General features: G+C 50.0%; 1 protein-coding gene across 1 annotated transcript; it reads right to left on the reverse strand.

Moving 5' to 3' along the window:
* Positions 1-7,826: 7,826 nt before the first annotated feature.
* ZBTB40 (zinc finger and BTB domain containing 40) lies at positions 7,827-54,242 on the reverse strand. The gene is given in 22 exon segments (XM_068415074.1): positions 7,827-7,902; positions 10,715-11,208; positions 11,210-11,251; positions 11,253-11,303; positions 12,044-12,116; positions 12,118-12,262; positions 13,235-13,321; positions 13,638-13,800; positions 15,113-15,327; positions 15,787-15,951; positions 17,755-17,961; positions 18,458-18,862; positions 24,307-24,475; positions 25,439-25,572; positions 27,912-28,101; positions 28,550-28,686; positions 31,600-31,792; positions 37,818-37,960; positions 38,493-38,688; positions 45,635-45,768; positions 46,396-47,186; positions 54,122-54,242. Coding segments are annotated over 21 exon segments (4,149 nt in total). The 5' UTR covers positions 47,126-47,186; positions 54,122-54,242.
* Between the last annotated feature and the right edge of the window lie 17,447 nt (positions 54,243-71,689).

The raw sequence follows: 71,689 nt of genomic DNA on the forward strand, positions 1-71,689 counted from the left end.
CCAGATTTCAGCAGAATCCATGGCACGAGCCTCTTTTAAAGTTTGCTAAGGTGGTGAATCAAAATGCAATACTATAAATCATTAATGCACCCCTGTGTCGCAATGAAGCTGGAATATTTTAATCATTGAATAATGAAGTCAATACTCACAAATCTCAGCTGTCATTAAAGGGTCTGCATGGCCCTGTGTGCTCAGTGGGAAAGGAAATCTTGCAAGTGGGCTGGATTTGCCCACTGGAGGTGCAGCCAGGAGCACCGCAGCGGCGGTGGGACACAAGAGGCTGGTTTGTGCAGCCCTGTTTTGTGACGAGCAGTGAGTCAGCATCCTTTGTGGTACCTGCTCTTTGAGCAGCATGATTACTAGAATAAATAAAGTCAAGCTAACGCATTGCATAGTTCCTGGGTAGGAATAACGGTGACCTGAGTGCATTACAGCTTGGACGAGCGAGGGGTTTTCAAAGTGATCACTACTGGGCTGCTTGCCTTGGTACCACGAGAGTTTTCTCCAGCCCCACTGAGGACAGACTGGAGCTAGCCCGGAGCATGAATGTCCTGTCTACGAGGCCAGACACCATCCTGGAGCTGGAGCGGCCCTGGAGATAGCAGCGTGGAGAAAATCAGCAAGGGCAGATCTGGAAGATGGTGAACAGAAGGCAGAAGGGCAAAGTTAAAACAACTCTGCAAATGCTGGGACTTGCCTGCAGGCAGCGCGAGACACCATGTCCCCGGCACAGATGGAGCATGTGGCTTGGAGCTGCAGCAACAGCACAGCGGGGAGGATGGTCGGCCCTGCCAGGGGAAGGGGGGACAGGCGTCAAGCGTTACTGGGTAAGACCAGCTTCCTCGAAGAACGGAAACCCCTGGAAGGACAGCATCAGGCTGGCAAACAGCCACAGCCGGCACGGAGGCTGGACGCAAAGTGACGTGACGATATCTCTGCCTGCCCCCAGTTAGGCTGTTCACCGTGATGCACTGCTCAGATGTGTGGTCCCACTGTTGGTAGGACCTACCTTGTGGTGTCTTGCACTGTGACAACAAGCTCAAGTCCCCAAAACTGCAATACTGGCAGGATGGGGTTGCCATCCAGACAGATGTCTGGGTACTCATGGAAACTGCAAGGTCAGATTAACATCACTGGGACAAGAGAGCAGTGTGGTCCAGGACAGAGGGACCTGTCATTTTGGTACCTCCAGAGATGGATCCAAATCATATTCACAACAAGATACAGACAGTGGGACCTGTGGGAATTGGGAGAGGTGAGAAACTGCCTCTTCATTTCTTCACAAAGGTAGGAGCAGTTGTAACAGTGCTGTCATAAGGCTATTGCAGTGGGCACAGAGCTGCCAAATGGTCACCTGAGCGACTGGAAACAGCTCTGGCTCTGAAAAGAGCAGATCAAAGTACCATGCACAAATCTTTCTGCATCCACGGCATAACTGGGAGTCAGATATTCTTCCCCCAGGAGCCAGGTGAGAAAAATTGTCCACCTCATGTTGTCGTGCTCCATCCTGTCTTGGCACTAGGATTGCACTGAAGACCACACCAAAGGTGTCTTGGGTTTGGTCCATTTTTTTCTGTAGCAGGAATATGCATGCAGTGCTTTTGAGTTTAGGGTTTGCTTGATATTGCTCTGTGCTGCACTAGGGAAGACCAACCAAAGCCATGGACTCAATCCTTGAGGGAAAAATCGGAGAGATCTGCAAAAAAATTGCAATCACAGAATCACAGAGTAGTTGAGTTGGACAGGACCTCTGGAGATCATCTAGTTCAACCACCCCTCCATTCAAATCCTTGCTGTGCCTGTTTCCTCCCAACATCACAAAGCTCTCAGAGATGCCATGCTGGTGTAGATGGTTCACGCTGCAGAGTTTAAGAGCACACACAGGCACAGCAGGACATTCAGCCAGCGTGTGTGTATGGGCGACCATCAACAGTGCCCATCAGATATGACTTCTGCTTCACCACGTTTGAGGCTATGACTTCACAGGTCACAGTCACGGACTTCACAGGTCATATTCACATCCTGGAGAATATATGTCCAGAGCTGTTCCCCTGGACATGAGGGGTCTGGAGCAAGTCCTGCCAACTGACCCCTAAACTCATTTCAACCTGGACAACACTCATAGGCTTTACAGCAGTGTAACGGGGTTTGGCACTCCCAACAGGGATGAACAAAACATTTACTTAAAAGCTGAGGGGGCTGCAGTGCTCCAAAGGGATTTGTTTCCCCATCAGGCTGCTGCAGAAGTGTTTGTGTGGGTGGCAGAGGATTTTTCACCTTTGGAGCATGAGACCGGTCGTTTCTGAAGAGAGGACCCTGAGCAAGCTGGACCAGCGTGGCAAATCCCGTTTCCTCATCGATTTTCTTGAAGGATGCTCTGGAGGAAGCTCAGTGTATGTATTCGTGTGAGCAAGGGATATTAGAGACTCGTGCAGCGAGATTATAAATGACACCGAAGGTCGTTCTCTCCTAAACCCCTCTTTTCAGGCATTAACAACCTAAAAAAAAAAAAAAAAAGAAATCTTTGTGCTGGAGATGTCTCAGGCTTCATCACAGATGAAAGGTTTTTTTGGGGAAAAAACTGAGACGAAATCTCCGTGGATGTGTTCTGCATTATCTGAGCTTGGGGAAAAAAAAGCGGGGGGAAAGCGCTCCCTGGTAATACTGTTTGTCATAATCCTCTTCTTCCATCACCCTGCCCAGCAACAGCCGCTCCACTCTGCCACTGCTCCTCCTATGAGACTGGGCACCGATGCAGCCTCATGTGAGCACCCCCCTGCACTCCCCCTTTCCCACTGGAGCCATCCAGAGCAGAGCAGGCAGGTGGACCAGGGCACAGGCGCATGCCTGTGAGATGCCCTTCTAGACCACCCCTTGGGCAGGCAGCTGGACGGCTCTGCCCCCCCCCACCTCCCTGTTGCCTCCAGGTGAGTTTCCAGGCTGGTTCCCCTGTGGTCAGCACCAACGGGGCTGGCCAGTGATGCCAGGACAAGACAGGAGGCACTCGGTCTCAGTAGATAATTCTTCTGGCCACACTTCTACGGGGTTGGGAGGGGAAGGCCCAGCTCACAAAGTCCCGCACACATGGAGGAAGACCCACAAAGAGAGGTCACTGAAGGCAGGGAGGGATGCAGCACGTCAGGCAGGGAGGGAGAAAATGAAGTAACCCACCGATGAGCAGAGACCTGCCCCAAACAAACGAGACCAGAGGATGGGGATGGCTCCCTGCAGTGCAGGGAGGGGACACCCCCCCAGCCCTCATCACAGGGACCCCAAGCCAAAGAGCTTCTGCAGGTTAAACTGCCAGGCTCCAGCCCCTGAAGGGCTTGATGCAGTCTCCAGAGCACCAGCAGTGTGTTTTTCCCCCAAAACACCACCCGCCAGCCCCACAGCACAGTGCAGTGGGTCAGGGAGGGCAAAGGGCCAAGCCAGCAGAGGTGCTCCAGGGCATCAGGGAGCACTAGAGATGACAATGTCCAAGCCCTGAGGACTCAGCCAGTGTCCCCAAGGGTCAGGCAGATCCTACAGCCCTGTTGGAGCCCACCCCAGCTAGGGGCTGCACTCATCCCCCTGACCTGCAGCCACTGATCCCAGCTGCTTTCAGGTTACTTCTGCTTCCCATCGTGGGAGACAGCCTGGCTGCTTTCACGTTTAAACCAACACTAATTAGTTTCCCCTCAAATTACAGGTCTGAGTAATCCCCCAGCCCAGGGGAAGGGATTGCTCCCAACAGGAGACCTCTCATGACCCCCGGCTGTGTGGGGATGTGGCTGACACACGGAGGGGCACAGGGACCCTGATCACCCCGTTGCTTCCCAGAGCCACTCCAAGATGCTCATCATAATCTCTCAGGCGTTTGCAATTCTCCGCCAAGTGCTGAATTGTCCTTCTGCAACGTTTGCATTAGGCATGCAGGAGCGGTAGAGCCTTTTGCAGTGAGAAACGGGAAGGAGGGGACAGGTACCGACACGCAAGTGATGAGGAGTATCAGCAGTAAGGCACTCTCTGTACTACCTGCTCTGCTGGTCCTCGCAAGGCCAAGTGGAGGAGGGGACAGAGCCTTGGCAGTCACCTGTGCATATCCCAGAGGGACACAGGTAAAGACAGTCTGGACACACAGCAGGGCGGATGGTTTGGTTTCTTCAGCATGAAAGTAAGTCACTGTGAACCCCCAAAGCAAGTCCTACCTGTCCTCATCCTCCTCTAGAGCTGCAGGCAGACCCAACCCCAACTGTGCAAAGCTCCTGGGATCCCACATCCCATCACCTACCACAGGGTCCCATCAGCTGCATCAACTCCTGGTCAGCTGTATCAACGATAATCTGAACGAGCACATCACATGAACAGCAACACCTCACCTCTAAAAAAGCAAAGCCCTCTCCTACCACTGAGGAATGGATGAGTAAAAGTGGTTTATTTATTTAGACTTTCAATAAAACTTTGACAGTATCTTGCACTGGGGGATTTAAAATCTTGCAACCTACCCTGGTTACGCACAAGGACACCAGAACTTTTGTGTGTTTAATAGATCTACTGAGATGTGGCAGATGATAGCAGAGGATTATCTGGGTTAGTCGATGAGAGAGGCTGTAGGGAGCTGCAGAGGGAATTCACTGCTAACAGAGACCAGTTTCGCTGCAAGGGAAACGGAGTGTTGATAAATGGAAGTTCATGCATGCCATAGGGATCATCTGACCTACTCCTTCATATCACCAAATTCACTATCATCATCTGTAACCACGCTGAAAAAAGCCCTGTGTGTCACTGGACAGCTCAATAACAACAGCTATTAAATGCTCAGAGACGAATGAAACAACTTAAGGTTTGATGTGCAATGGGCTGAACAAATGTAATATTATTACGGCATTAAGTATCAACTGACAGGGTGGCCCTGCTCTAAATACTGTCCCAACTGTAGCCTCTGAGCTGGAAGAAATTGAAACAACACAAGTTGGCTAAAGGGAACGACTCACGTGTTTGTAATTGCAAGGGTCATTCCAGCCATCCCACCCATCTTCCACCCAGCGCAGAGCCCTCCTTGCGACTCCTGCAGAAGGCAAGAATGGGAATTATCTACCAGCAACTGGAGGCTTTCCAGATGTACATCCACGTTTAGTCTCTACAGACAGCAAAGCCCTGCATGGGGCTCAGCTCATGGCCAGCGCACATCGAGATGCACCATCTCAGTAGGATGAGCATTGGGGAAGGTGCTCTGGGTGGTGACAGACCAGGTGGAGGTGGGTGGAGGGCTGGGGTGGACCTGCAGAGACCTCATCCCTGCGAAGCACAGTGGAGCAGAGGGCTGAGGGTGGCCGGCAAAGACTGGAGCTCAACCTTTCCCTATCAAAGTGCTGGCCAAGGCCAACGCCATGGAGTAGGTGGCATATGGCCTTGGCCTCCTTGGACAGCGAAAGACAGATTTGCATGTCAGGGAAACCCATCATCATGCGCATTAGCAGGTTCAGCACAGCTGGAGGGGCACGGATTATCTCCACAGGCAGTTTGAAACCTGAGGCAGGGCTCTGCTCACCTTATTACAGCCAAGAGGAGGACAGCAAACTTCATTTCTGGCAGGAAGCTTCCAGTGGCTGGAAGACCTGTGGGCTGAGATGATTTTACATGGCACCAAGCTAGATCTAATCTATTTGGACAGACCCATTTGTTGCCAGCTCCTTTGTGCTCCAAGCAAGTATGTGCACAGCAGACCCAACCTGGCCAGCCCTCCCCATCTGCAAGAGGCTCTGGGGCCAGTGGGAGAAGGTCTGGGAAGCACAGAGAAGAATGCAAGCAGACAGCCTGACCAGACTGGGCTTCCCATATGCTGCAGGGCTCTAAGTATCCCTGATCCAGGGGATGAAGGAAATATCGGCCAGCAAACTTGACCCTGAGCTCCCTCGCAACAAGACAGGGACCAACTGCCTCAGTCAGAAGTGAAAAGGTCGCTGTCCGGACTACCCTCAATGCTGGGCATCTCAAGGGTGTCCAAGAGGGAAAGGGAAATAAGGCAAATCCAAGCCTTTGTGCTCTGTACAGATGGACTCTTACTAGCGCTGATGCCCTCCAGTACTTTGCCTTTGCTAGAGTACAGACACGGGAGTGAACACAGTCCCCCAGCACAGGGGGGTGAAGGCTGCCGCCAGGTCACTCCTTAGCCACACCGAGCAATTACAGCTCCTTCGCTCTCATGCAATAAGGCAGATTTTCCAGCTCTTGACTTGTGCTGGTAGTTGTTTCCTGCACAGCCTTCAGTTTGTCACTTACTCGTCATACACTGCTGTGGGTGAGCAGCGGTATGGCAGTGACATCCAGCCGCAACCACGCTCAGAGCAGGGGGCAGCAGTAAACACCTCCCGACAGCTGCCAAAAGCAGCTACTAAAGCCCCCAAACGTCGCTCGTGGCTCCGCACACCTCTGGTTACAACCATCAGACCTTAGGATGCTTTCAGACATCCTGACCACAGTCCCCTCCTCTCTCCGCGCGGGCAGCATCGCCTCCTCCCAGATACGCAGCCTGACATTTAGCGACGCTGAGATGCGTGCAGCTCGACTGCGCCCGCGTGCCAGGCAATTTGGATCCCCACTGCTCCTTATGGCTCCTCCAGCCTCTGCCTCGCCTGCATGCTTTGTCGGCAAGGACTTTGTTTCCTTGCAGGTCACAGAAACAGGTGCCATGGTGGGACCCATGGGTGCTTCCCAGCCCACAGCCTGTCTGCAGATGAGAGCTATATATAGCAACTTAACAGCAGGCACTACACAGCATCCACGTGTCTCATATTAAATGGACTAAGAGCTACACTTTACCAGGTTTGCTTAAATATGATTAGAAATCTGGGCAGATTTCCTGCTTTGAGCAATCATAAATGGTGCAGGGGAGGCAAAGTGAGAGGCTGGCTGGAGATCTGATAAAGGGAATTACTGTTTTAACTCAGGAAATTAGGAATCGTGGCGACTTACTCCAACGAGGCACCGTACAGATGACTGTGCTGGGGGATTAGATGCATTAACCGATGCTGAAGAGGCAGCCGAGCCCCCTCCATCAGCCAGGCTACTCCTCCCCATCACAAAAGGTTACTGAGCCCGTCTCCTGGGGAAGCGCTTCAGCTCTCATCGTCTGCGGCAAACCACTGACATTCGGGAGAGGGAATTCCCTTTGGCTGCTGAAGCGTCTCGCCTCTGTCTCCGAAACGCCGCTCGGCATTTGCTGAGCTGGAGGCCGTTGAAAACATCACTTCCCTTTTCCAGTGCTTGAATTCGCTGGGGATGTGCTGGCAGCCTGCCAGACCGATAATGAAATCTGCCAAGACATCAGCATCAGCCGGGGTGCAGGGGCTGCCAGGGCTTGCCCAACTCACACAGAGGGTTTTCAGACTACTGGTACTTGCTTTTATCCTCCTCATCCCCAGGAGAGGCTTCAAGCAATGTCCAAGCTCCCTCTGTGCTCCCGTCACCTCCACCATCCCTCACTCCTGGGCAAAGCAGCAGCATCTTTGCACCTAATCACAGATGGGCTGGATTTAAAAAAAAAAAAAAACAAACACACAAACAGATCCCAGAACACAGAATTTGCTTATACTGTGCTAAAATAACACCTTGGGGCTGCAAAATTACGCTTTGCATTGGGAAATGCCAAGTGAGGGCTGCTCGCAGCCGTTGCCGTACCCAGTGGCACCCTGCCTTTTTCCAAAGGATCCTTCAGTGAACAGCACAGACACCGGGTCAGAATGAAAGTTGTGCAGAAAACAGACGCTTCCTAACAGTTACAAGCTTAGTGCTGCACCATAAATGGCACCAATTAATGCACAGAGATACATAAATCATTAACTGATCTAACGTCCTCCATAGGATGTTACTCTCCAGGCTTCTGTTACAGGCAGTCTGCCCTTTTCCAAAAGCATGTGGCACCTGCAACAGGAGGATACAGCAAAGGGCAGGCCGGTCCCATGCTCCAGCATGACCTGACAATAGCTTCCCTGCTTCCATACAGAGGATGGCACCAAGGTCAAGGGGGGCACAGGACCCCACATAACCCAGTGGGTCACCCAGCACCTAGGAGAAGACCTGCAAAAATCGTGTTTTCAGAAACAACGATTTTTCCTTCCAGTCAATTGCTTCACATGACACTGTGCAGCTACATCTTTCATTCTCCATGTTTGATTTTTACAGAGAAAAAAAGAATATGCAGCATAACAAGAAATCACTACTGATTAGCATCTTCAGCGTTGTGCATGCCAGACCAGGATGTGCCCTGGGAAAGGCATCTTCCTCCCAGGTAGGACATAGGTGTTACTAACACTGCAGTTTTCTCAGATGTGCGTATTTCATCCATCAAGAAGGATCTGGAACAGGGGTACCTGTGTTATCTCATCTCAATGACATGGGAGATGCTTGATGGTCTCTGTACAGCTGCAGAGGTCTCACTGTGTGGATACTGCTGGCAGGACTCTGCTGAGGATACGTCCGTGCAGGCTCTTGCTGGGCACAAAGGCAGCAGAAATGGCCCTAAACAGGGGATGTGAGCCTGAACTGCACCTGATGTGTGATTTACACTGTCCCACTTCAACTGTAACAACACTCGGTCAACAGGGACCAAACGGATCAAAGTCAAAATGCATCACTTACATTCTCTTCCCTAGCCGAGCTCCCTCTGCCTTACGAGAGGGCTACAAATAAGGCAACTTCTCCCTAAACCTTTACTCTTTCTCCAGAGTTTTTCAGGAACAAAGGGAGATCAGCTTCACCTAACACTCCCTGCAGTTATTGGCTCCCAGATGAAGAATAGGACAACTGCAAAGCATCACCTAGACAATTCATCCCCTGCTCCAGAGCACTCAGGCAGCCTGTGCACGATTTCCACAGCTCCCAGTCCTCACAGAACCGGAAAAGGGGGAACAGCTTGCACCTCCACCAGCCCGTGGGACAAAACCCACTGCTTACCTCCCAACACTTCTGCTTTAAGACCATCAAGTCGTACTTGCTTGTTCTGTCATTATCCCCACGCTCAGCCTGAGCTCCACACACAGCTCTTCTGTGTCCAGGCAGGTGTGAGATAGTCTCCAGCAGCTCCTCCTCTGCTCTCCTCCTGGCCAAGGTGGGTCCCAAGCTTTTTCACCAGTCCACCTCAGCAACAGATGTATCTTACCCTCTCCACAGGTGGACATTAGCCCAGTTTCAGGCTCTTCTTTTAGCAGTAATGTCCAGGGCTAGGAGTTGTCCTGTCTAGGGCTTAGAGTTGTCCTTCAGCTGGCAGTGGCTCAAGGGCTCTCCACGCCTGCCAGTCCAGTGAGCTGCATAAGGCCTGGAAGTCTAAGAGGAGCTTCAGCAAAGGTACAGAGGGCACCTGGCCATTTGCACTAATCTCAAGACCTTGAGCACCATCTCCTGGTCATTCCTGGATTCAGTGGCAACTTAACCTTCATGTTTCCTCTGTTTCAGCGTCACCACAAAGCCTGGGGGACAAGCCACGCATGAAACCAAGGAAGAGAAAGGTGGGAGCCCTTCAAACATGTGCACACTTCAACAGGGTCATATGCTTACTGCTACACATGCAAAAAAACCGCCACGCACAACACTTGGCTCCACAAGCCCCTCTCCTTGGGGCACCCCTTGCTGTTCACTTCTCTCCAAGTTGTAACAGGAACAACAAACTATCTCACTGGAACAACCACCTTGGCAGGCTCCTGTACGAGCATCTCTGCCTGGTGGCTCTGAGCAGCCAGCACAAGATGCTGCTGGAAAACTCCAGTCTGTTCATCTCCTGCACTCCCGTGGCTCTGGGCAGCATGATAAAACGGGCGCTGCTCGCCGCAGGGTCTCAGGCTGTGAGATGTGGCCGGGGATCACCGCTCAGTATGTAAATATCGCAGTGGCAGAGTTCAGCCTTTTGGCATGAGGGAAAGGAAGATAAATGCTGCCGTCCCCTCAGAGCCTCAGAGCCACAGGAACCTGCATCTATCTAATTGCACTCATAATGGATTCAGCAAACCATTAATTATCAGATATATTTTAGGAAACTGAAGATAAAAAAGCTTATGAAACTTAGCCTTAAAGGGGCCAGCGTGCTGCAACAAAGCTGTTGCATCGTGCTGGCACCGGAGATGCCAACTTTACATTAGGCATCTGAATGCGTTATACAAACAATGCCCTGTGTGTTCACAGGGAACAGCTACGTGTAGTCACAGCAGCTATTGCACCCTCAGACAGAAATACCTTTCATTAGTGCTAATCCACTGATGCCAGTAACAAGAGGGCCCTGGCATGCAGGCATAGCTCCTTCTTTCCCAGATGTTGGCAGCTTCCGCATCTCCTCAGCGACTTAGAGGAGGGGTGGAGATCTCCGGGCTGTTTGCTTGCAAAGAGGATGTGGATGCCCCAGACCTGCCCGTGACCCTTCTTAACGGACAGCCATAGTAAAAACATGGGTGGGATCAGACCTGAGCTACACAAGGTATTACCTGAACAGCTCCAGAGCCATTTAGCACGACTGCCAAGAAGTCTCTGCTTGAGCAGAAAGGCCTAAATGGCAGCTCTGCGCTGGAGGACTTTTCTAGCTGGCACAACGGGCAGCACAACAGTTCAGGGGAGAGCAACAGAAGAAACAAAGCAGCCCTTACTCACCCTGCAGAGTAGCAGATACCTGCAAGCACAACACTGATTCGGCCATAAAGATCTCCACCCCAAATTCTCAGGAACAGCTTTTTCTTTGGTTTTCACATACCCATACCACCCCAACTTTGTCCCACGCACTAGTCTCCTCCTTTCCCCTCTGTTCACAGCAGTGGAGGAATACACATGAACACACCCAATTCCCATCTTTTCCTCTGCTTCTTTATTTTTCTTGATCCAGGAGGGATGAGTGGTCCAGCTCAGCTGAGCTGGCAGCTGCTGACTGCAGGGAGACTTCCCAAGCCCTTGTGAATGTCTACAAACCTCTCCTGTCCTTGGCCGTGCTGTGCTTGCTGCATGCCATTTCTTTTGCAGCGTCACATACCCGGGGCTGCTTTCCCAAAGAAACCCTGAATCCTCCCTGCTGGGGCAGCACGTTGAGGTACAGCTCCTGAACAAGTCTAGTGGATACCAGGCACCATGCATGGGCACCCACCGCTCACCTCTCACTTGGTTTTCTTCACAACTCAGAGTGACTTTGTCATCAAACAAGTCCTCCATGGTCACAGCCACCAGCTCGGAGACAGCTTGGTTCATTTGGGATTCGCGGCAACGTCACAAAAACTTGGGAGCCAGCGAGTTGGGCCTCATTCAAAAGAGATGATGTGCTCTGCTGCTCCTTGCTCCGACGTCTGAATCACCTGCACGGAAGATGACCCGAGAGTCAGACACTTACATCACCACTTTCCCCACAATCACTTTGCTACCCACATCTTTCCCAGCCCAGCTCTGGTTAATAACATTTAGCTTCACGCCAGAGGTCTGCAATTAAAATAGGCATGAGACTAATGAGAAACACCAAACACACACACACTGATGATGCAAAAAGAGAAGACAGGAGAGTCATTTAAATATTCCTCTCCACAAAATTGCTATAATTTAGCTCCACAAGCAGTTGTAGACAAGAAACGCTCTGTGATTATCCACTGGAGGAATGCCAGCCCAGGGAATCTTGCACACTTGGCTCCCTCATCCAAGGAGGTGTTCTCCACTGATGGCTGAGATACTGAAGATAAAGAGTCTGGGTTCAAGCCTAGAATTTGGCCTCTAACCAAACAGCTATAATCTCATGGGGTATGTCACCTGGGTTTTTAATAGGCTCTGAGTAACCAGGCACCTCTGCACGCACTGTCAGTCCTCCTCCTCAGCTCCTGAAACCAGGACTGAGCTGTTTCCCCTCAAGCCATCCCACCTCACACTAGTCAAGAAATCCAGAGCGCTGTGAGCTGGGGGGGCTTGTACCCTGGATCCCTCTAAGCAGGGGGAATGAGGGAGCAGAAGGGGTGACAGGAGCCGCAGAGTGGATTTGTGAAGAATAAGAGGGTGGGAGGGGGAGGATGGATGAACAACAGCAGGGGCCTCAGCACAGAGCAGTCTTTACCTGCACAATCTGGGCTGTGGTGGCTTGGGAGAAGACCACCTTGGGATGCTCAGCACTGTAGTGACCCTCCAGTCACCCGGGAGGGGAAGAGCTCCCCACAGAGCTTGCAGGTAAAGGTGCTCTCTGTCTGCTTGAAGTGCTCAGTGGTGACGTGGTTCTGCAAGGCCTCTGGGAAGCAGAAGGATGCTGAGCAGTACAAGCAGTGAAACGGCTGGGAGCCTGTGGGGAGAAGCACTGCCTTGAGCCGGGGCTGCGATGGTCAGGGGCCAGCCCAAGCACACAGGGAGCTGGCAAACGGCCAGGACACGCAAGGCTGAAACCCACCAGGGACTCAGGGCACCGTGTGTGCCCATTTCCCTTCTCCTGGCTACACCACTTGTCTGTCAGTTTGTGGCTGTTCAGGTCTGGTTTAGCTCTAGCTCCCTGCAGCACTGGCATTCAGAAACCAGCTGGTGTACCTGATTGTAGCTGCAGCTGTCCCTTCTCACAAACATCTCTTCCCCTGTTCCCTTGCACCATCCAGCACAGGTCCTTGTTGGTCTGGCTTGTACCTCCTGATTCAACTATTGCAATGCATTAATCCACCCCAGGGGCTCTCTCCTCTCAGACAGAGCTATGTCTAGGTCTTCTCCTTCCTCACTCTCCAGGCTGCTGTTGGCTGCCCCTTCCAATGTCTCCTGATCCATCTCCTCTCCTGCCACCCCATGCACAGCCCTGGGAACTCACCTTTCATAGTAGTCTGGCCTGCCAGTTCTCTGCCCTCACAGCCTTGCTTTAGCTGCACCCTTGCCAAACGGTCTCCCCAAGCCCAGGTCCCTCTCTGATCTTTCTGGTGCCAAATCTCCCTTTTCTCCAGTCTCCCACTAGCTCTGTCCTCCACAAACCACCATGCTCGGGGTTCTGTTCCTCATTTCTCTGTGCTGATCTTCTCACCTGCACTTATCTCTCTTCTCTGCTGTAACAAGCAAATCCAGACCCCTCCTTGACTCCAGTGTCTACAGAACCTTAAAAAACACATCCCAGCCTCACCAAAACCAGTGCTTTTCCAGTTCATCCATATTTTCTGTTTCCTCACATTCTGTTTCCTTACCATGTCCATCTGCACTCTCCCACTTACAGCTTAGACATCCTTCACTGACAGGGGCAGTCATTGCTCACAAGGTAACACGAACAACAGCAACTGTAACAGACCTGAGTGCCTGCACTTCACGTGGACTTGCAGGAGAGCCAGCGTGGGGAAGAGCTCCTTGCACGTCTCGCACTCGTGGAACTTCACATCTGCAAACAAGCCCAAGAACAGAAAAGTGGGCACGAGACCTTCTGGACCAGCATTCTGTTAATGCTTCAGCAACACCACACGTGTGTGCAGACATGAGAAGCATCTTTGGAGACAAGGCAGGAAAAGGAGAGGCCAAGAGCAAGTGAGCTGCAAGACACTGAGATGAGACTTGACAGAAGAGACTGCTACAGGATACAAAGAATCTCCTGTGATTTGCAGGTAGACAGGATGCACAATCTTGTCCTATTAGAGTTATTATTACATCTCTCCCAGCAGTTGCCATGTGTTTTTGTTCACTAATGAACGGGCCGTTACCTGTGTGCTCTGCCTTGACGTGCTTTCGGTGAGCAGCAGTGCTGGAGAAGGTTTTGTCACAGGAGCTGCACTGCAGGGAGGAGAACTTGGAAGAGCGGTGATTCTGAGCTGCAAAGACATCAGGGTGGTGGGTCCGGTTGTGATACCATAACCCTGACAACTGCTGCAATGATAAGGATCAAATCACGGTTACAATTACAAAGCTGTTCCAGGAACATCATGACAGTAAGAAACCGCGTGGAAAGCAACAGCAACAGCGGGGTTGTGCTCAGCAGGTACGAGACCCACAGGACAACAGCTAACACCCCACTTCAGTTCCTCGATGCCTCTGAAGAGGCAAACACTGCGGAATCCCTCATCCTCATCTGCTGCAGGTCTCCTTTTGGTGTGAATTTTTGTTCCTTTGTAGGAATGTGCTCCCACACACCCTGCCACTGAGGCATGCCATTTGCAACACGAGCATTTTTATTCCTACACTTCCTGCCACCTAGAAATTTGGGTGAAAGAGATTCCTGAGGGTCCAGACAGGCACGTATGTAGCCCTTTGCAGTCACAGTTCATCTCTCTCCATGGACCTGCCTTTTCCCTATGGACTCTGACTCATCTGCAATTTTTTCTTCTGTTGACCATAAACTGCTGCACTCAGTGTGTATGGCCAGCAGACACATCCTGGTGCAGGAGCAGGCAACGGCAACCTCCGGCACGAGATCAAATGATAGAACCATAGAATCGTTTTGGTTGGAAAGGACCTTTAAGATCATCGAGTCCAACCATTAACCCAGCACTGCCAAGGCCACCACTAACCCATGTCCCTCAGCACCACATCTACACGGCTTTTAAATCCCTCCAGGGATGGGGACTCCACCACTGCCCTGGGCAGCCTGCTCCACTGCTTGACAACCCTTTCAGTGAAGAAACTTTTCCTGATGTCCAATCTAAACCTCCCCTGGCACAACTTGAGGCCGTTTCCTCTCATCCTATCACTTGTTACCTGGGAGAAGAGACCAACACCCGCCTTGCTACAACCTCCTTTCAGGTAGTTGTAGAGAGCAATAAGGTCTCCCCTCAGCCTCCTCTTCTCCAGGCTAAACAATCCCAGTTCCCTCAGCCATTCCTCATAGGACATACCCTCCAGACCCTTCACCAGCTTTGTTGCCCTCCTCTGGACTCGCTCCAGCACTTCAAGGTCTTTCTTGTAGTGAGGGGCCCAAAACTGAACACAGGATTCGAGGTGCAGCCTCACCAGTGCCGAGTACAGGGGGACGATCCCTGCCCTTATCCTGCTGGCCACGCTAGTGCTGATACAAGCCAGGATGCTGTTGGCTGCCTTGGCCACCTGGGCACACTGCTGGCTCATGTTCAGCTGGCTACTGACCAACACCCCCAGGTCTTTTCCACCTGTCAGCTTTCCAGCCACTCTTCCCCCAGCCTGTAGCGGTGCGTGGGGTTTTTAAATCCTTGCTGCACCAGCTCACCTGGTAAGCTTTGTCACAGATCTCACAGCTAAAGGGCTTTCCTCCGATGTGGGTCACCATGTGGCGCTCCAGGAGTGACGGGGCGCTGAAGACTTTAGAGCAGGTAGGGCAGGGGTGGTACTCCCGGGAGTGGGCTTCGTGGACGTGCTTGTGGTGCTCTTGCAGGGTGGCAAAGCTCATCCGGCATTTCTTGCAGTCATAGGGATCTTCGATGTCTGCCACCCAGAAATGCAACAAAAACCACAGAGGGGAAAAAAAAAACAAGGAAAAAAAGAAAATAATTAAGAGGGGAATTCACAGAGGGAGGAAAGAAAAGGGAAAGAAATGCTTGTTACTTCTCAGACGAAAACTAGCACTGGAATTTTGGCTTTGCATAGAGATGTAGCTGCTCCTCACCTACAGCTCCCCGTGGTGGGTTCCCGACAGCTTGCGGTTTGCTGGAACCCACCCCTGCCATTTTCTTCGGGACAACCCTACTCATAGCATCAAACCACTGAAGAGTCTTGCTTCTCTTGGGAGGGAAAAATCCCACCACGAGACACCCAGCCAGCCTGCAGGCACCAGTAACACCTGCACAAGCCTCCGCTGGCACAGATGGGTCTTCCATGACCCCACAAAAGCCATGCCTTGCACGCTGGGCTGCCCAAGCCGGGGAGGCAGCTGGCCACACTCACTGTGGAAGGTCCGGAGGTGGATGGAGAGCCCGTTGGCCTGGCGAAAGCCTTTCCCACACTCCCGGCAGACATACGGCTTGTCCCCCGTGTGAGTCCGGACGTGGCGTGACAGCTCGATGGACTGGGCGAACACAGCGTCGCAGTACTGGCAGGCGTACATCTTCCCTGCAGGGACACCCAGGGTGAGAGCCTGCACCTAACGGCACAGGAGCTCTGCCCGGACTATGCTTAATTTCAGAGGGAGAGGGGAAAGAACGTAAACTGGACAGGCTTTCCTGGGGTAGTCAGGGCATTTCCGCACAAAGTCAAAAAGGTCCTAGAGGTGCTGGAGAAAACATCACCTGCACAGGGAATATTAAATTACTACAGGCCTGAAGTATCTGGAGGTACTACACTCTTCTGTGTGGACAGAGACAAGGTCAAGAAGTGGGCCCATGTGAACTTCACGAGGTTCAACAAGGCCAAGTGCAAGGTCCTGCATGTGGGTCGGGGCAACCCCCAGTATCAATACAGGCTGGGGGATGAAGGTATTGAGAGCAGCCCTGCCGAGAAGGACTTGGGGGTACTGGTGGATGAAAAGCTGGACAAGAGCTGGCAATCACAGGATCAATCAGGTTGGAAGAGACCTCTGGGATCAATGAGTCCAACCATTGCCCTGACACCACCATGTCAACTAAGGTCACCTCTGAGCCTCCTCTTCTCCAGGCTAAACAACCCCAGCTTCCTCAGACATTCCTTGTAGGTCAGACCCCTCCAGACCCTTCACCAGCTTGGTCGCCCTCCTCTGGACTCGCTCCAACACCTCAACATCTTTCTTGAAGTGCGCTCACAGCCCAGAAGGCCAACCGTATCCTGGGCTGCATCCCCAGCAGCGTGGCCAGCAGGGCAAGGGAGGGGATTCTGCCCCTCTGCTCTGCTCTCATGAGACCCCCCCTGCAGTGCTGTGTCCAGCTCTGGGGCCCCAACAGAAGAAGGACATGGAGCTGTTGGAGCGAGTCCAGAGGAGGCCACAAAGATGCTCAGAGGCCTGAAGCACCTCTGCTATGGAGACAGGCTGAGAGAGCCGGGGTTGTTCAGCCTGGAGAAGAGAAGACTCCGGGGAGACCTTCTAGCAGCCTTTCAATACATAAAGGGAGCCTCTAAGAAAGATGGGGACAAACTTTTTAGCAGGGCCTGTTGTGATAGGACAAGGGGTTTTACACTAAAAAAGGGTAGATTTAGACTAGATATAAGGCATAAATTTTTTACAATGAGGGTGGTGAACTACTAGAACAGGTTGCCCAGAGAGGTGGTACATGTCCCATCCCAGGAAACATTCAGTGTCAGGTTGGATGGGGCTCTGAGCAACCTGATCTAGTCGAAGATGTTCCTGCTCACTGCAGAGGGGTTGGACTAGATGATCTTTAAAGGTCCCTTCCAACCCCAACTATTCTATGATTCTGGAGGTACTACACACTTCTGGAGGTACTACATGCTGGCATGTCTCATGTTCAAAATTAACTGCCCAGCTGCAACATGCTCATGCCCTGGTAGTGGAAGGGGCTGGGTGCAGGAGCAGGAGAAGCACTGGCATGAAAAACTATGTGAAATTCAGCCAGAGGGATGGATGGGAGAAAGCAGGTTAACCAGAGCAAGGAGGACGTGTCGCAGGAATCTAGATGTGAAGGGACAGAGAGGAGCTACTCGGGAGCAAAACAATGAAAGTGGATAAAGAGGAAGATCCCCTTAATGGAGAACAAACTCCTAAATGGGTGGCTAATCAGAGGACCTGGAGAAAGGGATGGGGGAAAGGCAGAGTGGGGAATTGCAGGCAAAACCATGTGGGTGAAGGAGATCTGGGAGCAGTCTGATGCCCAGGGCTCTCCCAAAGGATGGGGAAGCAGCCAGGAGGCAGATGGAGGAACAGAGTACAAAGTGGTGGATGAAGCAAGCTAAACCCATGGCCGGGCTCCTGCGAGGAAGGCTCACCCTCAGCGTGCTTCTTCTTGGTGTGGTAGGCAAGGGCCGAGGCCTGCATGAAGGTCATCAGGCAATGCTTGCACATGAAGGGCCGGTCCCCTGTGTGCAGTCGCAGGTGGTTCTTCAGTGTGGAGTTGGCCGCGAATTTGGCCCCACACTCCTCGCAGGAGAAGGGCTTCTCGTCAAAGTGCTCCGTCAGCTTGTGGTACTGCATCCCTGGGGAGACAGGCAGGACACCGAGGTGGCATTAGTGGGACACAGTGCCAGCCCTGCCTGATCCTGCTGCAGAGGCACCACTCCACCCATCCTGGAGGTCCACCAGCCCACCTGCGACACTGGGGATCCATCAGTGTCCTCTGGCCTGGAGGTGCACCAGGATATCGTGAGCTACCACAGGGAGGGCAAAGAGATTCAAGTCCTCTTACTCATCCAGCTAAGCCAGTCACAGAACTGGAACAGCTTGATTATTTTTAGAGGCTTTTAAATTTGCCAGTAGCCTCACTTTTCCTTGATGAGCCATGTGGAAAACCAATTAGGGAAGAACTAATCAGAAAGTGGTTGTGCTCAGTGGGGCAGGAGAAATGAGCTGAGCTGCGTTTCTCACACCCAGGGCTCACAGAGCTGCAGGGAGGAGGAGGAGAAAACTTCAGACTATCACTTTATTATATCATTCAGACTTCTGTTCAAACACCCCTACTCCCAACAACCCTACCTGAGGCATGAGCAAACTCTCGGCCGCAGATGTCGCACGCCACGGGGAGCCGCTTCTTCTTCTTCTTGGCCGTCACCACCACCCTGTGGACCTCTAGCTGATGCTTCTCCAGCTCCTTCTTCGTCAATTTGACCTCACTGCACTGCTTACACTGGATTTGCCTTCCTCTGGCCACCCGACAACGTTTCATGTGCACTTTCAGGCGGCAGTAGAAGTGGAAGGTCTTATCGCAGGCTTTGCAGACAAAACTCTTCTTGGAAGCTTTTTCTTCGGGTTCCTTCAGTTCCTTGGCACCGGCACCTCCCACCTTGTCCTCATCTTTGTCCAGAGCTTCAACTTGGGATTCACTGTTCACCTTCCACTTCCTGATCCCAGGTTTCTCCCCGCTTCCCTCCGTCAAGAGACCTATGGAAAGAGCAATTCCTGTTTCGGTGGTGACCAGTAGGACTGGGCACCAGCCCCTCGGTCTCCCATCTCCTGAATGCTCCTACACAGACATTTGTCCCTGCACAGCAAGAACAGACACACATCAGACATGCTGTTCCATCACAACGGTGGCACATGGCTCTGCTCAAAAGTGGCTGTGGCCATGCATGGTATGATGCATGAAAGAGTGGTCCTTGAGTTTCTCCACCCACACATACCAGGGGCTGGTTTAGATGGCAAGATCCAGGGCCAGATTTTCCAAAGAGCTTGCTCCTCAAATAGTCACAACTGTTGCTTCAAAACATCCGCCTCCTGCTCAGACACATGAAGTTATGGCCATGCTTAAATATTTGAAGATCTGAGCCTCAGGTATGATACTGAGTCTGCCATTGAGAGTGGATATCCAGCCATCAATTACAAGAAATCTCAGGAACTCTTCCCAAACGCAAAGTCTTTGAAAGGGAACAGATAATCTTGCAACGACCCTTTTGAGTCTTCTGGTTAGGGCCCCGAGGTATTTCAAATCGCTCATTATATTCACTTCTTACAAAGTCTAATGCTTTCCTGAGTCCCTGTAACACCATCATCTCAAAAAGCACAAGCTAGGAAATTCACCTAGGATCTCAATCTACAGAAAAGACCCACAGGGAATGTGCGTATGGAAGAAATCAAAATACAAACAGATATATTTGGCTTCTTTGCTATAATGAGAACCATGCAACTGTGTGGCCATGGAAACCAGTGCAGACTTCTCCTTTTGCCAATGCACAGGAAATTCAGCCTGTGCTCGCAAAACTTCGTTTCTGCCTTCCTTGCTATGGGAAGAGCTCAGCAAAGTGTCCTCCCTGCACACTGATACCACCCCAGATTTCCAACCGACTAGAAACGAGGTGACACATTCCAACAGACTTGGAAATCTCAAGATGTCAATTGGTGACCCACTGACCTCTGAACACATCAAGGGAGACAAACATACTGGAAGACTGGTTTCCAGTTTGTCCTGCTCTGTCGAGATAGCAATACACACCTTTCACCTCTAAGGTCTCTTTCCACATCCCTAAAACCAACACTATCAGTTTTTCTGACCCAAGTGAAGAAGTATCTTTAAACCTCCCAGAAATGTTGAAGGTCAAAAAGAGTCATCTTGCTGGGCAGGATGAATGTGGACAAAGATATGAGCACTAATGAAACCGGGACTAGAAATGTCTAGAAGTGCCATGGCAGCAGGGGGGTAACCTGAGTCAGATGAAGTGGAATTTTGCCACAGACTCCAGTGCACCAAGAGCTGGCTCATGGTCCTCCTGCTCTTATGCCTGTGAAAATGTTGTTCAGGATTACAAACCTTTAGCCTATACAACAGCACAAGACTGTAATGTTATAAAGGCAGGAGGAGCTCTCAGCTTCAGTTCACCTTCGTGGGGAAATGCATAAAGGGGCTCCAGGAACAGCTCTCCATCTTCAGGGGTACACTACTACTCCTGTAGATTAGTTTTGAAAGGAAGCTGAAGCAGATCACATGCAATCAATGGCTAGGCACCTGCACCCTGTAGTCCCATGCCAGTGCAATATATACTTCCTGGATGGCAGGAGGAACCTTGCCTGATGGTGGAATACACCCTCAAAAGGCTTTCAAAGTCTGGCTACCATGAGATGGGAGACTGGGAGACATGTTGCAAAACTGATGTGACAGTAAGGTCAGGTGTCAGGTTGCTGCACTTGCAAGTTGCGTTAACAGCATCAAGCACCATGTGCTGGCTGCTGCCTGAACAGAAAAGAGGACACGCAGCATGGCTACATCGGGGCAGCAATTCCTTTCCACCTGGCAGCCAGGATGTCTCCCAGAACCACTCCTATGGGCAAACACAACATTTTGCATGTCGTTAGATCAGCATCGAGCAACAGACTTTACCCAGTCAGCTGCCATCCTTGGAGATGCAGGAGGCTTGAAGGTGAACCTGAGCACTCTTGTGAAAAATAAGACCAGACTGAAGAAGTGATTTCACATCAAGTTTGAGAGGCAGGAACCAGAACTGCCTTGGCCATGCCCCTGACTCAGTCTCCTGGAAGCAGACAGAGCCCAAGGGTAAACATATACCAGAAAGGTCCCAGACACGAATTCCTGAGTGCAGGGTCCTCTGGGACTCTGGAATTTGCATCACTTTCCATTCTGTGGTGGCAAAGACATTCAGCACTGGAAGAAAAACCCTGCTGTTAATTATGGTGTATTTCATACCGAGTTGTCTTTCTCTTTTGTAAGTGGTCTGCCAAGTCTGTAATCCTAGTGGCTGCTCTACCCTTCCTGCAATTCATGATAGATATTAGAGTCCAGAAGCAGAAGATCTCTTGGTGTGTGACCATCCAATCTCCCGCTTCTTCAGCTTAAGCTAGAAGAAAATTCCACCTACCCCTTTGCATCCTGAAGGTCATTCCAATGGTGGCTGTCATGCATGGTGGCTTCTAATGCAGAATATAGGGGATTTTGCTTGTTGACCCTACAGTTTAACAATTCTAGGGGCTGACTCGGGCCTAAGTTAGATGCTAACTGTCTTTTTTAAACACTTTTTGAAACACAAAACTATGCAGAGGAAAAGCCTTTTTGCTGGAGTTCTTGACACATTTCTGAGATCTGAAAGTGAGGGGTATCTTGACAAACATGATCTTCGAAGAAGTGATGGTACAGAGACCTCAAAAGCAGCTACCTAGAGAGGAGGTTATGGAGTTGGCTGGAAGAGCCAAACCTCATCCTTGCAAGCACCAGCCGCCAACAGGGGAAGTGCTCCGACTACAGAAGGGACCCAAGGAGAAGCCAACAGATTTCATATTGTACCTCCACCAAAGAAATCAACCCCTTACTTTGATAGTGCTGAGTGTGGCAGGGGATGAATGCAGACAGTTCCCTCCACAGGGATGCCTGGCACATTCCAAGAGGTTCAGCTCACCTAAATGAATTATCAGATTTTTTTTTTTTGCAGTAGAGATGTAAAAACTGTTGCTTTCAAGCAGAAATGCAAACTCTATGCATCTCCTTGCAGCACATATGTTCCTCAGAAATGTAAGATCTCCTCTATTTCAAGGTTTCAAGTGGAAGCTCACATCCCTCAAACATGAGGCCTGCAGTTATCATTCATATCTCATGCCAAGAGCCACATACCTATTGATCCATAAAGCCACCTGCAACATTTACGGCTGGTAAGCAGTGATATCAGAGCTGAGGAGACTGGCCTAGAAATTAAGATATGGAAGTTCAGTGTAAAGATCTGTAGGATGCCAAAAAGGGGCTGGTAACTGGCAATCCTCCTCTGGACACTTCATACAGAATATATGTTTTTGCCAAGTAAATACCGTTTTCCCAGGGCTTTTGGTTTTGATGTTGCTTCTTGCTTGATTTCGTCTCAACCTTGGCTTGAAGCCCTGTAAAGACTTAGTGACAGCAGTCTGCTCTCTTTGATATTGGTGCCAGAGAAGCAGGCATCTGCCAGAGCAATCTAGCTGACTCCCTAAGTCCCACACTGGTAAGCACTGCAAGGTGTCCAGGAGCTCAGGTGGGCTGCATGTTCATAGACACATGCAATTTTTGTCGGCTTACCTCCTCTAGAGTCACCAGGACATCAGCCCTGCCACATCCCATGGTCAGATAGGGTCAAGGGAAGAGGGGTAAGTGCCTGCAGCATGAGATGGAGACAGAGAAGGAATAGCAGATAAAAAGGAATCGCTTCTTCTCTGGAAATCCTCATCAGAGCCATGACGAGGTGAAAAAGCCAACTGGATTGGTGGCAGCTCTTGGTGGAGTTAGAAGAGAAGACCTAGATCTGAACTGGGCATGAATACTAGATCTACAGCGTAGGACATCTCTCAAGGAGACCACTAAGTCAAGAAAGGGGAGCAGAGCATGTGCTACCAACCCTCCAAGCCCTACAGCTAGAGCAGCAGGTCCTCTGTTTCTTCTACATGGGCAGTGCTCTGAGGCACCCAGTCCCACTTACCACCCAATAACATTTCCTCATTGCTCAAGAACACAGGCAAGCTAACAAACCTAGGGTGCAGAGAGTGACCTAGGGCAGGTCACTCTCTGCCCCTTCCCAGCAGGAAGGGAACATTGGCTTCGCCTGTCACTGTCAAACACGAAACAATGGTGAGTGTCAAAGCCAGGAAGCTTGTGTTCATTCATAAAGACTGATCATGGCCCTGACCCAAACTGTCAGACAAAGCAATTAAACTTTCTACCCCTAAAAAAAGACGAGACGTTAATAACAAGCTGCTTACTCTAACTACCTAGCAATCTGCTAGTATTTCCAGACTGCGCCTTAAGCGACGCAGCTCTGGCACCATGAGTAAACAGGGATGGATTGAGCTGAACCAGTGCCTGTGCTTGGATAGAAACCACACTGTGTACATCCCAGTGGACTCCGCAGCCCAAAAAATCTGTACTTGGATGCGCTGGGAAGCACAATGTCATAAAAATGTATGCAAGCAAACAGAATAAGCAAGTCACATTTGCATCCTTTTCAAGAGAATGCAAACCTGCAGTTAGCTTCTGGCCCTCTGTTATCTTTTTCATTAAAGCACCAAATTCTGTTAAGCATTCTTCCTTCGGATGCACAGATACAATTCGGCTCAGCTGGAAAGCATCCCACAGCTCAGGGCAGGGTCTCGCACATCGTTATTGCTATGCATTTGTTTCTGGAGTTCACCAAATTGCTATCTGCATATGTTTTGTTCATACCTTTGCCAAACTAGTACAGTATGTAACATCCCCCTACTGCTGTGGGACCCTCCCAGGGGATCATTTGCTCTGTAAAGTGTATACACAGCAAGACCAAATTAAAGCTCAAAAAGAAAACAAACTCAGAAACCAGTCTGGGACTACAAACTGCACCATCACAGTCATCTTCGCACAAGACAAGTGTGCTCTGATGTGACCTTTACGCAACCAGCCTATGAAGTATTCACGCACACACAGATAAAGTCAAGGGATTGTAACACAAGTCCAAATTCATACAGATCCAACAGCAATGGAAGAGCCAAAGAAACCCCACAGGTTAAGGATAAAAATTCTGAAAAACAACCTAATAATGATACAAATTACATAACTAAGTTGCTTAAATGCCTCTGGTGCAAGGGCTGGGGTGAAGAAATGCGAACGCTGTTAAGGAATAGTATGGGATCAGTTATGGCCTCGACAACCCTCGCAACGTACAAAACTTAAAGCTGGTGCATTTTACTAGCAGGAGAAATGCACACTCTAGCACTTGGATCCAAAGGTCACCCCTGTGAATACCCTTTCAAGTAAAACCCCAGCATTTGGCCAGGGATGTGAAATGTGAAATGACCTCAGGTCACTGAGGTCCACCACCAAACAGTTCAAGACTCCCATAACCGTGTGTAAAAGATCACAGAAGGATGAAAGCCTGTGCTTTTCTTACCCACATGCCCCAGCTCCTGCATCACTGGCTGCAGGTCCGGGAAGGACTCGTGGACATTGCACAGCAGCTGACAGATCTTGATGGCTGGGACAGACTTCTCCTGTGCTGTACTCAGAGCTGCTTTCAAGGAGGCCTCTGAGCTTTCCTTCTGAGCAGAAATACTCAGTAGCTGGAGAAGTAGAAGAAAACATCACATGACAGAGATTTTGGGCTGTGAAAGGTCGAGATGGTCTGGGAGTGAGAGCACATCTGCTTTCTTTCATCTCCATGGCTGGGAAGCTGCTTTGAGAAACTAGAAAAGAAATCCCTTTCCATACAGGTCTTTGCCCCTCCACTGATGTATGTTCATGAGCCGAGAGAATTTCAGGATTAAAAAAAAGTTACAAAAATTAAACTCTCAGACTTTCTGTTTTGGTATTAGCTCACTTAAAATCACCTTTCCATAGAAAGAGTGGTTCCTCAATGCCTTACAGCATCACAAGCTTACTTAACTCATAAACCTGTGTATCATACACAACTGTCTCAGGGCTTTTCTCTCACTTCCAAATCCAAACCTGTTTCAGCCAGCCACTGCAAGGAGAAGCAAGGGGAGGATCTGTGCATGCCCATACATACCTCACCCTTCCAGATCTCCAACAGCAGCTAACTAGTGTTTGCAGGAACAAGTAACCACAGACTGGTGGAAAAGGCCAGCTCGTTACTAACACAGCCCATTATCCTTGTCAAAGGGAAAACAGGCAAGCCACTTTGGGATGCTACACAATCATGGCATTCTCAGTGCATTTTCTAGGAGCTTTTCATGCTCATATGTCCTGGAACAGCCAATCAAATGGAAACCCACTCCCTGGCAGCTCTGCTCTCGCTAGGACTTCAGCACCCTTGCAGAGCTGAAACAGTTTTGGTGTGTTTGAATACCCACATTTTCACCAACTGAGAATCTCACTGGTAATTTCTTTTACATAAAAACTCCTGCAGAGTTTATATAAAACATCTAACACACTCTCACTTCAGCACAGGGGCACCTCCAACTTTGGATGGCTTCCCCAGCCTAAGTAAAGTCCCTTAATTTCAGTGCACACTAGGGCCTGTCCACCCTTTGAAGCATGCTGGCTCCGAGAGCATCCCTTCATACCTCTTTTACCACTTCTGTGAGCCCTGCCTCCCCCGGAGCCAAGCCCTCCAGGTCTGCTCTCTGCTGGATGGCCTCCGAGATCAGTTTGCGGTGTCGCAGGATGATCTCAAGGGCTGTGCTCTCGCTGGTGGCCACTGAAGAGGAAAATAAAAAGTAAAGGTATTTAAAAACACAAAACCCAAGAAGAACCCGAAGGCCTTAGCTTTGCTTAGCTTTGTCCAGCCCACTCCTGAAGCTTCGCTGTTAACAGCAGGAGTGACTTCTTTAGGGCATAGGAAACAGCAAACAATTACAGGCAAGCTTTGGTTAGAATCAGAGAATCATAGGATCATTTTGGTTGGAAAGGACCTTTAAGAGCATCAAGTCCAACCCTTAACCCAGCACTGCCCAGTCCACCACTAACCCATGTCCCTCAGCACCACATCTACATGGCTTTTAAATCCCTCCAGGGATGGCGACTCCACCACTGCCCTGGGCAGCCTGTTCCTGTGCTTGACAACCCTTTCAGTGAAGAAACTTCTCCTGATCTCCAATCTAAACCTCCCCTGGTGCAACTTGAGGCCATTTCCTCTCATCCCATCGCTTGTTACCTGGGAGAAGAGATAGACCCCACCTCGCTACAACCTCCTTTCAGGGAGTTGTAGACAGCGATAAGGTCTCCCCTCAGCCTCCTTTTCTCCAGACTAAATACCCCCAGGTCCCTCAGCTGCTTCTCATAAGACTTCTGCTTTAGTATACTAATTATATTAGGTTAGGTTATACTAATTGCAGCACTGACATCCAGCATAAAACCCTAGCAGACCACACTTCTCGCTGCTTGTCCAACTTTGGGTAAGAAGATCAGTTTTCCAAAGCACACTGCTGAAAGAGACACTGACAACCTCAAAAGGCAGGCATGATTCTCCCAAGACTCAAGATTTCTTCTCTCCCCCAATTACAGACATTCCATTCTGACTTTTGCAGAGAAACAGGCATTTCTAGGCAGAATTTGCCTCATCTGAGGACAGCCACGTAAAAAGCAGCTGGATGCACCAGGCACCAGAAATGCTGGTTCCTCCGGGCTGAGCACGGAGGGGATGGAGGAGAGGAGTTTGGATGGAGGCAGCTACCCCACAGGCATCTGACCGCAGGCAGATGAACCCCAGCTTTGTGCCTGCAGGGCCAGCACATGCAGCCAGGCTCTGCACAGCCTACCTCTGCTGCACCACAAGGCCACCAACCTCAGCGCTCTTCACACTGGCATGTAATGGTTTTAAACTAAAAGATGGTACATTCAGCCTAGACCTAAGAATTTTTTACGCTGAAGATGGTGAAACACTGGCACAGGTTGCCCGGTGTGCTGGTTTTGGCTTGCGTAGAGTTAATTTTCTTCATAGTCTGGGCTATGTTTTGGATTTGTGCTGGACACAGTGTTGATAACACAGGGATATTTTAGCTATAGTGCTTACACAGAGTCAAGGCTTTTTCTGCTCCTCACACCACCCCACCAGCGAGCAGGCTGGGGGTGCACAAGAAGGGGACACAGCCGGGACAGCTGACCCCAACTGACCCAAGGGATATTCCATACCACAGGACAACATGCCCAGCATATAAAGCTGGGGGAAGAAGGAGGAAAGGGCGGACGTCCAGAGTGATGGCGTTTGTTTTCCCAAGTCACTGTTACGCGTGATGGAGCCCTGCTGTCCTGGAGGTGGCTGAACACCTGCCTGCCAATGAGAAGTGCTGAATGAATTCCTTGTTGTGCTTTGCTTGTGCATGCAGCTTTTGCTTTACCTATTAACCTGTCTCTACCTCAACCCATAAGTTTTCTCACTTTTAGCCTTCTGATTGTGTCCCCCATCCCACTGGAGGAGAGTCAGCGAGCAGCTGTGTGGAGCTTAGCTGCTGGCTGGGGTTAAAGCATGACACCCAGAGAGGTTGTGGATGTCCCATCCCTGGAAACATTCAAGGTCAGGTTGGACAGGGCTCTGAGCAACCTGGTCTAGTTGAAGATGTCTCTGCTCATTGGAGGGGGGTTGGACTAGATGGCCTTTAAAGGTCCCTTCCAATCCAAACTATTCTATGACTGATTTTGGCAACAATTTTAGGGGAAAAGCACAGTTTAGGTTTTAAAGTAGGAAAACTCAAAGCCAGAGGCCAAGGCTCTGGGGAGGACAGGGCGGAGGCTGCACACAGATCTCCCCTGTACTTTCAGTCTGATGAGCCTCCAGCTGGTTTTTAGCACAGGGTAGTGGCCAGCTCTCAAAAGATTTGCTCATTACAAAACCTGAAAGCACAGAGCCACAAGCAAAGCAGCCGTGCTTGCCAATGAAAGTGCTTTTCCAACCAATCAACTGTTTCACTGAGGACACGGGTGTTGAGACCCACTGGAAGAGAAGAAGTCCTGAGCCAGGGAGAGGGTGAGGAATTAGAAAGCAGCTCCTGCCAGCAGCAGAAGCTCAGGGAGAGCATGGGGGGACACCAAGGCTGTTACCTGCTTGGAAGAAAAACTCTGCGCCGGGTTGTTTCCGGATCTCCTCCATGAGCAGGTTCAGCGGTGCAGGCTCCCGCACAGCCAGCAGCAGCTGCCAAACGGCAGAGACCGACAGAGACCGCTCCTCCAGCGCCGCCGACACGAGGGAGGCGAAACCACCGGCCCCACGCTTCACAACCTGCTCCATTGCCTTGGAAAGACCCACAGTGAGGCACTAACAAGGGACCCCATCCTTCTGCCCTGTGTCACACTTAGCCATGACCATGGCTCACCCCAGACCCAGCCTTCCCTTTCTCCTGCCCTGCTGAAGACCTCTCTCACAGTGCAACTCAAGTGGTGACCACTTGGAAGCGCGGCCCTTCACCCAAACACATCAGCCATTTCCTCAACTCTCTCCAAAGCTGAGCATCTCTCCTCAGTGCCCAAATCAGCCACTCTTACCTGCCAGCCTTCAGCTTCATATACCTTACCTGCTTCACTCCCGCTATGGGATACTAAGGAATCATTAAACCAAGTCCTGCTGGAGGACTGCCCCAAACCAAGCCATGACAGGTAGTAAATCAAGTCCTCAGGACTTGACAGGGATCCCAGATGGGAAAGCTCAGTATCTGCTTGCACACATGCGAGAGACTGCTTACCTCTCTCTCAGCAGGAGCCAGGCTCTGTGCAGCAGAGATGCCCTGCAGCAGCATCTGGGTGTCTGTGAGGAGCTCCACTAAGTTTTCTCGGTATCGCCTCAACAGTTTGGCTCCGTAATCCTCTGGGCTCCATTTGGCTGAATGCAAATGAATGAAAATAAGAACGGCTCAGCTTGCAGCATCTTCCCAAAGGGCTTTAGAGCTGGGGGGGGACCGAAAACGCCAGGGCAGCCAGTTCTCTCTGGGTCACTAACACAGGGTTAGGCTCAGTACACCTGGATTCGCCTTCAAGCAGAGGATAAACATGACAAATCAAAACTTCTCCAAATCAAAAGACAACACAGAATATCCTCTGCATGTACATGCCTACAGAAACAGGTCTCTGGCACCCAAATGCCTTCCAAGTCTCAGTCCTGGTCTGAGCCCAGAAGAAGAAAGTCTCAGTTTTCAGCCATTTTCAGCAGGTAAACATGTGGCCTTATCTGTGATGACAACACCTCAAGATGTTCATCAGCCTCTTCTGATGCCCTGGAATCAAGGAGACCCCATTACTGACTCTTAATTGTAGTTTCATTCAGAGAGATCTGTAAGTGACTTTGATCCACTCCACCGAGAAGGAGCTCTGCAACATGCTCCATCTCAGAGGTGTATGACTATCAAACATAAACATTTTACAAACACCCAGGTCATCCAAGGTAATCAATAACTTAGCGGGCTTAGTTGTCTTTGGTGAAAATGTTAAACGAACACAAACCAGACTTGTGATTGCAAAGTGGCAGTAACACCCTCTTCTCTCCCTTACACCAAAAAATGGAACTTTTAACATCCTTCCTTCCTCCCTCCTCCCATTACCTAATTCCAAGCTGGGTCTGCTGAGGTTTGCCCTGATGAAGCTGAGAAACAATGACTCTAGAGTAACACCACAACCCTTTAAAGACACTCCAGTATCAGGACACAACGGACTAATTCAAGAAAGAGGAAAAGTGTTTATTCAGGGTAATGAAGAAACTTGGGCAAAATACACCGTGAACCAAAAATAATATATGATTGCACTTGTCACCAGGTTAGTTGATAAATAAAACTGGAAATTGCCAAATAGATGCATCTGAAAATGATTTTCTTCACTGTTGGAGTTACTAAATTGAAGAAGATACATAGTTATACTTTTTCAGGAGAAACTAAAACAAAAAACTGTAGTTCTTCCAAGACATCTGTGCATGTTTTTCATTTGTGTACTTAGGTCTTTTAATCATTTTGGTTCAGTACCAAACAGAACAATCTATTATTCACACAGCACTACTTGGGCGGAAAGCAGCTAAATAGACACAGCTTGGTGAAAAGAAAATACAGTCTCTGGGACTCAGAAGACATACAGTACCGGGTAAGAAAAGAAAGCTCACCAGGATGGTGAAGGAGGCAATGGCAGGCTGTGGGAATAATCAACAGAAGATTTTGAGCTAGTATGAAAACTCCCTGGACAAAGACTTCTTGGAGACACGAGTCTACTCCCCGGCAAAGCTAAGGGAACCTCATTAAGCACTTGAGCTCCATAGGGTTTAGGTATGACTTGGATGTGCCCCACATGGATCAGGGGATGGTTTACAAACAAAAATAATTTCTCCCTTCTCCCATCAGAATGTTTCTGATTCTATTACACAAATTTGAGTGGTTACAAATGCACTCTCAGCTCTGCTGCCATACCAAGGTGAGCTCCATGAGCTCCATAACCAGAGCGTGCCCTGCACCACTGTACAAGATGTCCTCCTTTCTGTTAGCAGGACAGCACAGGACATCAAAGGCTGCCATCAGTGGCTCAAATCCTTCCCTCCCTCTTCATTTCCACGATAAGAAATATTTGTGCTTCTGTTTGTTCCAGCTGCAATTTGAGGAGATTCAGCTCTATGTAATTAAGGAATGCTCCTCCTTGGAATGGGTATTACCACTAGATAATTAACCATGTTGGGAGTCTGGTGTTTCAAGAAAGCAATCGTGCTTAACAAATGACAAAGCAAACTGCCTGTCGGGAATGTTCACTACTGAGGAAATTATCAGCATCATGAGCACAGTCTTGCTTTCTATTAAACACTCATTTACATTTCACTGCATGTTAATTTAGTTTTTAATTTTTATGTGACTTCAGAGCTGGTGAAATTTGCCTATCTGAATTGCTCAGGGGTGTGCCTAATCCCACCCAAACTTGGAAGGCTTTCTCACCAGTCAAAAGATGAGGACTCATGAGACCCTGAACCACCACAGGAAGGCAACAAACAATAAAACCCCACCATAACAAAAAGAAGGAGGGGACTAGCTGTCCAAGATAAGGATGTCTAATGGGGTCACTAAGTGTGTGGTACTCCCATGAGCACACTCTGCTCCAAACAGGAGACCACGAGACAGTGACCACGATGTGCAGAAATACTACCTGGATCAAGGACAGGAGTGCAGTCCAACTAAATTTTCCCCACAATCTCCCTCAATCACAAGGGATTCACAAAGACAGAAGCCAGGTAAGACATTGTCTGTATTTAATGTCTAGACATCTACGACTTTGGGGAACTTTTAGGTATTTGCTTTCAAAGCCAGCAAGTACCATAAGTTAAAGTCACCAATGAACCAGAGTTTGGTAAAGATGCCTTCACCTATGAAGCATTTATTATGTGAAAATTGTTCTGCTTATTAGGGAGACACATGCTGCTGCTGCTTTTAAGTGACTCAAAACCAAAAAAGTAATTTGACACTGGAGGGAAGAGTTCTCCTGCTTTCCAGAGATGACATCCTAGTTTCTACCCTATCAGTGTCAAACTCAAGGAAGGAGCCCAACAGGCTTCTGCCCCATACTGCTCATCTCATTGCAAAGCAGGGGCCTTCTTGCTGGCACAGTCCTCCTACCCTAGTGCTCCCAGACCATTTTTGTTTGAACAAAATGGCCATCCTGTTCCCTTACATGAAAGTAAGATTATAAGAGCACACTGAAGTCCAGACAAGCATCCAAATTTCCTGGCAACTCCCTGAACTGAGCCCTCAGGCTCTGAAGTTTAGTATACCCATACCTTTGCCATCAGAGACGTTTGCTGTTGCCACCAAGTTGTCTAGCAGAAGGTGGAGACCAGGGAATGATGCTTTCACAGCCCCCAGAAGTTTGACCAAACTTTCCGCTTTCAAGGTTTTCTCCTCATCCACCTTCCTGAGCAGATTGTCCATGGCTTCCCTCTGAGAGCTGCCTTCACAGCAATCCAAAACTACCTGTGACAGAGAAACAGCCAAGAACCTGTGAGAGCTTCCTACAAACTCTTGGCTCTGAACAGAGATCAGAGAAACAGGAACAGTATCACAGTACTGCAATAAATCCATATCCACTGCTTCCACTAATGTGATTAATTGGGAGATGTTATGGGGTACTAGTTACAGGAACATCTAAACATGTCCAGGTATATCTGACATGTGTCACCTTGAAAACTACCCTGGTGGGTTCTTCCACCAAGTCTAGCTCTTGGAAGTGGCTGACAAGCAAAAACCATTTTTTTCAAAGGAAATAAAAATAGACTTAAAGACACAGTTCAAAACAATATTTCATTTAATATTTTTAGCAAATACTTTTTAAGTTGGCAGTCTCTTTTCCGTTGTCTCCCCAATTTTTCTGCTTGTCATCAAAAGTCAGAGATGGACATTAAAAAAAAAGAGCCTCTCATTATTTAAATAAGCATCCTATTAATTGAGTGATTATTTCTATGACAAGGCCACACGAGGCATCTCTTATGTGAGATGCAATCACTGTAGCTTGGAAAAGCTCTAGTATGCCAGTATAATACCTACAAGGCTCCTACAAGGGAAAGCCAGTTGACAAATAGAGGTTGACCTCCTCTTTGCAAACACTGTTCTCCTAAGCATTTGAAATGTAGGACTGGCAGAAACTCTGTAGGTCACCAGCCCAGTTCCCTGCTGTCATAAGCACCACACTGCACAGTCCCATTAATAAAATTATTAAGATCTGTCCTAAAGCTAGTTACATTTTTGCTCCCTTTCCCCTAGTTGGAAAGCTCTTCCACAGTCTCGTTCCCCTGTTAATTCTTCTAATTTTCAGCTTTGTTAAAGAAAATTGGCAGAGTCCGGGTCTCTAGGTTTGCTGGTTTTATTAAAACAACTCAGAGTTGGACCACCACCGCAGTGAATGGTACCTGTCTCAAATTCACTATCAGTTTATAAAGAAACTAATATAAGCAATTACATCATAAACTTTTCATAAGCTTCTGTTAAAATTCTACTAGCTATTTCAATTCCTCTTTCTTCAATTGTTAGATGTCCACAAAAGTCCATTGTCAGGAGTCCACAAAAGTCCATTCTTTTCCATTGTTCAGCTGATCTTTATGTTCTGGTTCCGCTCCAGCTCCAGTCAACACCCCATCCTGAATGTTCTTGCTGTGATCAGTGTCCCGTCTTGATCCGGTCGACCAGAGTCTGGTTTCCACTGCCAGCGTCTCCTAAGTATTAACCTAAAATAGCTAAAGTCTGTTTAAAACTTTATTTCTATTAATGTTTTTTTCTAAGTATCCTATATTTCTTTTAAAGTAAAGAAAAGGTTAACCATACATCCCCTTTACTAAAGGCATCAGAAGGTAATACTTCTAGGCCTACTCCTGCTTAGCTACTCATTAAGCTTTCATTGATGATTTGTTCAGTCATAGGTCAGGATTACACAAGGAGCTTTGAGAACAATATTCATGGATTGTGAAAGCCCACCTGTGTTTATCAGATTGACTTATATTTATTATTCTATTCTTAATTCATGAGAACTTCTATAACAATTTATGTGAAAATTTCTACAACAGCTTAAATTTATTCATGGCCACTGTATACCCATTTGTTCATGTGCCAACATTATCTTTTAGCTTCTACACTCTCTGAGGTGTTTACCCTACCCTTCGTCTCCAATTTCTTTCTAAGAGCATGATCATATTCCCTCTCAGTCTTCATTTCACTTGTCTAAATAAGGCAGCACCTCTCATAAAACAGCTCCCCCACTCCCCTGATCTTACGACCGCAGATCTGTCTCTGCTTCAATACAAATTCATCTTTTTTGAACAAGACTGGAACTGCACACAGAAATTCCAGATGAGATCTTAATTCTTAGTTCTCGTTATTGCATCTAATGCACACCCTTCACTTTACACTACCATGTCATTCAATTCTCATTACTTCGTTCTGCAGCCATGTAATTCTTCGCCCCCCTTGCAGATCCTCCTCTGTGTGGACGAAAGATCCTGGTTTTGCTCATCAGCAAGTTTTGCTAAGCATGCTTTCCTATTTTTGTGTCAATAACATTAGTGTTAATATTAAGTAAATGTCAAGAATCCCACTGGTAACCTTGCTCCAACCTGTCAGTCCTGCCTTCAGCACAATCTGTAGTTATCTCCCAATAAGATACATCCTTTTTTAATATCACCTCTTCCTCTAATTTAACAATTTCCTCACATGAAATTCAAATGCTTTGCTCAAGTCTAGATTGAGGAAGAAAAACCCATTTTTATCTCATCAAATAGAGATTCCAGGTCAGGCAGAAACAATTTACTTGAACACCCTTTGCTGCATTTTATCCCATGTTTTGCTTACACACAGCGCTTCAGCTACATGCGTCCTCCAGCCTGTCCCAACACATATTGCTGTACAACCACAGAGCTGACTGCCTAGACCACTGCTTCCCTCTCCCACATGTCTGTTCTGGTCAGCAATTGTAGGGACCACTCTCAACTTGGAAAATACAGTAATAAACCTTGCTGTTGCTCTCATAGGCATGTGTGTCAGCTCCTCCAGTCTGCTGACGGATGCCCTTTGAGTTGTGGTTTCACTTCAGCTGCAGAAAATTTCTGTTTCCATGTCTCTCCTGGCTTTGTCCCTAGGCTCAGTTGTGAGTTTGTGGGTCATCTCCTCTCATTATTCTTTTTCTTTACTTGGTCAGACAAATGTTTGTTGCTTGTCACAACATAGGCTCTAATGCCTAGCAGCCTGACATGCCACAAGCCGCTCTTCATACCTCTAAAGTACGTTTCTTTGCCAGTCGGACATTTCAGTTGTTCCTTGCAGGTCCTAATACTCCTCTCCAAGTTATTCACTCACTCAGGTCTGCAACCTCTCATACAACTTCTCCTCTCTCGTTGAGGATGCAAACTTCAGATAGTTCTCCTACATTTAACATAAAAGAAACTAATCCAACAGCTCCTCCTGTGCTCTTACAAGCAGCTGATCTCATTAATTAGTTTCTCTCATTTCTAAAACTCTGTCCTTTTATAGCCAAAACTCTGCTAGTGAACCTGTTGGCATACCCTCCCATCTAATTTACACTGCACTGACTCTGGTTCGCTCAGTCTGAAGTCATCTTTTTAAAGAACACAAAAAGAGGTACAAGAGCAGCATCCTTTTGGGGGGCTCATGCTGTAACCTACCACTGCTCCCAGGCAAGTGCTGACAGGCACAGAAGTGATGGCCCTGGCAGTGGGGGGTGCAGCGCTGACATTTGGAGATTCATTTTGACAACAACCAGGTGAGACAGTCAGAAAACACATTCCTGTTCTTCTTGCAACAGGACTTCTCCATCCCCCGGTATGTCCAGTTAGGATTGCTCCTGCAACGGCCAGTAACCTTGCTCGTGTTGTCATTCATACCTGTCCTAGCTCTGAAGCAGTTTTGTTTGAACATCAAGTCATGTAGGCACTGGAGCCAAAGGGGTGGCAAAGCACGTAGCTCCAAATGCACAAGTCTGCTCCAGAAGAGAGCCTGGACAGAAGGAAAGGATGGGTGTTTCTACCAGCTACTCTGATGCTCCAGGTTCAGGGCTCTACCGTGGACTGGTCGCTCTGAACTCTGTGACAACCTAAGCCATGGGACACCATGCACAAGAGGTTACCTGCTCTTCCTTTGTATCCACTTCTTTCTTTTAAGTGATAATCTGCATCCAAGGCATCCTCCAATTCCTCCGCCCTACCTCTCCACATTACAGAAACACTAATAAAGCCATAAATTTAAGCATGCAAAAAATAGAAATACTAGGTAAAAAAGATCCCCACAAAACCAGGGCTTCACAACACATCATGTACTGGTTTTTGAGCAAAGAAAATCAGACTTGCTCCATACACAGCTTCGACCAGGCACAGAAAGAACCCAGTTGCCTAGAAAAAAGGCTGTTACGTGTAAACCTTGCGCTTCTCTTGCTGAATAAATGTGTAGCTAATGAGGCAGTGACTGTGAGAAGAAAAAGGAAAGCCTCATCTTTATGAACCCTTGGAGAACTAGATCCTATCTCTGCCAGCCCAGAGCTCTCGTGCAATGCTGGATGAATCAGGTAAGACAAAACCTTCAGAGGTGGCTGCTAATTCCACGTTCATTTTCCCAGTACTGCACCTGAGACACCAGAGATCTCAACTGCACATATGCCAGAGGCCCACTGTTTTAATCAATTTAACTTCTGAAATAATTAAGCACTTTTCCACTTGTCTGGGAGGGGGGAAAATAAATATAATAAACCAAGCCTGAAAAAAAGGGAACCCCCCAAAGTCAGTCTACACTTGGCAATTTCTGCCTTATTTTCCTGTGCCACAGCAGGGAAAATGCTATGCACCCAGCCTCACCAGAGTGATCCCCAAATATCTTTGTTATTTGCTGGGAACCTGTGGGATCCCATAGAGAGGAAAAGGATTTTGTATCTGGAGCAGGGTTTGGAGGCTCTGCAGCAAACGGAGTGTACAGCAACTGAAGAGGATAAAGAGAAACACTGAATAACACTACCCCTTCACCAAACGAGGCAGGAGTCCCGTAGAATATGATGATGCAATTAAAGGCTGTATCCTGTGCCCAAGGAGCAGAATTATGATGGCAGAATGGTTTTGGTTTATTGTTGGGTGGTTTGTGGTTTTTTTTTTCAATGGGAAGGGAGATAAAAAACGGCTGCATTTTAACTACCTAATTTCATGCAGACAAAAAGAAGAGTGCAGGGAAAAGGTGCAGCCTTTTAAAGAAAGGCCGTACTGCAACATGAACAGGCATATATGAAAAACTCTAATCTCCCCACTGCTGATGCAGCTGTCACAGCGAGGAGCCCAGCTCCAGGCATCCCCGCACGGGTCTCTGCTGACAGCTGCAATATCCCCAGCAGATGCCAAGTCCTTCGCTCCATTCACACCTCACTCTCTCCTCTCACATCCCCATTCCAGCCTCAGCCATGCTGCTTTTGGAGGGGAAAATTCATCAGCCACCAATCACACCCCAGCCCATGAGGACAAGGTGGATGTCTCTGCTGGCAGCACCTTCTTTGGCCCTCCTGCACCAAGCTGTGCCCGTACTCAGGGATGCTCCACACCGGACACTTGGTCAGGGACGGTGTGCAAATGAGCAAGACATTAATTGAGAGACTTAATGAGACCGGCAGAGGTTCTCAGCCCACCTGTCATGGCTCTGGTCAGGCTCACTCACTATAATCCTGTGTCAGGGGAACTAACTGATGTGACAATCTAGGACAGGAGGTCTCCAAGCTGTGTACCGAATGCAGCATGCTAGGGCACCCTGCGAGTTTCAGCTGCACAGGCAGGGTATAGCCAGCTCCCCACAGAAGACAAAGAAAAGCAGGTTATACACAATATTTTGTCCTTTAAGGCTTCTGCAAATCAGCATACATAATGCAATCGCTTACAAGAAAGCAAGTTCTCCCCACCAACTGCTGCATTCAACACATCAAAAAAAAAAAAAAAAGTCAGTCAGTGGATGTGCCACCCTTGCAGGCAACTGTGTGATGAGTTAAAGAAAAGAGTTAAAGCTGGAAGAGTCAGCTGAAAGGTAAGCTGATGACCGCGTACACAAGGACATAACTGGCAAGCAGGCAGCACAGAGGTATAAGTGGTTCTGCTGAAACCAAACTCCACTACAGAGCCTTCACCAGGCTCACAAAAAGGCATTTTCAGGGCCTACGAGGAGCACCAGGCACCTCCTCTGCCTCAGGTTCCGTGTGCAGGGGCACCCTGATACTGCGCCAGGCAGCATTCATCCTGGCCCTGAGGTTGCCTTCACAGCTCAGCTTTCAGTATTCCTGCAGTTCAGTGCAGAAGGACCTGAGACAACACACGTGCAGTCTGTGCTGTGCAAAGGGGAGGTGAAATAGGTGCTGTGCCAGGTGAGGCTAGCATATCACCTGGCAAACCATAAGGTAAGACGTTGCCTTGCAGACACACACCCCCCCCCACACACACCTCGCCCACAGAGTTTTCCTTATTTCGTATTTTTTTACCCGCTTCTCCGAGGCGGTCAGGAATCCCTCTTCTGCCACCTCCAGGAACTCTAAAATAGGGCTCAGCTGTGTCACGCTCTGGATCAGCTCCTCCCTGCATCCCAGCAAGCGAGCGGTCAGTGTCTCTCCCTCATCTGAGCTCTCTGGGGGGAAAAGGATTCAGAAACACAAGAGAAGAAACAAGCCAGTCTGAAGGAACTGACAGGCTTCTGAAGCGAGCGAAAGACTGTGAAAGATCTAAGTGAATAGCAAAGCTCATCCGAAGCGCAAGCAGCAGAGGAAAACCACTTTACTATTCTCTTTAAACTCTATGAAAGGAAAACGTCTCATTTATGTAACAGAACACAAAGCCATAAAGCAAGCTGGAGGTTAACACCAGGTTTGCAAGGCCATTGCTTTGTGTCAGACTCGAGTAAGAAAGGAGCTTTCAATCCCGAGGCTCAGCTGCGCTCTGACCCTCGCCGGCTGCGCAGCCATCGATCCAGCCCTCCAGGCAGCAACGGGGAGAGCCCTGCGCTGCCTACACCCCGCTGCTGCGGGATGGAAGCGCTCCAAGATCTTGGCCAGCACACGATAAACCTCCTGCATCCGAGTCAGGATACAGGGTTTCTGGAGATCCGCTTCACCTGTAAGGTTGCCCACTCATTTTGCCAAAGGCTGCACCCAATTCTCTACCTGTTTGCTGCAGGGCTTCTCCACTGCCCTGTTCTCTCTCCAGCAAAGCCGCTCTCAGCTTGGGATTCGCATCTTGAAACAGCTTCAGTAAAGACACGAGGGTCTGAGCATCCAGGGTCTGAGCATCCTTCACTTTGCTCAGCAGCCTCTTGAACACCGACTGTTCCCCTGCCTCTGCCAGACAGGCAACTAGAGCCTACAACAGAGCACGGAAATGCAGGGAAGGTTTTAATAAGAGAGTCAACTGCCCTATACAAGCCAACACAAAAAGCAGAATCCCAGGGGTTTTGTTCAGGGGACAAAATATTAAACAAAACAAAAAAATAACCACATAGACACACACCACTGAACTCAAGCTCCAGTTTGCAGCACCCAGCCCAGGGAAGGAGGGCAGCGAGCCCTGCGTGCCAGCCCTTATCTTTACAGCAAGTCCCACAAACTGGAGCTGGTACCATTCACCGAACATCTCTTCATTTCTTCCCCTAACAGCCAAATGCCAATAAGTCTAACAGACCTAATAAAACATGGTTTAAACATCATTACTTTGGAAGCCCAAGGCTAGGGCAGGGAATACTAGATTTCTCTGCAGAACAAGGAGAGATCCCTTGCACAGAAAGCAGAGAGCATTTTAAGTGTGACTTTCAGGAACCTCCATCCTCAAGTCGCAATGGAGTTGCATCTCCTAGAGAAAGATCTGGAGAGGAGGCACACAAACTCCGAGTGTCGGGGGCTCTCAGCATGCCAGCAATCACACCCAGAGCTCCAAAACCCACTCCAGTGACCCAAAACAGCAACCAGAAGCAAACATGCCTGCGCTGTTATGGAAATAAAAGAAAAAGAAGTAAGCTGTAACTCTTCTCCCATTTCCCCGGCGTCCTTTAACGCTGTAAATATTGCCCCTACAGACACACGCTCCCCAGCTCTCCAGGAGAGATGCCAGCCTTTCAGAGCAGGCGTCCTTTATTAGAGACTCCAGGGATGCTATAAAAGTACCTTTGAAGTGGAGAGCTTAGCCCAGCTCCAGAGAGAGCGGCCATTTTCTCCTGTCATTGTCATTTTTATTTATATGATAAAAAGACTGAATGCAACTGCTTGGGGCCGCATCGGGGGGATGGTGGACTTGCTTTTCCTAGCAGGTGTAAATGCTCATATATTAGGGCAGCGTGACAGTGCAATGACCTATTGCAAAGAGTATCCACAGAGGGGAAGCTGCAGGAGTCCCAGCTCTTACCCGCTAACGGCATTTTTCCTGCTGAACAGAGAGACGTGGACATGAAGGGCTCTGTTATAAAGGAAGAAAGGAGATGCCGCAGACGTGCTGAAGAACAAGCTTAAAGGTATTTTTTTAATGCAAACATTAATTTATAATGAGACTTGATAACCAGATCATGTTTGTTCTCAAGGTTTGCACGCCTGGCCCCTTCCAGATCAAAATGATCCTGTAGAACACAAAATATCTTGACTCTCACCATCCTAAAGGTGCTCAGCACCCTGCCAAATACATGTTTTTACTAATCGGGATGAAAAGTAACTTGCATTGTTGCAATATTTTTTTTCTTTTCAATTTTTATCTTTTTAAATTAAAATCAGCACAGCATCGCTACCCAGAGCTCCAGATAACATCCCTTCCTCAGTGCATGGATTTGGTTAATGGAAATGAGTTTTCAGAAACTGAAAGGCTCTGCTATTTATAGTCTCTTTCAGGAAGACCTTTCCTCAGACACGTCACTCAGTGGGAACAACAGCCTTTTATCATTGTTGTGAAAGAGCACAGTGCATTTTAGACTTACTTTGAAGTGCTAACAACTCCTAAAGATCCTGGAAAAAACTGAGAAATACTGATATTAGCTGGAATCTCAGCTTCCACTTAGTCATAATGTGCCATAACTTAGCCATAATGTTACAGCCTGATCCATTAGGCTTTCACTGCCTGGGACACTGGCAAAACCCTTCATGGCCAAATTGGCACAAATTAGCACATATCCAGCTGCCAGACTGGAGCAAGAGACCATCTCTCTGAGCAGGGAAACCGAGTCACTGAGACCTGGCTTAAGCTTGAGCTGTGCCACCAAATAGGTTCAATGTCCACCGAGAAGTTTGGCCCCCATTGAGGATGTCAGTTCCGGCGGCCACAACACTCCTAACTCAGTACCACAAGGGTCACACACCATGAAACAGCCCTCCCTGTTCATCTCAAACCTCCCCATTTCCACGGGAAGCCCAAGGCAAGGTCTGAACAGGAACCTCTGCAGGTAACACCCCAGGAGCTAGGTCTCCTATCTCCATATCATCTCCACATCTTTCCAGATTTCTTTCCTAAGACAATCAGTTCCTGCACTGCTGTGTCCCCTCACCCCACTGCAGGATCTCCTGCTCTGCCTCATTGCTCCTTATTATTTCCCGCCCCTTCCAATGTACCCTGCTGCTTTGGGTAGGAAGATGCACAAGGCTGCTCATGCAGAGCCACAACCTGCTTTTGAAACGTGCAAGAGCTGAATTAGCACTGTGTCCTCCCAGCCAGACACTCATCTCCCTCCTCACACCAATCCACAACAATCCTAGTAAGCCAGTGTCTCCAAGACCTCCACCTCCCTCTCCAACACGATCGTGAGATTAAGTTTTTTTGCGTGGGGACAGGGATGCTCAAAGAGCAGCTGGTGGCTGGCTCTGGAGGGAGCAACCCTGAGCCTGGGCTGGGTTGAACTCAGTTGGTGTGCCAACCTGAGGGATGTCCTGGGACCCAGAGAGGACCTCAACATGATGGGGAAGTAATGCACATTCCACCCGAGAATGCAATGGCCCTTAACTGACACTAAAGAGGGATGTGGGGAGAGAGGGAGGGCAGGTCAGTGCAGCCACTGGCCCAGCTGGCCACTAGCCTCTTCCTTGCAGGTGGGTGAGCAGGGCTTTTCATGCATTATCCACGCTCCTGCTCGCACCGTGAGAGCACATCTCAGCAAAAAGCCACTTTAGTGACTATTACCAAGTGATCTCCCTCAAGCATTGGCTTTAGAGAGAATGCAAGCACCCAAAGGGTGGTGGGGAGGGATCTGCAAGAGACAGGTTGGAAAGCAACCTGTTTAGGATGACAGAAGCAGCTAGCTGCCTTCAGATCCCTCCCTCACAAGCCGAGGGACATTCAGTTACAAGACTCACCCCTGAACATGGTAAATCCCGTGCCCGATACCTCAATGCCACCTCCATTCCCCGAGGAGAGCTGCACTGGCCATTCAGCGAGCTGCAAAGTCCCTGACTGAAGGAGGCTGGGCACCATGGGGAAACTTCCAGACATAATCATCAGCCCTCTCTCTGTGAACACAAGCGGCTTTGGATTTTTTTACTGGTTAATTTTTGATGTGCATAAGGTGAAGAACATATAAAAAAGCCATTGGAAACCTGCACAGACAGAGCAGCTGCCTGCAGGGTCAGTGGCGTGGACAGCACAGGGACTGGCTCTACCCTTCTGGACCACAGAGAAGCTCCTGGGCTATGACCACACCACGAAGTCAATCAACTATCACCGTGCATACAATAATCAGAGAAAACCTGTGTTCCCATTTCTGGTTCAGAAATATGAAGTGCTTTTTTTTCATGCCTGCATTTGTACCTGACTGATGAGGGGGATCCCAGTACCAGCAGGGGTCTGTGGAGAACGCTGACCCCTGCTTGCTCCACGCAACAGGAACAGAAGCTCAGCCCAAACTTCCACAAGAGTACCCCAGAAGAGGGGAAGAAAAGTTCTGTCACCACATAAAAAAAAACCCTTCATAAGCTATCACTCCTAATCAGATGCAGAAGATAACAGGAAACGTCTTTCTTCTGCCGCATTCAGAAATTCCTGCAGCTGCAAACAAAGGACGACAATAATCGGACAGGCCCACAGGCAACGGAAATGATCCACAAGCACAGTGACATTTATTCTACGTGGGAGAATCAACACTCTCCCACTTCATCTGAACCCTGTAGTAGAGGGAACAAATGAGCTGTGCAATAATTTGAATTGAGTTTCTCTAAGAGAGCACAGGAAGATAAGACTTGACACCAGCAAAGCTCTTCTATGCTTCCCCAAATTACTGCAATTTCAGTCTTGTTCTCATTTCCAAGCAGGTTTCATCCAAGTCACGACCAAATTAGATAGGAATAGTTTATGTGAGATACACAGAGAGACTCTAAAACAAAAACAACCTCAAAAATCACATCTCCCTAAACAGAAAAGCAACTCATCCGCATTTTTCAGCCTGGTGAGCAGAATGTAACATCAAACTTAGAGAGAGGCAGTAATTCTCACAAAAGCAAGCCCTGCACCACAAATCTCCTCGGGGAAAAACCCTACAACCTACCAAATCTCCACTGGAGGCAGCAGGAAAGAAGGCAGCAACACTGGAGGGAAGCAGACAGGAGCGCTACAGGGAACAAGGCACCCATGCAGGGACAAGCTCACGAGCAAAGGAACAGAAATACAGACGCTACGACCAAGGCAAAATCCCACTGAACCCAGAGGAGCCTCCACACCAGGACAGCCTCGGTGTCAACAGGCAGGTTTCCAAAACCACCACGAATACCTGCAAGCCTCCACGCTGCGCAGGCTTCACTCTCCAAAACACATTGCTGCTTGCCTATAGAGATAAGCCACCCACAAAAGGCTCCTGAGCAGAAGGACGTGCATAAGGGACAGATCTCCCCTGTGGCAGGGCAAGCACGCCCAGCAAGATTGGTTAGTGCAAAGAGACGGCATCTCACCAGCTTTCAGACCGACTTTTACTTGCCCCGAAGCACCTAAGAGACTTCAAGCAAATGACTAGCAAAATAATACAAAAAAGGGGAGGGGGAAAAAAAAAGGAGAGAGGAAAAAAAATCTGTTGACCTCTACCACTGTCACAATCTCAGCCTTAATTACGCATCTCGAGCTGGCTCTTTGGAGCTGAACTTGCACTTTAAGCATGACTTTAAAAACACACCGCTGTGCTCCCCCTAAAGAAAACACCGGGAAAAAGCTACTCTGTGGGAAAAAGCTACTCTGTCTGCTGGAAACAGAGCCCAGGCTCAGTGCTGGTGCTCACAGGTCCTGCTTGTCCCACAGGGGAGCTCAGAGAAGGACAGATCTGGCTGAGCCCTTCTTACAACAGGCTGCCGTCTGTCCCACCCACTGCCCTGGGTGTGACACTTTTCATGCTTGTCACAGCTGAGAAGTGATTTTTCAGGAAGGCTTAAAGAAAATCCATTTCTCATTTATTCAGCATTTATTTATAGCTGCAGAAAAATTGTCCAGCTGCTGTTTTGTGGTCAGACACTCAAACTGAGCTCCACAACCTCTCGCTTGGCTCCTGATGCAACAGCTCATTTGGGACCACATAGGGCCGGGCACGGGTCTGCAAACCTTGCCTGCTGGGTCTTGGAGGTGCTGAAAAAACATGAAACAACAGTTACTGCAAAACAATAGAAAATGGGGCTGTTATGCAGAGCAGAAGCAAGGCAGCACACCTGCCTGGGCACTTTGCAGGTGTGGTTCTGCCCTGCGACCGTGGAGGCAGCACAAGCAGGCAAGGGAAGGCATGCCAGCACCGGTGATGCCTGCTGGGATGGGTGCATGGAGCTGCCAGATCCCTTCTGGTAGCACCCGTCCACATCACACAGCACCCTCCCCAGCTCTGCTCCAATTGCCAAGATGCAGAATAGGTAAAAACCTTAAACCTGACGTATTTTTCTGATCAGGGCGTTGAACAAATGTACAAAAACCTAATTCTTCTCAGGGTGCGTAGGCACGTTGAGAGCCATGTGCTCACAGGTGCTTGTCAACCCAGCCAGGCTTGGGCTTGCTGCTCCAAACATAAATTAGGACCCACACCTCGCTCCTAAAGCCACAGAGATGTTAAGTTCAGCACCATCAGGAGGGTCAGCAGCCAAGGGAACACAGGCTTCCCTCTGTGAACATTTAAAGGCTTATCAGAAAAGAAACCTGCGCTCCCCGACTCAAGGGAATCCTCCCCCGTGACGTCATACTTTTTTTTTTCTAATAAACATGTTGCCTTGAGTTTTCAAAAGCAGAATGCCACCATGGCCAAAATGTCCCACGTCCCATGGTCATACTGGTACTGGAGGGACCAAGTGACTTGAATCTAGACAGCTTCCCAGCCAGCAGGAGCATGGGAACCTAGAGAGCATTGCAGCCCCCAACCTAGTGAACAGCATTTCTGGCTTCAAAAGGTCAGCTAACCACAGAGCCACTGAAGACCCAGCAATGAAACAGTCACACTTTCATTTTTCCACGTACAGAAAAGGTACACAGGACAGTTCATGCAGCCTGGAATGAAAAACACTATCAGAAACAGCTGGGGTGAGGAGAGTAAGTACAGTCTCATCCTCACTCCATAGTAGCCACAGCTTTTTTCGCAGACCCTGTGATCGTGCAGCAGCGTGCAGGCAGCATGAGTGCCCCCCCGGACCCGCCACCATCATTCCCAAGCTTCATGTCCGCCTGCACCACTGCCACACCAATACAGATGTAACAGGCTCTTTCTGTGGTGGCTTTGTGCCAGTACAATGGCTGGTATCTGGCTACCATTGTTCAGAGCGCAGAGTATCCTTCAGCATTAACCAAGCTCCAGACTCAAATATCCCCTCCAACAGTAACTTGAGCATCATTCACCAGTGATGACTGCTTTTAAAGCAGCACATCGCCAGGAGAAGCGCTGCAGGACGGCACCCATAACCCCCCCGTGATGCTCCCCACGAGCAGCCTGCCATACGCAGAGCGGAGCAGATGCTCCACGGCAAGCCCTCGCCGAGGGCTCAGGAAGTCTATTTTGGGATCTCATATGTCAGTCATCTACAAATGGATACAGTTCCCAAAGCAAATGCCATAAACAGGAGGAGAGAAATCAGTGCTGGAGCTCTCCTACAACACAATGAAGATGTCTTCAGGACAGGACATATACTTCTTTACCTACGTGCACGAGCAGCTTGCTCTTACAGATGCTTCTCTCCGGGGTGTTTCTCAGGTGAGCACATGTGGCCCTTCAAACAACCAGGCACCAGAGCCCCAGTTTCCCATGAAACAATTTCCTAAGCAGGGCACAAACCATTCTAGCCCTCAGCGGGGTGAAGAAAAAATTTGTATCATTTACCGAAGTAAACACACCTACCTCCTTTTGAGAAGCATCAATTTCTCTGCACTTTTCTAGTCTTTTCAGCACAGCCCAGGCATCAGAAAGGGCCTCAGAGAAAACACTTTCATATTGAAGAAAGAAATCCAGTTTACAGCTTTGGCTCTCTGCTGCTGTGTGAGAGAAACAAGATGAGTTATTTGCTAATTGAAGGGATTCACAGAAAGCATGATGTGATTAAAAGGCATCAGTTTGTAACCAGCACATTGGCTGTAACAGAGAAACTGTGACTCTCAAATCCCTTCTAAAGATATCACGCAGCCCGGAGGGAAAACCTACAGTTTATTTAACACTGGTTATAAATGGAACATTTATTTTAAATCCAGTACAGCGTCTGTTTTCCTCCCATGCTGAACAGGAGTTTAAAGGATAAGGTAGCACTAGCAGGCAACTCTGTTCACTTACTGTTACACAGATTGCCTTATCAGCTTCATGTCCTGCACTAACACAGATCCCACTGTACGTCAGGTGAAATCACGTGCACAGTTAAGAAAAGTTTTGCTCACTACAGCTCTGGTAAAGTGGTGAGAGTGAAGCAACTGCAAAGGCCAAAGGAGAGTACGGCACAGTGCCAAAGGAAGAAAGCCCCTGCAGAAAAGGGGTACACATCATGCCGCTCCCAACCCAGGGCAAACTAAAAAGAACAAACACACAGGAAAAGACCCCCCATAACAGGAAAATGTGAGTCAACACGGTTGCAAATAAGAGGCAATACTGTGCCTAGACCTGTAAAGTCTCACCTAAATCCCTTGCTTCTCCTTTCTTCTCCAGAGGCTTAGCAAGCTCCTCTTCTGCGCAGCCACCCTGCTTGGCACAAGCAGGCTGACCAGGACAAGAGCTTGAATCCTCCTGGAAGGATCTGGAGTCACTCAGCATCACATCCTGGTGAACCCAGGTGTGATTCATGGTAAGCTCCTGGCCAGGAGGAGAAACATCTGCTTCCATTTCTGCTTCTACACGGCCAGGAGAAGGGGAAACTCTCTGAGGGAGGAGGATATCTGTTTTTCCTTCAGCAGGTTTTTCAGACTGGGGCAGATTATTAGCTTCAGCGTGGTTTCCAGATGAGTCTGCTGCCTGGCCGGAGACTTCTCTCACTACCTGGTCCTGAGTCGAACAGTTGATGAGGTCCCTGAGGAGGTTTTTGCAACTAACAGCCACATCAAACATCTGCAGACTATCTGCCGTGGAGATTACTTTGGTGAAATTGTGTTTCCCCAGTGGGAGTTTGCCACTGTACATCATCTCCAGCAAGAGCGCAAACTCCTCAGGGGTCACCACAGAAGCATCGATGGAGATGGTGTCTGTGCTGTCCAACAAGGATCTAAAAAGCAGGCTGGCAGCAGCCAAAACCACCTTGTGTGCTCTAAAATGAACGTTCCCAACGAAGATGGTGCAATCGCAGAACTGCTGCTCTTTGCAGAGAGTGTACAGCTGCTGCAGCAGCTGCTTGCTGTAACTGGGAAGCTCCATGGCACCAGAGTCTACTGGCCTCCTCTCACCGTGGTCTCCACACCGCTTTCACAAAGCCCAGCTAGCAAAAAACAAAGGATCCTGTTAGCACTTTGCTCAGACAGTAGCAAGACTGAAAGAAAGAGTAAGCAAAAATTACTTTTCAGTTTACACCTCCTAGTAGCTTACTATGCTGCAGTTCAGTGGTTACAGCAAGAAGAGGCCCCCTTCTGCACTCACACACCTGAAATTCAGCAACTTACCCCACTAGAGCTGAAGACTCTAGATACTGTTCAAATATAAATACTTCAGAAAGAGCTTGGAAATGAGTACTGAGTCCCAGGAGCTATTAAAAGGGAGAAGAAACCCCCTGACATGCCCCTGATAGAGCTCAGGGAGGTGTGAATGCCCTTCAGATCAGGCACTGACGCTGAATTCTGTAGCTGGTTTCTGAAAGGGCAGGTGGGGAAGCAGGGCAGAAGACCTGTTCAGACCATCTACCAAACACAGAGGAGAATCTGAGGTGTTGGTTTTGACCTGCAAAGCACTAAGCGGTTTGGGACCAGTTAATTTTCTCCCCACATCACTGCTAAGATCAGCAGGGGCACGCAAGCATGGGAGACAGAGGTGTGCTTGCAGCCAGGGCCTTCAGCACCTCCCTTCTCAGCACACCGCGGTCCTAACTCATCAATTTCCAAGTGTTTTCCCCCAAGCTGTAATTTCTTGCAGAAGTCCACAGCCCTAATCCCATCTACCAGAGCCACCCTTTTACTTTTTTCCCCCCTCCCTGTTACAGGAGGGAGAACAGATAGGACATCTGCCAACAGAATTCTTATCAGCAGGGTATCTGGAGTTTTCATCTAAGCTAGACAAGACAAAGCTGTTACTGTGTTGCCTACACACTAGGATGCCTAACACTGGTGCTAGCAATGATGCTGAAACAAAACAGCATGAGTGCTAGAGGAAGAACACCTGGATGGATACAACTTACACGACCTTCAGCTGCTTAACATCTTCGCACCCAGCTTCCTACTCTCTTGTAAAGAACAGGAGTAATATTGCCTATCATCAGGGCACAAGCTTTAATGAGCCGCTGCTCATATACCACCCTGAAGCGCTGCCTCACACAAAAGCAGGCTTGGAGTAACTCCTAACTTGCACCAAATTGCAAGTTGCAAGCAGATGCTGGGCACAGGTTGAGCTGGTGTCTCGCTCCTGCAAGGTGCCAACCTCTCTGGAGTTCAGACTTTGTGGGAAGCAGGACCTCCTGCCCACAGGCAGGCAGGACTCCAGCTGTCCTCCTGCATGGCACTGTCTGTGATGGCTGTGGGAAGACAGGAGAGGCCAAGAAACGTCTCTTCATACCAAAGCTACAGACAGCTGAGCAACTGGCTGGTGGATACCACCCATGCATGAGAGCTCTCCTGCTCAGCCAAGAGCTCCCCCATGCTTTAAAGATGAAGTACTATGTAATTTGCTTTTCAATCATCAGGATAAGATCACAGATGGTTTTGAGATCACCTCAAAGCAGAGGTGTCATGCTCTCCATCTGAATACCTTTGAAGCAAGAGCACAGGGTAGGTGGGTCCTTTTCTGGAAAGCAGGGAAACCTAAGTAGTCGCTGATATGCCACCCTCCTGCTTCCCAGGAGCCAGAGCTTCTCCAGGTGCATCACTGCCAAAGGCTGTCTGGTCTGCAGCTCATCTCTGCTACTTTGCAAGTAGCAAAGATCCACCCCCTCACCTGTGCACAAGGCTGGCCACCTGCACTTCCAGCCTATTAAACACGCGGTCTCTGCTATCCTCCCACACCGCTGTAAATCACAAGTAACCAAGCTGCCATCAGTGGAGTTGCTGCTGGTCGTGGGAGAAGAAATAGACCTGTTTCTTTTGCCAGGCTCCATGTAATAGCAGTTTTAGTTCACCCACTCCTTCCCTAGAGCTGAAGAATTTCCAGTAGCTGAGACAAAATTGGGTCTGCTGGTTAAATAATAATAGCTGTGGCTCTTCCTACAAAAGGACAAGCAGGAAACATCAATGTCCTGGAACAGATCTCTGCTCACTTTGCCTTGAATAGCTTTCTGCATAAAACCTATCGCTTCCACCATGGCAAGTTGGAAGAAGCAGCAGCACCGTCTGCTCCCTCTATTCCTGGCACGAATATAGAAGATATATTTGCCCATGACAGCTCAAAACAAGAAAGCTCTAAGCAGCCTAGCAGAACCTCCCCTTCTTCATTACAGCAACTCACAACACTGGAAAACGTGTCCTGAGCGATTAGATCAGATATATTTGTTTAAATACCTTTTACTTCTTTAACTGTAAGGATCCAAAGATCCAGTACTGCCAAAAAGAACGGACATTTTTTTAACGAGGGGTGATGGCCAAGACCATCCTCAAGGCAATTGCCCCCTACTTAGAACAGCTTCAGGCTTTTATTCAAAGCTTACGGCCAGAAGGGACCACCAGCAGCAATCTGATTTCTCATCCGTCACTGCCTTCTACATTTCCGGACTCAGTAACTTGGGTTTGGCTAAAGCTTCTCTTCCAGCAAGGTGCCCAGTCATGAGAACATGAATCTTTTGATGAACATCAGGGGACATCTTAAGCCTTGTCCTACCAGCTTCCCAGGGAGAACACCAAGGTGGCTTAGGATCTTTTGTTCCATCAACTTCCAGGAAGACTGCAAAGTCAATCAATTTGTGCAAATTTTCAAAAGTGCCTAAAATTCCTAAGGCTCTACTTGACCACATGTCGATAAATGTCCTCCTGTCATCCTTAAGCAGTAGTCAATCATCTGTGACCGCTCCCAGGACACCCACTTCAGCAAAGAAGCCCCTTCTTCTGAACCTCCCAAGTACAGGAGGTCCAGAACAGGTCTGCAGCACACATTACCTTCCACTGTCCAGTTCCAGCTCTTTCTTCCTTTTCCCAGGTATTTCTGTCCTCATACCTCCACAGTTTGAGGGGATCATGTTTTATTTTTTAAGCTACATTAGAACAGGAAAAGGATATATTGATAGCAACAACGCTTCTTCACAGAGAAGGAGGAAACAAGAACACCCAATTCCATCTACCTAACTGAAAAGGAGTTTCCAAACTAAATTACTTCTTTTCATTACTCATATAATTACTTTGATCCAGATTCAACAGATTCAAAAGCCATCCACATCACTGGGTTCATCAAAAGATAACTGAAATTTAGGATTGAGCACTTTAGCAATTAGACACCACACAGAGAGGTTCTCAGAGGATGCACAGATGAGACCACCCCTTCCTCGCAGTTACGAGGCTGCCGCCGTACCCTCACACCATCAGATAGTCCATCACAAGGCAAGAAAGAATTTTAATGCTGCTGTGGCCTTAGCAAAAGGATTCTGTATGCCCCTTGCTGCCATAATTAAGGGCTTTTACAAGGTGCTGGTCAACACACCTGCTGGCATTACTAAAATAACGCCAAAAGCTGCTTCCTGCATTGATTAGTAGCATCTCAGTGGGCAGCCTGATGATGTGATCCATGCCTGAAATTCTTCCTTGGGATGCACATGGAGCAGGCTTTTTTTAGCTTTCAACAAAAAATTAAAAAAAAAAAACAAAACACCTATTGCTGCACTGCCAGGAAATTAAGCAATACCACCGCACTGCTTTTTAAAGGCACAAACCTGCAGCCTTCTGCTCCCTCTGCTGCCAGCATAGCGCAGTGCAATGCAATGCACGGGCAGACAATGAAGCTTACTAAAATGAACCTGTATATCGGCTGCAAAAGTAGAAGAAAGCAATTCCTGTGCAAGCTCTAAAAAGCCAAAACAAAGCGGGCAGAAAAAAATAAAGCGGACAGAAAGAGATCAGCAAAATGGAAGAATCCAACATCTCTGTCTTAAGTAAATGCCAGTTCTGTCACAGCTGATCAGAGGGTCTCACAGGAGCTAAGATCTGAAATGGCCAGGGAAACAAGCCCGGGTCCCAGCCCAGGAAGGCTCCCTGCCCCTGTGAGAGGAGCTCTCCCCATCGCTGCCCATTTTGCAGCGGGCTCAAAGGCTCGTTTCAAAAGACTCATGTAAATCGGTAAATGCAGCACGACAGGAGGCTGAGATTCATTCTCCTGTGTTCCTTGGCCCTGCAGTCCCTCGGGTACAACAGCAGCCTCCAAGCAATGGGCAACTTTCTCTTTTTAGCTCTGAAGAGTTAAGCACAATGACAGCCTTAAAACACAATCTGAATACGTTTTGTGTGTGTTTACCAGTTTCCTGTTTTCCTGTTACTAAGATGATGACCTTAAAAAAAGAGGGTTATTGGAAAGCCAGAAAATCATGTACTGCAATTCAATTTTCTTACCTCTCCCATCAAAAGTAATTCAGTCTTTGAAGTGCTGAAAGAGGCTGAGGGGTCATTACCTTTCTCTGGGGTGCTCCGAAGGGCCAGAGCACGCAGCTCTCCCAGAGGATAATGTAAAATGCAGTATGAGGAGCCAGGGCACACCAATTTGTTTTTCAATCTATTTTATTTCAGTTCAGAGCATCAATGCAGACAGATAACAGACAAAAATAAGCAACACTTTGACTACATTCAGCGCTCCGTGGTCTCTAAAGGCAGCAGAATATACCGCTCAAAAAACACGCAACACTTTGGCTATCTGTCTGTACTGATGCTCTGAATGGAAATACAACAGATTGAAAAACAAATAGGTATGCTCTAACTCTTTAACAGCAAGTTTTCCATTACCCTTCAAAGCGAGGGCTGCTGCCTCTCCCTCCTGGAACAGGGCTGCCCCAATGCAAGCACAAAATCACACTGTGGAAAACCAGCAAAAACCAAAGCAACAGCCAAAGTTTGCTCCAGTCACTGCTCATCTGTGCCTCGCTGTGCCCAAGAACACTGAAAGCACCAACTACATTTTGCAGGTTCCCATAGCATCCTCAAAAAACAAGTTGGACACCTGAACTCCTGTTGGTCAGGTAGGTTTACATCAGAGAAGATTGTGTATTGTAATTTATTAGTGGCTTTTTTAAAAAAAAAAAAACAAACTCTTCTTTGACCAGCTTTTGCAATCCATTTTGCTGTCAGCAGAAGTGCAGAAGACATTTGTCCCTACCCCCAAGAGCAGACAATGTACAATGCATCCATAAGGTGCCTCGATCCAAAGGCCTCTTCAAGCACAAAGGAAAAAAATAACTTTAAAATGACACTTCTCAAGCCTGGTCAGCCCAAAACGGGGACTGATTCCCTCAGACTTGTTAGTAAAGTACACAGAATTACTTTGAGCTGAATCTATCGAGACAGCAAGCCAGGAGGCACCTGGACTTTCACTACTGTCACCTCCAGTTTCAGGCCATCAGAGAGGCACCTCCACAGCCCCAAAACTCCATTAAGGCAAAAGGGCCTACAACAACTCTTCAAACGTGAGTGCAGCTGCTTTAAAACAGAGGAGGATGCAGCAATGTAAAAGCCTAATGGCATTTACCCCAGGAAACCAAGTCACTTCCTCTGTCTTCCTGGAAGACTTCTGCAACTGCCGAGCTGCGGTCTGGGTGACAACGGGCACGTTTTCAGCACCTTCTTTAAGCAGTATGTCATGGCAGTTAACTCAAAATATACTGGAAAGAGAGATGAAACAAGAGCGAGTGAGCAGGGCACAGAGACTGGGGTGGTCGCCTAGGAGAGGACCTCCATTCTGGTCTGTACTCCAACAGCCTTCCTGCATCTCCCTGTCCTTGGACCGGAGGTTGAAACCCAAATTCCTCCTCAAATGCAAGACACTTGGTATCCAAAAACCTGCAGAATCATGCTGTCTTATGTCATATATGGGCCAATAAATCAGGTGTGCCAGCCTTCCTTTCCATCACAGGAGAATAAATCACTCCCGAGACTCACCTACAAGCCTGTCGCTCTCTCGGCAAGAGGTGGGTGTTACTGACCAGGACTCACCACTGCACATTTCTGTGCACACATTAGATCTAACCTGACCTGGGAACAGGCTGCTGCTGAACAGAGCAGCCCTGCTCCTCCCTTCTCCTGTGCAGCAGGTCTGTCGAGCTGGTGATCACACAAGAAACTGGATCAGACTGCTGATGTCTTAACGCAATGCAAAAAACCTATTTGTCTGTTGATGGGTCCGTATTCCAACTGATCACCTCAATGAACAGATACAATTAGCGGTCCAAAGACAGGAGAACAATCTTGTGGCAAAAGGCATGGAAGAGCAAGATGATTCCCTTCCATGCCTGCCTTTAGAAAAACTTTCTGGTGAGGTTCACAGCTTCTGCCCAAGTAGGAGGCACAGCTCAAAGAGCCCCTAATGTGCATCTAATGAGAAACATCTTTGGGGGGGGTGGGGGTCAGTGGTACCCAGCTATAATAAGCTTTGGCTCACAGGTAATGCTGGTGGAAGCATCTTTGCTTTTAAGTGTGGGTTACAAGAGGAAAGACCCCTGCCATATGTTCCACGACAGCGATGCTGTCAACCAGCTCCCTTCAGCAGAAGGCACGCGTGCAGCGTTTTAAATCAGAGGGACGACGGACCTTCACTTTTTTTTTGGCCACCCGTGGAGCACCCACCAAGCACACCTTGATTTAACACCGCACTCCGGTGGGAGACCCACCTCCCGGCCAGGCTGTAGGCTCCCTTTAGCCTCCTCGGGCCGTCCGCGAAGGCTTCGCAGGAGCCGCTGCCTCCCTGCGGGCGAGGACAGACGCTCCCGTCCCTCTGCCCCCCGGGACGAGGCAAACCGCCCCATCCCCGGCGCGGCAGAGCCCGGGCCCGCCTGGGCCCCCCCGCGCGGGCTGACCCCGAGGTGAGGAAGCAAGGCCGGGCCGCGGCGGCCGGAGATGGGGACAGCCCGGCGGGCGTGGAAGGAGGAGGGGGAGGGAGAGTGGGGAGGCCTCCGAGCCCCTCCGGGACGCCCACGGGGCCGGCCCGCAGCGGAGGGGCCGAGCGAGGCGGGCCGGGCCCGGCCGCCCCCGCAGCGCAGCGCGGCCCGCAGGCCCCCGGCCCGGCCGGCACCACCGTCGCCATGGTTACCTTTATTGGGAGCGGCGCGGCGGACACGGCGCGCGGCAGCAGCGGGAACAATAAAGCTTCAACAACAACAGCCGCCCCTCCCTCCCCTCCACCCCCCTCCGCGGCGCTGGGCCGCGCGCCGCCATCTTGAAGCGACACCGGGCCGGCGCCCGCGGCACGTGACGGGGGGGGGGGGGGGCGGTGGCAGCTGGGCATGCGCAGTTCTCTGTCGCGCGCCCTGTGGGAGCGACTGGCCATGGCGGGGCCTCCCGCCGGGCCCCCCCCGCCCCGCCCGGCTGCCCCCGGCGCCCTCGGTTAATAAAACATCGTCCTCGTGGGGTGGAGCCGGGGCCCGTTTGCTGAGGAGGGCAGGGGCAGCGGCAGGGCACGGGCTGGGGGTGAGCGGCGGCGGGCGGGTGGCTGACAGGGGCCCGCCGGGCTGAGGAGGGGGGTCCCGGGCGGGCGCGGGGGCTGCTGCTGCTTCCCTCACCCATGGGCTGGGCGAGGGGGACGGGCTGGGCCGTGACCGGCCTTCCAGCGCCGAGGGGTGGGTGTGCTTTGAGGGGAGCAGGGCGGAGGGTCCTTGGCTTCACAGCACGCTGCTGGCACGACTGCCTGCGCCCTCCCGGCGGGCTGTAGCGAGGTGGGTGTTAGTCTCCTCTCCCAGGTAACAAGCGATAGGATGAGAGGAAACAGCCTCAAGTTGCACCAGGGGAGGTTTAGATTGGGTATCAGCAACAATTTTTTCACTGAAAGGGTTATCAAGCACTGGAACAGGCTGCCCAGGTGGAGTCACCATCCCTGGAGAGATTTAAAAAACGAGTAGATGTGGTGCTGAGGGACATGGTTTAGTGGTGGCCTTGGCAGTGCTGGGTTAAGGGTTGAACTGATGATCTTAAAGGTTCTTTTCAATCAAAAGGATTCCATGATTCTATGATTGTAGTGGTCCCTCCACCTCCCCTAGCCACCCCGAGAGCAGTCTCACCAGCTAGCCCACAGCCTAGCTCATGGGGCCCTGCACCTCAGGCTGGGGAGGCCACCTGAGTCACCAGGTCTAGGTGAATTGAGACGGTCACAGGCAGTCCCAGCAGAGACCCCCAGGGTATCTGGCAGGCCCCAGGAAATCACAGAATCCCAGACTGGTTGGGGTTGGAAGGCACCTCTAGAGATCATCCAGCCCAGCTCCTGCCAAAGCAGGGTCACCCAGAGCACGTTGCACAGGGTCATGTCCAGGCGGGTTTTGAATATCTCCAGAGAAGGAGACTCCCCACCCTCCCTGGGCAGCCTGTGCCAGTGCTCTGGCTCCCTCACGGTAAAGAAATTTTTCCTCATATTCAGATGGAACTTCCCATGTTTCAGTCTGTGCCTGTTGCCCTTTGTCCTGTCACTGAGCACCACTGAGAAGAGTCTGGCCCCATCCCCTTGACACCTGCCCCTGAGGTATCTGTAAGCATTGATAAGATCCCCCTCAGTCTGCTCTTCTCCAGCTGAACAGCCCCAGCTCCCTCAGCGTCTCCTCGTAGCAGAGATGCTCCAGCCCTCTGACTATCTCCGTACCCCTCCACTGGACTCTCTCCAGTAGTTCCTTGTCTTTCTTGAACTGGGGGGCCCAGAACTGCACACAGTTACTCCAGGTGTGGCCTCACTAGAGCAGTGTAGAGGGGGAGGAGAACCTCCCTTTACTCCAGGTGTGGCCTCACTAGGGCAGTGTAAAAGGGGAGGAGAATCCCCCTCGCCCTGCTGGCCACACTCTTCCTCATGCAGCCCAGTACACCATTGGCCTTGTTGGCCACGAGGGCACATTGTTGGCTCATGGGGAACTTGTCCACCAGAACTCCCAGGTCCTTCTCTGCAGAGCTTCTTTCCAGCAGGTCAACCCCCAAGCAAAGGAGCCACCAGATGCTGAAGGCCACTGCGCTTTTCCACGTCCTGTGTACATATGCCATGCATTAGTCTGCATACGGCAGGACGTGGGGCGGGAGCAGGCTGTCCGCACCGAGCCCTGTCGCAGGCAACCTGCTCTCGGGGCAGAGGCGACAAGACCCCAATTTGTGTTTCTGTATGGACATAGCAGGGGTGCTTCTTGTTCCTGCCCCAGGGCCCGGCTAGACCTTGCTGTGTTTATGTTCCCTGTCTCTCTGTCAGTGATCTGACCCAGGCCAGAGCCCACAGAGGGCCCCTGGGTGCCTTTCGTTTCAGCGGGCTCTGAGAGGTTCCAGATGGCCCCTGGAAGCAGGACTGCCCCCTGCCATCAACCAGCCAGGCCACCAAGTGTTCCTGCTGGCCTCGCTGAATCGCAGCCACACACGGGTCATACCCCGGCCAGCAGAGATGGGACCCTCTCCTGTGCGTTACCTCAGGCGGGTGTTTCCTGCTTGGCTAACCAAAGAGGTGCACTGTGCCAACGTGCACACCTGGAAGCTGCTGGTTCCTCTGCCCACAGCTCTGGGAAAGTTTTGTCTGACTCACGTCATTGTGGAAGCAGAAAGATTTTGGCCATATTTTGCATGAAAAAAAAAAAAAAAAATCGCCGGACAGTGCAGGGAGCAGCAGATTCAGGCACTGCCGTTTGTATCCCAGGCCTGGAAGGGGGCTACCTGCTGCCATCTACTGATGGATTGAGGGGGAGCCCTAATGAGCCGACTCATTTGCATGAATAAGTGCTAATTTGAGGGTGTCAGAGCCCAGGCACAGGCTGCCCAGGGAGGGTGAGGAGTCTCCTTCTCTGGAGATATTCAAACCCTGCCTGGACACAACCCTGTGCAACGTGCTGTGGGTGACCCTGCTTTGGCAGGGGTGGGACTGGATGATCTCCAGAGGTCCCTTCCAACCCCAACCAGTCTGGGATTCTGTGATTTCAGGATAACTGCATGGAGATGGGGAGAGTAATATCTTGGCTATGCAGCTTTGGGACCAGGCTGTGTGTGACCTGGTGAAGAGCAGCAGGCAGGGCTTGGGATTGTGAGTCCTGGTGACTGTCAAGCCCTCTCCGCAGGAACGTGGGTGAAATTCTGGGGCTGGTATGTGGTTGGGCAGATCAGCTTGCAAGCAAATGGGTATTAATTAGAAACCCACAACATCGTGATGAGACCTAGCCTGCTCTGGAGCCTCTGCAGTCTGCCAGGGAAATGCCTTTTGGCTGGGATTTTCAGCCATGAGTGGCACAGCTGGCTATTCTGGCCGTTACAATAGAAATGGCATCGCAGGAGCAGGTTTCAAGGTCACTTTTGGTGAATGCAAGAAAAGCAGGACAGGCCATTTTCTTGAGGAGGTGTGGAGAGAACTTCCTGGGGGACCTGCTCAGGCTACGGTCCTTCACTGGTCTCCTGCAACTAGTTGTCTCTGTTACAGCAGTCAGTTCCCACTCCACCAGTTTTCTCCTGACTGCTCCTATTTACGTGCTGAAGACATCCCCGTGAAAAAGCACTGGGCCCAGATCTGGTTATTTTCATCCACAAGCCAGTGCTGATCAAAGCAAGTAGATGCTGAGGCCTTGAGAAGTCACTAGTGGCTCTTGTTCTGTGGCTGCTGACAGCAGCTGACCTGAAGATGATGACCAGGCTGTGTCAGATGAAAAACCTGCTCCCCATCTGCTGCGAGGAGAGACTGGCACTTGCCAAGGAGTATCAGTGAGACGAAGGGCAGCGAACGCTGCCTGCTACACTAGAAAGAGCATCCTCGGGTCTGCACGTGCTGGCAGGGTCATCTCATGCTGTCTGAGGCAGCGATGAACCACAGCAGAGTAGGAGCTGTGCGTTGCAGTAGGTGCCTTCTCCGGAGCAGCGAAACCTTTCCTGCAAAGTCTAGGATGGCAGAGAAGAGCCCCGATGTCTCTGGTACCTTGAGAATTGGTCCTTGGGGAAGAAACTTGCAGGTCCGGCACTAAAGGGAGTCTAGTGGGGCATGAGGTTCTGTCTCCATGTTTGTGAGCCTGCCTGTGTAGTGTCTGCTTTGGCTTTGTGAGGTGGTACTTCCAGCGAACACCTGGAGTGGGCACCTGTGACAGCAGCTTTTCATTAGGATGAGAGAGGAGAAAGCTGAATGCCCATCACTGCCCAGATCAAGGCAGCACAGCAAAAGGTGACAAAAGGGTGGCTCTTTGCTGAAACCAGCTCTGGAGCCAAAATCGCTGTTTGCTTGGCAGTGTCTGTGGTTCGAGGTGGCCTGACGGGATCATGGCAGCCTGCTGAGAGAGCAACTATGGTCTCCTGCCTTGAAGGCGATGGATGGTGGTGTATGGAGACAACAGGACAGTAGCATGATGAGAAGTGACGGAAGAGAACAACAAACATGCCTTCAGAGAAGACAGGCAGGCTTTCCTCCAAGGGCTGGAGGTGAGGTGGTCAGAGGGGAAGGTCCCATGATACTCTGGCGACAGGGACAAAAACAGATTCAGAAGTTCCCTTCCCCATTTGCTTGTTTCTGACCCCTCTGCTGCTTAACTCAATGGATTTTGGGGCCACGCAGTGTAAATCAAACCAATGTCATGGTCCAGGCTAAGAGTAGCCTCCCCAGATAAGGAAAAGGGTGAGGAAACAGGGGACAAGAACAGCATCCCCATATACCTTTGTGAGTTCCCATCATAGTAACACCCTGTTGTCCCTTGGAAACATCTTAATTCTCATACAGCCAGTACTGGTGAGCGGAGATGTACCATCTGAGTGGTTTCTTTCCCCAAAGTGTAGGACCATGGGATAAAGCTCCACCAGGTGACTCTCCAGGAAAGCTGCAGGGGAAGACCTGAGCAAGGTGAGCTGTTTCTGAGTTCACCATCCTGCCAGGGATCACTTGTGTGTCACACAAGGAGCCTAGAGTAGCATGTACAGTGTTTCCAGCTCCTGTAGTCTCACTGGACGCAGGCAGAGGTCCCACAGCCAAACAGGCCTTATCTCTTGTTCCCCAAAAAACCCCTCTTGCTGCGATGCAGCCCACTGAAGGAGCAAGGACTGTCCTGCCTTGCTGTGCCAAAACTGTCTCCACACAGCTTGGAAAGCTCTCGGCAGGGGATCAGATGGTGTGAAACATAACCTCCCCTCCGAAGCTGGGACACTGAGGCTCAGTCCTCTCCTCTACAGAGGAGGTCACATCTTCTGAAGGGATGGGTCCAGGAGGTCTGGCTGGGTGGAATCACTCCGGTGGTCAAATCAAAACCACACTGTTTTCACAAGCTTTTGACGTGTGCATCTTTCCCAGGGCAACACAGACCACGGATCTGCTTTGGATGCCCTTGGAGCATCTCTTGGTGACAGCTGGGCTGTCACATGGTGCAGATCTGCCCACGCAAGGGAAAGAAGTAAGACAGGGGGATGCAGCCCTTTCGGCTTAGCACAGGCAGGGACAGCAGTGAGCCAAGCTCAAGGCCGTGCAACCACATCTTTCCCCTCCTAGTTCATAATCTCTGCTCTGCACCGCAGCCTGGGTGGCAGCAAACTCCATCCCAGGCTTGCGGCTTCTCCTTTGAGCACATGAGGGCACTGTTGGAGCTTGGAAAGAGGCAGATCTCTGGGGTGAAAGGCTTGTTTCGTGTCGTACCATGCAGAGGCACATCACTTTGCAAGGACTCTGGCTTCCACTGGAAACCTTGCGTTCATAGGGGTTTGTAACTTTGGCATGAGTGCCCCGTCTCAGGCAAAACCTTTCACAGAAAATATCAAGTGATGGAGACTTCTTTTATCTTCATTTTTCTGTAAGAATTTCTCCTTTCCATATTTTTAACCTCAAAGCTTCCCTCTTGAGGGTCTGATTTCAGGGAAAGGGGTGGGCTGCACAATCAGTTCTTGGGGCAAAGCAGTGAGTTTGATCACAAAGAAATACACTTCACCTGCACAGATACTGTAAGTTTCCAGAGTGCTACTGATGCAGGGTTTTGCAGCCTGTCCACATGCGAACACAAATCTCATCGCTCCTGGTATCGGCCTCCAAGGGAGCCATCGGAGCAGGCTGTGCTCCGGGGTCAATGCTACAACGGCTCGGAAGGACTGCACGCAGCACTCTGCTGGGAAGCTGTGCCAGAATAATTATTTACATGTGCTGGCATAAAGTAATTACTAATGGAGCGGAACACCATGCACAACCCCTCCAAGCTGTCCCAGAGGAGATACTGGGAGTTACCAAGCAAAGTGTGCTCTCCATGTACCAAACTCCAGATTTCCTCCCACCCCAGTCTTCCCCCTCCTCCCAGGGGAGCAGCTATTTCATGGCAGAGTCATCTCTGTCACCCCTTTTGCCCCATCCTCTTGCCTTTGCTGGCACACTCTGGGGTTGTACTCAGAGGCGGTAAGTTCCCCTATTATTCCAGCTAAATTACCCTCAAAAAGGAGTCTGATGGGGTCTTTTAGGGAAGGGGACATTCACCTTAAGAAGCAGGGACTGTAAATGGATTTGGAGTATTTCACTGCTGTGTTTCTCAAGCCAAACTGAATTTTCTTTTAAGAGGTGGACTACTGGCACCCAGACTGACTTCCTAATGCCCTCTTGTAGTTTCTGGTTCACCAGCTCCCTTGGCTTTTGGCTTCATTGCTGTTAATTGAAATGATTCCCAAGGGGGACTGTCTCCTTGGCCTTTGCCATTCCTGCTCCCTTCTGTGTGGTATATGGGGAAAAATATCTTGTGTCCAGGTCCCCACGGGATGCCAGACTGTGTTCACTCTGTTGCTGAGTGTGGTGGCCCAGAGTTTGAGCAGAACATGTTGAGAACATCAGGCTTTCCGAAGTGCATCTTCAGTGCATCTTCACCTTCTCCGTCAGATTTCTGACTTGAATGGTCTCTAGAAAGTCCAGTTCCCGGGCTCTGTCGTTGCTATTGCAGCAATTGTGTATGTGTGATCCGTTACTAAATGTGATCAGGTTTCTTCCAGTCTTTTCACAGACAGGTTGGAGTTTTGGGAGGCTGCAGAGATTCCTTTCAGGATGGGGCACAGCAGTTGTCTTCAGCTGAGCATCAATATCCAGCCCTGGCACCACTCCAGGCATGCCTTCATCCTCGACTCAGCATGCCTAGGCATCTGTCCATGATGTCAGCTCTTCAGTCCCCTGGTATTAGTGCCTGGCCTCTTCTTTTAAGCAAAATTCTAGCCTAAATGTGGCCCAGAGCTCACCCCTCACCTGCTGGTAGGAGCTGCTGGTAGGAGCTGCTGGTATCTGTCACATTGATTTTCTGTGATCTCGCCAACCAAGCTGTACAAATTATTGTCCTGTCTCAGTACCTCCTTCTGCTGGGATCTTTGTAACATCCCTTGAGCCTATCCTTCCAGCCATGCCAGTGCTGTAGCAAGCTAAAAGACTGCAGATCCATCCACATGTGCCGTGCAAGGGAAGCCCAGCTCAACTCACTTGGACTCTTTTTTTTCTCAGAGCTGACCTCGAAAGCTCCTCGGTAGGGTGTTCTTCATGGTGACCGGGGATTGCTAACCACATGCACTGCAGTGAGCTGGTGGGTTCATCCCCTTCCAGAGAACGGAGTCAGCAGCTCCTTTTCTGTCTGAGCCCAACCTCCTTCCTGTCTGTAGATGCTCTGTTAGCAAAGCAGCAAGCTTCTGGCTTGGCGGGATCCCTGCTGCTAGACCTGCAAGCTGCAGACTGCACTGGGCACAGAGCATAGAGCAGTTCCTCCACTCCTGTCCAGAGCCACACATTTTCCTGTCCACTCTATTCCCTTGTGTCCATTGTACATCGCTCTCAGCCAGTGTGTCTCAAATGCTAGCAGCTGCCACTTGTTATCGATCGTTTCTCATAACTGTCAGTCTTGTGACATTTCTTCAGTGTTAGATCTGCTTCTCTCAGCATCTCCCCTACATGTTCCACTTTACTACCTCCACAGGCCCATGCTGATGCAGAGTTCCTGCTCCAGAATCATGTATCTATTTCTTCTCCTGTGTCTTGGCTTTAGGTAAAAAACCATATCTCCATACTCTCGTTTTTTCTGGTGACAACACCCATCAACACCTCTCTCAGCTGTTGTAGTGCTTCAAACACCATTCCTGGGCTGAAGAGTCTGTTCTTCCCGAAATCGTATCCCCATTTATATAATAAAGGGTTTTCCTTTCATTTTCCTCTCTTTACGCTCTGCACACAGCCTGTTTTTCCTTCCATGCATGTGCACGGGTTTGTCTGCGATCCAGCATCCCCGGTGGTCTGGGTCCCTCTATGTTGTCCGTTTGCTCTGTTTCTAGGTGCTGATTTGTTTTCCTATTAATCTCACTCCCTCCCTTGCTGCAACTCTCCCTAGACTGACCGCTGCCAACATGTTTCATGTATCATGTGCTGCATAATAACACAAGGGAAGGGGACTCCATGCCTGTTCTCTGTAGGAGCTATTTCCAGAGGTGGCAGGTGCTGGCGGGGCTCCAGCCATGTGCTCTCCTGCTGACTTAGCTGCTCTCCCTCCAAACTGCACCCTGTGGCACATGTCCCTCTGCACGTCCCAACCCAGTTACTGCATGGGCCATGTTCCTGCTGGCCCTCAGCACACGCAGGCTGCTGCACACCAGTGTCTGCTGCTGGCTGGGAGTGGACAGCATGCTTGTCTTTCCCACCACCATGCTTTGCTTTCTCTGCTGGAGGAGCAGGGGCTGGAGACTCCTGCAATCCCCTACGATGGTGCCAACGTAGTGCCATGGTTTGGATCACGCGCTCCTTTCCAGGCAGCAGGGTTGAGCTGCAGAACAGAGAAGGGCTTGATCTTCTCCATCACTCAGCCATGCAGGTAAATCTGTGCCCTGTGCACCTGCCTGGCAAGCATCCTTCTTCCAAGCCTCCATCACAGTGGAGTAGCACATCAATCACTTCAAAAGTGTCCTTTCTCATGGACTGGGACCTGTGCTGTGGAATCAATGAAGGCTGAGCAGGAGAGGTCCTGATGGCTGGCATTTAGCAAGGTGGGACCTATCCCTAGCTGATGCAGGCAGAGCAACCAGCAGCCAGTATGCCATCCCTCGGACATCCCAGTCCAAATGCCAGGCAGGACATTTTGAGAAGCAGTGTTGCAGAGGAGGCTTTTTTATTGGGGAAAATCAGTTTATGGAGTTGCTGGTAATCATCTCTCCATCCTCATGCCACAGCTTGTTGACCCTGCCATCTGCTGACACATTTGTTTGTGCTAAAGTTCTAGCTGTGGAGATGACCTGAGGGTTAAATATATCCCCCATCTGCTTCCTACAGCAGTCCACTGTCAGCTGGATAGAAGCAGTGGAGGGGATGGCAAGGCGTGAGAGGAAGGAGAGGAATCATTAAAATCATCTTTGTCACCCAAGAAAGCATGCTGTGTTACTTTGGCTGTGGTGGGAGGGGACCAGGGGACTGCCAGCCAGTCTGGTAGGAAGAGACGGCCATCCTGATCAGGACTGGGCAAGTATTGTATTTGCTGGCTGATTTGTGGCCTGGAAAACTCCAATCCAGAAAACACAGTTCACACTGACCCAAAATGGTTATTTCTTTGCAGTTTTCCTCATTGGTCATGTCCATGACAGTTGAGGCACTGACCTCCATACTCTTCTCCATGTGGGCAGAACAGGCTCCTGGGAAGAGGAAAGCTGGTCTGAATCCTGGGCACAGGAGGATGGGGCCAGTCTCCTGTGTCCAGGGTGCCCCACACTCCCTCTGCTAGCACAGAGCAGCCCTCAGCCCTTACTGATGTGGGAAAGAAGCTTACCACCAGCCACCGTTACTTGGCAACTCCAACCCCACTGGCCCAGCACTGGCACTGAATTTCCTCAAAAATTCATTACGTTTTCAAGTAGGAGGAAAATTCAGCTGCTGTGTGAGCTGCCCCTGCCCAGCAGCCTCCCTGCACAGCCCAGACCTCCTGGTCCAGCTGCCCCAGCCTCTCCTGCTCCCCTGGGGAGCAGCCAAAATGACTGACACTATTAATGCACGGAGACCCGGCTGGGGCTGCAGCAGCCCTGCCCGACAGCCCGGTTCCCGTATAAATCACCGGGTCACGGAAGTCGCGGCGTTTATAAATATTGATCCTGTCTTTGGGGAAGCTCACCATTTCGGAGAGGGAGGTTTCTCTAAATAGCATTAAACAGAGATGCTGGAGTTATTTTTAGCTCAGTCAACAGCATGGATCTGTGTGGCTGCCCTGTGCGCGGGGCTGGGCACACCAGCCTGGTCCCACTCCCTGCTCCTGCTCCTCTCTCCCCTGGGGCTCAGTGACTTGGGGATGGAGCTTTATTTTGGGGTCTCTCTGGGCAGGGCAGAGCTGGAAAAGGTCTGTCTGTCACAGAGCTCTTTGCAAGGGTAGTGTTTTAGCCCTCTGAGTGTTTTATCTCTCTCTCTGCACAGTGGGGAAAGGTTGTGCACGGCCACCCACCCCTCCACAGCTGGCTCAGGGCAGCAGTAACTGCACTGGTATGCTCTGTCCTGATGCACGGTACCCAGCAACGGTCATCCTCTGGGAAAAACACCACCAGCACCTCCTCTGTGCCTCCTGGGCATCTGTACCATCTGGAAAATGGAGGGGAGACTCAGAAATAGGGTGACAAAAGGTTTCCAGGGCCTTGCAAAGCTCCAGAAAAATTTATTGGGTGGGTTATGTGACTGAGATAGCATTTCTAATCCAGCCCATGAATGCTAAGGGCTGCCCTCGGGAGGTGTTTTATTCCAGCTGCAAAGGATGAACATGCTCTGGTGGGCTGGGACACTGTTCTTGTGTGTGGAGGGTCACTGGGTGGACACATCTGGGTAGAAACCAGAGACCCTGATCTAGCCTGATCTCCTGGGATGGAGGACCTCCAGAAAAAGAAAGTGGTTCAGTCATAGTAAGTGGCTTCAAATTCAGCAACACCATCCAAACTCCCCATCCCTGAAGACAAGGGCTCCCTTTTGGAGCTAGAGGCACATCCTACCGTGGTCCTGCCAGGGTGCTGGACTCTAAGGGCCACGTAATCCCTCAGGAGGCAGTGCTGGACATCTTCTCTGTAGCAACAATTGCTTAAATATTTGTGTGGATAAGACTGCCCTGGCTGGGACATGGTATAAATAAGACAGAGGTAACCATAGCAGGTTAGCAGAAGCAACCAAAACCCATGCTTGTTGATCTGGGTCACTTGGGGAGGGAGCTGTGAACCAGGAGTCTTCCTCTGTATAGAAGTTCAGAGACCTTTTGCTGTTTGCTCTGACCTGGCATCTGTGGACATTTCCTCCTGAGGCTGACCTCCTACAAGGGAGGGCAGGCATGGGGACAACAGACCAGATGGATGGTGAGCATTTGGTCATCCTCTCAGTAGAGCCCCCAGCCTGGCCAGGCCCCAGGGATAGCACAGAACTTCTCCATCCTAGTAGGATCTGGTGAGGATTTTGACCAATAAATTGCAAAGAAGCATGAGCAGGTAGGTGCCAGGGCAGGAAGAGGAGCCTCTGGGGACAACAAGCATCCCAGAGGTCTTCACCACTTAACTTAAACAAGCTAGGTATGAGCCAGCCTGCCCTCCCTTCCCAGCGCAGTGGCTTTGCTGCTCCGCCAGTGCTTTAGCATGGGCTGGGAGCAAAGCTGGGCTGAGGACACCCATTCCTGGGACCAACAGGGACAAATGAAGGGCCAGTCCTGCTCTCCCCAACCCGGGGCAGATCCTCTTCTTGCATCCAAAGGTAAGAGCTGATTCTTCTGCCTCTCAGCCAGCACAGGGACCTGTCAGAGGGACACCTTCCTGGAGGATTGTGCATCTCTTGGGGGGTGAGAGATCTTTGGTAACACAGGCTTTGAAGCACAGAGTGCACTGAAAATCATAAGGCAAGATGAGCCACTCTTACAGGCAGCCAGAGCACAGAATCACAGAATCCCAGAATCAATCAGGCTGGAAGAGCCCTCTGGGATCATCGAGTCCAACCATTGCCCTGACACCACCATGGCAACTAGACCATGGCACTAAGTGTCACGTCCAGTCTTTTCTTAAACCCCTCCAGAGATGGTGACTCCACCACCTCCCTGGGCAGCCCCTTCCAATGGCTAATGACCCTTTCTGAGAAGAAATGCTTCCTAATGTCTAACCTGAACCTCCCCTGGCGAAGCTTGAGGCTGTGTCCTCTTGTCCTATCGCTAGTTGCCCAGGAGAAGAGGCTGACTCCCACCCGCTACAACCTCCCTTCAGGTAGTTGTAGACTGCACTAAGGTCACCTCTGAGCCTCCTCTTCTCCAGGCTAAACAACCCCAGCTCCCTCAGCCGTTCCTCATAGGTCAGACCCTCCAGACCCTTCACCAGCTTGGTCGCCCTCCTCTGGACTCGCTCCAACACCTCAACATCTTTCTTGAAGTGCGGGGCCCAGAACTGGACACAGGATTCAAGGTGCGGCCTCACCAGTGCCGAGTAGAGAGCTACACTATTCCTAATAGAGGCCAGGATGCCATTGGCCACCTTGGCCACCTGGGCACACTGCTGGCTCATGTTTAGCCAGCTGTCGATCAGCACCCCCAGGTCTCTTTCTAACCACTCTTCCCCCAGCCTGTAGCGCTGCATGGGGTTGTTGTGGCCGAAGTGTAAGACCCGGCACTTGTTCTTGTTGAACCTCATGCCATTGGTCTCGGCCCATCTATCTAACCCGTCCAGATCCCTCTGTAGGGCCGTCCTACCGTCCAGCAGATCAATGCTCCCACCCAGCTTGGTGTCATCTGCAAATTTGCTGAAGGTGCACTCAATCCCTACGTCTAGATCATCTATAAAGATATTGAACAGCACCGGCCCCAGAACTGAGCCCTGGGGAACACCGCTAATGACTGGCCGCCAGTTGGACTTTGCCCCATTCACCACCACTGGTACAAGCTCTGAGCTGGCACACGCTTGTTCTGGTCTCTCCTTTCCTCATGAGTTCTGCATCTTACAGCCCCTTTTACCACCTGGGCAAGGTTCTGCATCCCTTCCTGAAGAGGGAGGCAAATTGCTCTGTGTGTCCCCACGTGCCCCATTCCAGAGGGGAAAGCAGAAAGGCTGGTCTGCAGCACTAGGCAGCATTAGCCAGGTGGTCCACTGGTGATGCACATGGCCAGTGTCACGGTTTAAAGCTGGGCTGGCGATTAAACCTGCAGCAGACGCTCTCTGTTAACCCTCCCCCCCACCCCCCAAAGGGAAAGGGAAAGGGAAAAGGGAGAGAGACTTACGGGTTGGAAAGTTAAAACAGTTTTAATAAACCTATAATAATGAAAAAGAGTATAATAATAATATTGGAATAATCAAATATATACAAATATATATACAAAACCAAGATCGAGCTCCCCCGATGTCGGCAACGTCACCACCGGCACTGCAGGGCAGGCTCCGGGAAGGCCCAGGCTGGGCCTAGCGACGGTCAAGAGCTGGATTCAGGGATGCACAGATCGGGATCGGGGGCAGCAGGAAAACAGTCGGAGTCCTCCTTGGACACCGGCCATAGCAGAAAGAGCAAGAGCGAGCAAGGGAGCGAGACCCTCGTGATCCCCCCGCTTTATACCGAGAATGACGTGTATGGGATGGAATACCCTCGTTGGTCAATTTTGGGTCACCTGCCCTGTCTGCTCCCCGCTGCAGCTGCGACCCCCCTTCGGCTTTTCACTTGTAAGCAGTGAGGAATTCAGCGGTGACCTTGGTTTCTCTAAGAAAAAAGTACAGCAAGAGCCTTACTGCACAACATCCCTACCGGTGCCTCAGCGATAACTACAAACTTCGAGCGTTATCAGTCCTGGAAGCAGACACTGTCTGCAAAACATGTAGTTAGTTTCAGAAAGTGCAGTTACTTAGAGGAGACTTAGCTGAAAGTAAAAATCACTGAAAGGAAAATCGGCCTGGTTTAGGCCAAACCAAGACACCAGTTAGGAGCAGAACACACATTAGGCAGGTCCTTGGGTGGACGCAGCGATGGAGCCCTGGGCTGAGGCCATGCAGCTGCAGATGGGTACAGTCAGACAGCTCTTGTCCCAGGCAACCTCATTCTAGGGGTTGACCTGCTGGAGAGCAACTCTGCAGAGAAGGACCTGGGAGTTCTGGTGGACAAGTTCCCCATGAGCCAACAATGTGCCCTCGTGGCCAACAAGGCCAATGATGTCCTGGGGTGCATGAGGAAGAGTGTGGCCAGCAGGACAAGGGAGGTTGTCCTCCCCCTCTACACTGCCCTGGTGAGGCCACACCTGGAGTAACTGTGTGCAGTTCTGGGCCCCCCAGTTCAAGAAAGACAAGGAACTACTGGAGAGAGTCCAGCGGAGGGGTATGGAGATGGTCAGAGGGCTGGAGCATCTCTGCTACGAGGAGAGGCTGAGGGAGCTGGGGCTGTTCAGCCTGCAGAAGAGAGACTGAGGGGGATCTTATCAATGCTTACAAATACCTTAGGGGCAGGTGTCAAGGGGATGGGGCCAGACTCTTCTCAGTGGTGCCCAGTGACAGGACAAGGGGCAACGGGCACAAACTAAAACATGGGAAGTTCCATCTGAATATGAGGAAAAACTTCTTTACCGTGAGGGAGCCAGAGCACTGGCACAGGCTGCCCAGGGAGGGTGGGGAGTCTCCTTCTCTGGAGATATTCAAAACCCGCCTGGACACGACCCTGTGCAACGTGCTGTGGGTGACCCTGCTTTGGCAGGGGGTTGGGCTGGATGATCTCTAGAGGTCCCTTCCAACCCCAACCAGTCTGTGATTCTGTGATTCTGGAGGCTGACACTGGCAGCTGGTGTTGGCCTCCCGGGCTCCCCTGCCCTGCTCCATCAAGCAGGTAGCAAGTACAGGCAATAGCTGTGTGCAAGGGCTCTGGTCTGCACATGCTGCAGCCAAACCATGAACCCATTTGTCATTTCTCAGCCACTTTGCTGGCTCTCAGTGAAGCTGCTGCTCTCCCACTGCAGGGCTGACAGCCTCCCTGCCACAGGGACAGGATCCCCGTGGGTGGGGGGACTTGCGGATTAGCAAAACAGAGTAACTTGGGGCCATGGAAATTCAGCCTTGGAGTGAGTCAGGCGCATGAGTCAGCGGGTCCCAAAGCACAGACCGCAGCGCCCAGCCTTGGTCAGGGAGAGGTCAGCGTCCCGCTCGTGCTGTGCAGGATCCGCATGGGGACAGCCGAGGGCAGGCCTGCATCTGCCCACGTGGGATGCAGAGGTCTTGGAGCAGTGGAGCAGGGTAGACAGGCATCTCCTCACCCACCTCCCTCTGCTCTCTGGGATCTGTGGCCATGGCAAAGGGACTCTGCATGAGTCATGAACCTGGTCAGCAGGACACCTTCTTCCCTGGGAGGAGAACGTCCCCAGGTCCATGCTTGGCTGCCATGGTTCAGCGTTCAGGGGAGAGCAGCACCTGACTGAGTGAGTCCCTTCACTGCAGCCCCTGTGCCATGGTCCCTGCTCCCTGGGGCGGTTCCTCTCTGCTGCTTGTGACCCCGGGTTTTCTGCAAAGAGCAGGCACCGTAACGCTGGTGCTGCCCCATCCTGCCCCATGGCTTCCTGCACGCGCTGTGCTGATTGCAATGGACAGGAGCCTGATGGCTGGCTGTGTCCTGCCACCAGGATCCTCGCTGGAGAGCTGCCACTGTGGGCATCAGGGTCAGGAGCCAAGTGCAAGCTCTACTTGGGCTTTCCGAGGGGGGGACATACAAGCACGGGAGCAGGAGATGTGGGATGAACATAAAGATGGGGAGATGTTTAGCCTGATGCTGTGCTCAAGATGAACTTACTTACCCATTCAGTTGTGCGTGAGGTGTATGCTTTTGCAGAAGGTGAAGCAGATGAAACGTGGCAGAGTTGGTTTTTATTCATTCACTTATCAGTGAGCATTTCAGGAGACCAGAAAATTTACAAATAAATGTCCATCTTCTCTGTTCTAACTTCCTTCTGATGGCCCAATGGACCATTGCAACCACAGAAAGTGCATGCTGGTGTACCAGAGCTCTGTCCTTCAACCCTGACTCTGGAAAAACAAATTCCTTTGATGCAGCTTAACCTTTGCAGTGAGCCTTGAGAAGAGACTCTTAAGCACAGCTGTGCTTCTGCAGAGCAAAGACTTGGGATCTCCAGACAGCTTGGGAAGCAGGGTGAGACATATCAACCATCCTCCTGCAAATGCTCCAGGACCACATGCAGCCTGGTGTTAAATGCATGCATGTTTCTGGTAAGCCACCAGGGACATCGGCCTGTGAGATTTTTGACCTCAGTCTGAGGTTGTCTTCACAATTTTGCTGTTCGTCAGCCTGAGGTTAAACCACAACAGCCTTTTCTTTTTGCAGAGCAGAAAATCCTAGGATTTTCTTTAGCTGTAGGTCACTTATTTCTTCAGCTACCAGTACAGGTTGCTGGAGCAAGAGCAATACCCTATAAAGAAACTATAAATCCAGAAGGACTGTAGCCAACATCACAAACAAGGCATCTGATATTTTTAGGATATATTTCCAAGCAGCTGAGCATTTACTCGGCAAAATTACAGCCCCTAGAGAAGATCTGCCAGATCTTCTCCAGAACTAAACAGAGGATAGAAACAAACCTGGAGGCTTTAACTTTGATATAGGAAGGGAAATTCAATTAAAAACTAAAATGAGCAAGGGGATGGAGCAATTGTCTTGTGAAGAGGCACTGAAAAGGTTGGGATTCATCATTTTGGAGAGGCAAAAGCTGGGAGGGATGTGACTGAAGTTTACAAAATCCCCAAGGTGGTGAATCAGGTGCACATGAAATTAAATCCCAAGGACAAGAATTAGGGGCAGTCAGTGGGACTGGTAGGATATCACTCTGAAACAGAGAAAAGGAAAGATTTCTTCATGCAGTGAGTAAAACCTCAGGAATTTACTGCCACAAGAGGCTATGGAGGGAGATGCTGTCAGCATGGTCAGAAAGGGATTAGACCAGCTAATGGGCAGCAGGTCCATAAGGGAATATCAGAGGGAACAGGCAAGTGTGTGTCCTACTGTCCCAAGCCCAATGACTGTGGATGGTAAAGTATGAGGTGCTTAGGCTGCAGAAGGCTCACCCGAAACAGCATCTCCTATTGCCCCTGCTAGATGTAGGCTAGACAGGCTGTAGCTCTGACCCAGTAAGGCATCTCCTATATTACTCTTCCCTCTCCTGTTCCAATTTTCTCCTGCAGGATTTTTCCATCAGTTAGCACTCAGCTAATGAGGCATTTCAGCAGTGGGACTGAGGGATGTGCCCATGAGAATAACCTCCACTCTCACCGTGGAGAGGGCAAGCTCTCATTGATAGGTAGGAAACACACAGGGAAGTGTGTGCCATGTCCACATCCAGGCATGGAGACCATCCACGTTCAGCTACAAACGTGTAACACCCTTGGCAGCTAGATCCTTGCCTGCACAGCCCTGAAGTGCCTGTGTCTCGTATTGGAGCCAGCGGTCTTGCTGTGCCTCTCTGTGCTGGGCATGCAGCCCAGGGGTGGGCCACAGCTCCAAGCACCTCCTCAAAAAGAAAATGCAGGCAGTGGATAGAGCTGTCCTGGTCCAGGGGCAAGAATACACATCCTGTCCCAGCATGGGTCCAACGGGGACTTGCCGGTGTCTCACAAATCCTGTACACCCATCAGCAGAGGTTGTGTACCACATACCATACAGAGACCCATGTAGGCCATTCAGTTTTAGTTTCTTCTCAGGGTCTTTGCAGAGGCAAACAACCCATCTGCTTTTTCCAAAATA

This window comes from Nyctibius grandis, chromosome 17, assembly GCF_013368605.1.
Source record: "Nyctibius grandis isolate bNycGra1 chromosome 17, bNycGra1.pri, whole genome shotgun sequence".
In the NCBI taxonomy this organism is placed as follows: Eukaryota; Metazoa; Chordata; class Aves; order Nyctibiiformes; family Nyctibiidae; genus Nyctibius; species Nyctibius grandis.